Source organism: Neolamprologus brichardi, chromosome 6, assembly GCF_056152115.1.
Source record: "Neolamprologus brichardi isolate AB-2024 chromosome 6, ASM5615211v1, whole genome shotgun sequence".
In the NCBI taxonomy this organism is placed as follows: Eukaryota; Metazoa; Chordata; class Actinopteri; order Cichliformes; family Cichlidae; genus Neolamprologus; species Neolamprologus brichardi.
In genome coordinates, this window is record NC_142109.1 from 21,524,191 (window position 1) to 21,596,279 (window position 72,089).

Sequence of the window (72,089 nt, forward strand, 5' to 3'; positions counted from 1 at the left end):
CACATTATTAATTAATAAATTATTATTAATCAAATGATCATACCTTAATCATAATATATATAAATGCTTAGCCTTTATAAATGATAAAATGAACACGTTATATGTGAGCTTATTAAACAAGAATAAACATTTATATCTGTATTTATATCAACTGCATACTAAGGAGGAGTATTGCTCTATAAATGATGAATCGGGCACTTACTTATTTTTTATAAATGTTTAGTAGTGTGTCATTATTATAAAGTTTGACCCTGTTTGGTTTTCGTTTGCAAGCTGAGCGAGCATCCATTTGTCACAAGGGTGTCAATTCCAAACCAGGGCCCTTGCTGCATGTTTTCCCACGTGCTCTTTTCCCTGCTTTCCCGTCACTCTTCGCTGTGTTATCTAATAAAGGTGAAATAGCCCATAAAAAATGAATTTAAAAAAGCTTGCCAACTTCTGTGATGTGAACTGTATGAAGACAGTTACATAGAGGCATTTTTGTGTCTTCATTATCTTTCAGTTTGAGATGGACAGTTGAATAATGTAGCTGTGTGAAACGATGGAAAATGTACCACTGCAAGATGGTATATTTTGTCATTGAGACAGTCCATGGTCGGGTCTCCTAACTTTTTTGTTTCATTTTATTCATACAGCACATTTCATTACATGCAAACTCAATGTGCTTAACACAGAAGGTAAAAACCTTTATCGGTCATGGTGTGTTTTCTGGCATATAAAAAAACCCATACAGATCCTAACAAGGCTGAAAATTAAAATTTCATCAGAGGGCCTTTAAGACATTCTTGAAAGGGAAAAATTGGATGCTTTGAACACATAAGACTCATTTCATCATAAGTGCCTGTAATATTATCAAATAAAATGTAGTTTTCCAAACAAACATATTAGAAGTACTTTGCTAGTAAAAAGGACTGGACCCTTTGCCTTCACAACTGCTTTTCGTGGCATAGATTCAGTTCAGTTCAACTCAGTTTTACTTGTATATTGCCAGTTAACAATAAAAACAGTCACTTAAAGGATCAGCAAGGTGCTGGAAACATTCCTCAGAGATTTTGGTCCATGGTGACAACCAGGGGCGATTTTAGCCCATTTTTGGGGGTGCTTCAGCACCCCCAAAATGAATCGAAGCACCCCCAAAGATTTCTTCCTTTTTTTGACAATATTTGCTGTTTGTGTGACACACTACTAAAAATATAAAAAGCATTCAGTACTTGGTTGAGACGTAAGATTTTAACAACAAAAGTATACATAACCCCTCCCCCCTTCCAAAATGGGTTGTTCCAGCTCTCCCCTGCTCTGGCTCTAGCGCTCTTGCTGCCAGAGCATGTTGGCTGAGACGCAGCAGAGCGGAGGTGTAAGTGCCTGGCTTAAAACAGGACATATTAGCTGCATTTAACCTTCAGTTACTCTTTTATAGTTGGTAGGAGTCAGACCATGTTTCTTTTTAGCTGAAAAGCATTACACCAGGTAACCTGCAGTGCTGAAAACATGTTTTCCCACGATGTTTGCTACCCTATAATCCGTCCTGCTCTGTAGTAAATTCAGTGACATTTGACCATTGTGTTGCTCCCATTGAAATGTATATAACCTATTTAAAATCTAAAACTTAAAATTGTCCGTAGGCCACTGTTGTTACCACTGTCCTGTTTGAAATGGATACTAACTAGCTAACTGACTGGATGCCCATTAACCTTATAACTCCTGTTGCGTGTGTGTGTGTGTACAGAGAGACAGCTAGGTTCATAATGGATATAAGGAAGTTTTTTCAAAAAAAGGAGCCACATTCAGGTAAAAGTGTAAAATCAAATGGTCCGTAAATCAAGAATAATGTTGGATCAGTGTTTCAATGTTTATATCTTGTATTGGTTGTTCATGTGGTTTGGTTATTTTCCTTTTGGTTGAAAGTACACTGAGAGAGGACTTTTTGTTAGTGATCTTAATAGTATTTTTGTTCATTTTAATGTAATTTTTCATCTAATTGAATACAATCTATTTGTGTATGATTGTTAGTCCAAAGAGGGAGAGAGGAAAGAGGGGAATGTGAGGAGAAAGGGCAAGGTCAGGAAGAACCAGGTAAGAAAACAGACAGGGAACAGTGACAGGCACAACAGAAACTGTTAAACTGACAAAGAGAAGAAACCTGATTTTACTTACACAATCTGGAAGTTGTGTCCTCTATATTAAAGCTGCTATACAGAATCTGCAAAACAAACTGGGTTGAAACATTTTTGACCCTCTTTAACAACATTCCAACATAACATTGTAATTGATTGGGGAGATTAAAATTAATGATATATTTTTATGTAGTTCAGCCACAACTCTACTAAAACCTCAGCCAGTAATAGGTAGGCCAACCTTTGGACTGTCCAGCTGTCTGTATGTCTGCTGCATTACATACATCACATTTGCACACTATCAGAAAGAGCCAAACAGCCCTGGTGGAGTGAGGAGCTGTAAAGAGAAGCAGATGCTCTGTTTATATTCTAAAAATGTTTTAAGCTAGCTTGTTTCAAAATACTGCAGCTTTAAATGTTTTCTAAAAGCACACATACACTTATCAGTGTTTCTCACACTTTTTACAGTGTGTACCACCTGATAAAAATGTCAAGCTCTCCCAAGTACCACTATGAAAGCATGAAAGTCATAAATCTTACAACACAAAATTATTAATATTAAATGAGTAAAATTAGTATCTGCAGTAAAGATTTTTTCATACATTGTATACATTCTACCACAGGCAAAGTTGCCTCCATTTTTATAGTTTTTATTAATATTTTGTAATAATTTATTTGTAATAATTTATTGTTTTGGGAGTATTTTTTTATGTATCTGCATTATATTATACACACACATTAAAAGTGAATCTCTGTCCAAAAATGCACTCAGTTTACTTTTTACTCACTATGAGCATCATTCATTATTCTCCCCCAGTAATTAAGGTTAGGATATGTATTTTTTTTTAAAATTCTAATCCATTCTTCTTTTGCAGCATTTAAATAACCTTTATCAGATTTGATGGTTTTGTTACAGACTTTTCAAAAAAGTGTTTTGCTTTTCTTTCACAAATGTGGGGATTAAATTGTGTTAAAATGTACAAAACAGTGATGTCATGTTTTGTGACGAGGACCCAGGCACAGAGAGACTTGATGAATTTAAGAATCTTATGATTTAATAAAAAAATTTGCAGACTTGCACAGAGATGGTAAAATTATGATGAGTGATAACGGAGATGAAGACAACAGACAATGAGGACAGCGGGAAACAGGGGTTTAAATGCACCAAGGAGACAGTTATAGAGATCTCGGGACAACTGGAGACATTTAAGGATGCAGGGACTGACAGAGACAGGGAAGAAGTCTCATTGTGACAAGTAAAGTTTATCTTGCCTGGCTGGGCAGCTCTCTGGGTGCTCAGCACCCCCAAAGCTCTGATCCTAGAATCGCCCCTGGTGACAACAAAGCCTCACACAGTTGCTGCAGTGTTAGTGAGCCCGTGTGAATTGTAGCCCCCGTTTCCCGCTGTGGTCTTCTGCTGCTGTAGCCCATTATGAATGTGTTGCACGTTGAAAGATGCTCTTCTGCTACCTGCTTCAGATGCTTCTGCATACCTTTTTAGCAACAAGTGGTTTGTTGAGTTACTGTTTCCTTCCTATTATTTCAAAATGGTCTAGTCATCCTCCCCTGACTTCTGTAACATCAATGAGGCACTTAACCTCTTAAGCCCCAACGCCCCCTGATACGAGAGGGCAGGGGGGGGGGGGTTATTACAGATTGTACTTGTTATGCTTCTTTTAACAGATTACTGATTGATGGATGAATTGTGTAAGATCAACGTGGTGTACTTATTTACAAAGCAGTGGACGAATGTCCTGTGTTAGTGTCCCGTTTATTTATTGTGTAATCAAAGAAACCACAGATGAAAAAGGGACTCTGCTCCCTGGTATTTTCAGTATTATGAAAGTAATGTTTGTTAAGCAACTATAAAGCCAATATATATTTATTAACCAACCTTTTAGATACAAACTGAGACTTAACAAATCAACACAATCCTGCAGAGAGACGGTACTGTGTCAGAAAGAGCCATGTTAGCTGTGTGTGCCGTTGCTGTCATCTACTTGATGTCTGTGAGCCATGCTGCGCCTCTAGCATGTGAATATTTGCTCCGGCCTTTGAATGAGCTGGACCACCATCATTTGGAGGGCAGATGGGCTATGATTGCTGGCAGCCTGAGTGAACTACCCCTGATTGAGCATTTAAGACTTAGAGACAGTGCTACTGCTAAGTTTTCCAGCACCAGTGAAACCAACATCGCCTTTAGACGTAGCATGAGTTTAAATAACACATGCTCTTATAAGTCCTTCAACATCTCGCTGGAGGGCAGCACCTTCACCTTTGACAACGGCAGAGTCAACACAACCTTCATCCAGACATCCTGTGACGACTGCATACTACTGAGTTTCGATGTAAAATCGGGGACCCGGCGACATTTTTACCTATACAGCAGGAGGAGACAGTTGGAGCAAAGGGAGATCGAGGAGTTCAGAGCTCAGGTGGAGTGTGTGAACATGCCTCCGCCTGTTGTGATGGATCCCACCAAAGAGCTTTGTCCTGAAGAGAAAACAGCTAAAGATGCTAGAAAAGCAGAGGAAAAGAAGTACTGAAAGACAATGTTATAATAGCTTGGTAAAATGAAACTGTCACTGATGGAAACCATCTCATTAATATCCGTTTTCTTCAACCAGTCTGTAACTAGAAGTACATTCATTTTTAAGCCTCTGTCTTCAAAGAAAACTTTTTCTTGCAACGTCTTAAGCTTTTAATTTAAGCTTCGTGACAACAGGAACCGTGCTGCTAATATTCTGCAATAGGCGAAAACAATGACTGAAAACATCACCGAAAATAAGTGCCAACATGGTATCTGTAAAAAGCTCATCACAGAATATTTGACAGATTTTTTTTTAAAAGTTGCTGCTTTGTAATCAGTAAAACTCTACAGAGCCTGATTTGTTTCTTCTCTGTATTTACATTAATCAACTGTCGTCTAACACGGTGACGCCGTTACACTCGTACAGATTGTGTTCACAGCCTGTAATGTTACGGCACATTCATCATTTTTTTAAAAAAAATTCAGGAGCTTTTAACTTCAAATACACATAATAACAAAATAATAACAAAATTATACAACAAACGATGCCAACACCATCATTATCCCAACCTGATAAAATGAATTATTATGTTAAATTTTTTAATTTTAAACTGCAAAAAGTCTTAAGTCATGGTTGTGTTGGCAGCTGTTTGAAATGTGGTTTGGTCTTTCTCTCACCCCAGGCATCTGATTATTTGTATGTTCTTAACACTGAATTTAATTTATGTATGTTCAAATGTTTGTTTTATAAGTCTATTTATATGAGTGGATTAATTTTCCTCCAATATTTCATCTTGTTTCTGCAAGCTAGCAAATTCTTACACAATAAAAAGAGAAGGTGAGCTGTTTTGGGACTTTTTCTTTTTTTTCCTTTTCTCTTTTTCTTGCCTTTTTGCCTTCACTTTGATCTTTAATCACAGAAATTGCATAATTTATAACAGGAACCAGAGTTGTGCTCTCAGTAAAAGTGTATGTAACTATACTGACAATCAACCCAAAGAGAAGGTTTAAAAAGAGAAGCGTGTCTCATGAAAATAGTACAAGTATTGTATCTAAATCTTTGCATTTTATAAAATAAATGCATTAAAAACGCCCTGAAGTTCCCCACAATGTACAAACCCTAGAACAGCCGAGTCACAGTTGACCCAACAGTGAACCAAATGCTGCATCACATGTAATGCAAGAGAGAGGCGAGCACTGTTAATATTAGACAGTCCCAGAACTCTCATTTCACAATCACAAAATAAACAGACACACAAAAGAAAAGGACTCTGCTCTTCAGAGCTTGCAAAAAAAAAAAAAAAAACCACTGGATGAAAACCCCCTGAGCTGCGTTCCCAGGCTCATTTTCAGTCTGATGCTAACTTGTGACAGTTAATATCTGAACACTGCCAACATAAAGAGGGCCACATATCACACATAAGACATGTTTGCTGTTTATAGCATCCTCTTCATCTGCTGGAAGTCTGCGAGCTATGCAGCTCCTTCTGCCTGTGAAAACTTGCTCCATCCTTTGGAACAACTGGATTTTCACCATTTGGAGGGCAGCTGGGCCTTGGTTGCAGGAAGCGTGAGTGATCCGGCGCACCTGGAAAGCCTCAAGAGCAGAGACAGTGCCAGGATTATTTTTGCCGGTAACAATGACACCTCCAAAATATCCTTCATGCGTGTTTTCAGTTCTCACGGCAGCTGTCAATACATGCATCCTAATATCACACTACAAGGCAGCAGCTTCACCTTTGAACAGCTAAACATCACTGTGACGGCCCTCAATACATCTTGTTCAGACTGTGCAGTGATGCGTTTTGACAAGTCAAAGCAAGTCCAGCGTTTCTACCTGTTCAGCAGGAGGAGGGAGGTGGGACAAACGGAGATGGAGGAGTTTAAGGCCCAGGCGGCATGTCTGAACATTACTGAACCGATCGTGATGGATCCTTCCAAGGAACTTTGCCCTGAAAAGATATCCGGCAATCCAGAGGGTCAAAATGCCTAAGACACTCTGGCTTTTGACATATTGTGACAAAGAGCTGAATGAATACAAATGTGGACATAATGTGCAAAAACTAAATTGTGCAGATTTTCTGTATTTTTCTTGTTGCTTGGACACGAATCCTTAAATCACCCTTCAGACTGCAAACACATGACTGACTGGATTACTTTAGGTACAGGGTTTTATGATTTCATTGGTTGCCATTGAAAACAGCGTAAAACATTCTAAGATTAGAAAGACAAAGTGTAAGAAAATAGATTGCATCACTCTGTGCTCTTGAATAATATTATAAATGTTAATGTCTCGATATTTTTCAATTACTTCCTCAAAAGAAAATGTAACCAACCATCAAACAACTGAAATGATGTGCAGTGGGAATCGTCCATTTAAAAGCACATGTTTGAACTTGATTTGCTCATTCTGTAAAAATTATGAACCACTTAAATAAAATTTAAAAAACAACTCTGTGAAATCTGGCCCAATATTTGCATTTGCTAAATGATTGTGTGAAGTGTCTGAAGTGTTTGTTTGGCTTTTTTTTTTTTTGTCTCATTGTGATGTGTCTGGCTCTATTTCTCTTCAACCATTATTTATTTGAATGGCACAGAGACGCAACTATGGAAAACACATTGTGGAGAAAACTCGGATTTCTTTAATCCCTGAATGTCTGCCAACACTTTCCAAATCCACATCCTCTCACAGTTTAAATTTACTTAGGGAAGAGTAACGACATACAGCTGTCAAAACTGTATTTTTAAAGCACATTACCAATAAATACCAACTTTTTTATTTACACAAGTATATAAAGGAAACTTTGAATAACTGTTATTTTTCAAACCTCACATTTTGCACCCTTTTGGCTGTATATATATATACATGTATATAATTTTATACTGTGACAAGCCTTTGGCAATATTCGTTATTTCAGGACAACCAACAGATTTTTTTAATCAAGACACAGCAATGACAAAACAACAGAGGGGTTTTTGTGTTATCCTCGTCTTTATCTTTAATGTATGAGTCCATGAGTGGGCTGATTTTTGATTTTTTTTAAAAAAAGGAAATTTCATAAAATAAAAGAGGACTCTGCTCTCTTACATTTCCAGTATTATGTCACTTGCGGTTAATTATAAACTAAGACAGGCTTTTTTAGCAGCACTGTCGGTCGCATACAAGATTGAAACTCAAGTCTGTGACCACTAAAGGTGTCTACAAAGATAACCATGCTTGCTGCGTGTGCCGTCGTTCTCCTGTGGTTGATGCCTGTGAGCTATTCGACTCTTCTCGCCTGCGAAGAATTGGTCAGGCCTTTAAATGACCTGGATCCTCGTCATCTGGAGGGCAGATGGGCTCTACTTGCAGGCAGTTTCAGCGACCCAGCACACCTAAAGTTCTTCAAACTCAGAGACAGCAGCAGCATTCACTTCTCAAATACTAATGTCACCTCGAACGTTTCCTATACACCCAGCGTTTATTACGGTGGAGAGTGTCATCATAAGACTCATAGCGTCTCACTGGACGGCAGCACGTTGAACTTTGATGAAAGAGAGCAGGTGAACCTCACCCTGACCTTCCTCTTCACATCCTGTTCAGACTGTCTGGTGATGCGATTTGACAATGAGTCAAAGAAAATAGAGCGCTTGCTTCTGTTCAGCAAGAGAAGGGCGGCCGAGCGAGAAGAGCTGGAGGAATACAGAGTTCAGGCGAGGTGCCTGAATCTGCTTCCACCTGCTGTGATGGACCCTACCAAGGAGCTTTGTCAAGACCAGAGCGCTCAGACTGAACGTGAACAACAAGCTTGAGACGACATCAATTTGTGGATAAATAATTGCTGAAAATCTGCATAAATCTCCAAAGCAGTTTTTGATATCTTTAATTAGTTATCCTATTTTTGTTCTCAAATTTTGAGATTGTCAAGATAAAATTGATGATGCACTGTATGAATATGTTTTTAAATGTCTCTTTATCGGTGTTTCTGTATGGCATTAAAGTGAAACTCTTTAAACTGCAAACAGGTTCAAGTTTTACAGTAAAAATCAGCATTTTCAATCATTTAATTTCTATGGTGATGTTTTTATTTCTTAATGTTTTTAAATTTCGATTGGAAGACAAAATCATTTGTAGATTTAATTTAATTAAACACAAAATATAACCTGCAGTAACAGTTTTGTACTGATAATCAGACAAATTAAATCTGAATAAAACACACAGACATTATGTTTTTTCTCCTATTTTCCCCTTTTAATAGGCCTTTATAAATGATGTAGTAGCTAATTGTTGGATTTTAAAATAATTATAAAGTCTACTTTCTGAGAGCCAAAAAGATACAAAAACAATGCATAACAGATACATTTTATAAAAATACAATAATAAATTAGGTAAAATGTCAATTTTAATCTCTTACCCAGTTTTAGAGTTTTCCTGTTTTCTAAAAGTTAAAGTTTTATTTAACTGTCTTGTAGTCTGTACAAAAGCATTTGGCCATATTAACAGTGGGGTTGGTCTGTGCCTCTTGGTTTCTGTCCATAAAAGCATGATTGGATGTGTTTGGTGTGGAAGAATGTGTGTGGTGCACAAATAACTCTTAAATCAAACCCCTAACCAACAACACTGTCTGGATTTTCTGCTCTTCTAGATGAACTGGCAAAAAAATTTCCAAACTCCAAAATCTTATAGGAGGCCATCTTGGTAAAGAGGAAGTAGTTTAGCTGCATTTAGCTGTAATGTGCAGGTGGCCCAGTATTTTTGTATATATAGTGTATATCAACAGCATGGCGGTGCCGTGCTGCAGAACCTTTTAAGGACTTTTGTTCTCCTCTTGCTTGATGGGCTTGCTCGGGTGCTCCAATTTCTTCCCACAATGCAAAAGCATCCATGTGAGGTGAATATGTGATTCTAAATTAGCTTTAGGCACAGATATGAATTAGGTGAAGCTTTTAGTAAGACTACAAAAAGTGCTTAATTAATGCCAGTCCATTTCCAGTAGCACGAAAAAATAATGTTAATAATATAAAATATAAAGTAAATTAATGGGTACCCACTGTCCTTTTTGAAGGAATATTATGTTATATGAAGGTACAAAAGGTTTCCAGAGGTTCAAAGATTGGTGTCCATAGGTTATAATAATTATACATCATCAAGGATATAAGATTAGTAAGAGGAGACAGCTCCACTGGCAAGGTGTTACTTTATTACGTTACTTTATTTTCTGGAAGTCTATGTTCATTTATCCATTTGTAACTCCAACCCTTCTGAGAAAACCCACAGTTGCTGCACCTCCACCCGAGATTCCAAGAACACATGAAAATTATTTACTTTGTCAATCTGTAGCTGTACTTACTTAAATCCAGGATAAACAAGGCAGTGTGACGGGACATGGCAGTGCAAATATTGATCAAACTGGAAAAAAAAACAGTGGCATTATTAGTAAAGCTAAAAATTAAGGGCAACAATAAAACAGTTCAATGAGAAATTGTCACCTAAAAGTATCATTTCTGCACACACAGACATGTTTCCTCTGTTTTCCACCACTCTGTTTGATGTCTGTGAGCATCTCAGCTCCTCTGTCCTCGGAAGTCTTGGAATAGCCTTTGGATCAGCTGGATTCTCATCATCTGCCAGGAAGATGGGCTTTAACCGCAGCTAGCATGGCTCTCCCACATGACCTGGAAGACCTGAAACACAGAAGCAGCACGATTGTGTACTTCTCCAACTCTAGTGAAACTTCACTCTATACCTACACCCATGTCAGCCATTTAGATGACAAGTGCTATTATCTGTCTTACAGCTTCACAGCAGAAAGTAGCACTTCTGTCTCTGATTTAGACTGGTACTTCAGTTTGACCTGATCCTTCCCCTACACAGCCTGTCTAGACTGTTGATTTGCTCTTTCCTGGAGAGGGAAAAACTTGACTTAATGCTATTTTTGTCAAATGTAATATTTTTGCATTTGCAAGATAAAAAATGTTCTTTTGCTCCTCATAATTCTGCTGCTATAACAGAAACCCCACTCCTAAATCACTCTTTGGACTGTTTATTTAGTTTGTTTGACTACCCTTTTGTACTTTCTTCTAATAATGGTGACGTATCCCAAATAAAAGAAGAAATGAGTTTAAAAAGTCAGTTTTAAGGTCTTTATAAAAACATGTCAGGACTTGCAGCCTTAACTGGTGCCTTCTTGCATGCAAGGTGGACTATAACAATATTTCAAGAGTATTTATTTGTTTTTTACCCTCTGACCCTCTAAAGGATAAGCAGCTATAACTAGTGATACTTGGCTCTTTTGACAAGAATTAAAAAGAGAAGAAAACAAGGGAACAAGGTTTACCTTGCTTGTCTCTTCAGAAAGTTTAAACTTTTATCAGTTGTTTTTTTTTTTTTTAAATTTGAATGCCCATCATTTTCCAGAGTCTTTTAACTTCCATCTTGTTGGACTTCATTTAATCATACACATTGACAGACAGACATCAATCTCTTTGAAACAATCTACTTGCATCACTACAATCAACATTTCACAATTTCTTCTTTTCAATAAGTTCACAGGTTATTGCTGGTAAAACAACATATGTGACGTAACAGTGAACGCATCTTGGATGAAGACATATGGACAGATGATGGATGCTCACCATAGTATAACCTCATTAATTGCTTGCTCTATTTTTTTTTTTACTAATTTAAATATAGGCTTTGTTCAACAGTTGTTATTTAGATTGGCGGTATTGAGAGCTTCATAGTACGGTGACCCTGAGAGGCCAAATGGACTGCAACTTAAGAAAACACCAGCAATAAGGAAAACGCTGCAAAAGCACACAAAACACAATGGAAATAGGAAGAGAAAAAAAAAGGAAAAAAAAAAGGAAATAGGAAAAAACAGATTTCCAAAAGCACAAAGGAAGTGTTTCTGGGGAGACAATAACCCGACGGACCAGTTGCAGGAACCCAAAACATGGTAGGTGTGTTTGATCATGATTCATATAATACCAATGACGGATTTTTAGGCTAATAGTTAGGCTAGCACACTTACCTCTCATCTTTTCTTTCCCCACAAAACCGATGGATCCTCCACTTCTTTTAAGTGTCTCCCAGCGCAATTCTTAGCATATTTTGGTTCCTGCAACTGATCCCCTAAAACATTTCTGTTTTCTTTTTTCCTATTTCCGTTGTGTTTTGCGTGCTTTTGCAGCGTTTTTCTTATTGCTGGTGTTTTCTTGCAGTCCATTTGGCCTCTCAGGGCCACCGTACTAACCTCCACGGCACAGTATAATCTCCATCGCCTTTCAAAAAAAAAAAAAAAAAAACTAAACTAAACTAAACTATGTAAATATGAAGCAGTAGTATAGCTCAGCATAAAAAAACAGAAGAAACCCACTAGCTAGCATAGCTCTGTTTAGTAGCTTAATAAGGAACTGTGCAAACCAGAGTAATAAATAACTTAGTTTGTTAATTAAATCTGTACAAAAAAATGATATGTTTTAAAAAATAAGTGTTTAAATTGGGATTATGTGGCTGGGGTTTTGTTTCTACCCAACTAACATAGACTCCATATATTAATCCCTGCTAATAAGTAATCAGATCATTCCATTCAAACTGTTGCTGTTTTTAAAGTTGCATTGCAGATTCAACCAAGTAGAAATATAATAAGCTCAAGAAGAGCTGTTATGTGGATTTGTAACCTTTGGACAGAGTTAAGCTAACTGGTCCCTGCCTCTTAAGCTAAGCTAAGCTAACAGGCTACAAGTTGAAGTAAGCATGTCAAACTATTACAAACTAGTTTAATAATCATAGTTATTTTCATGTCAGATGTATTTACTTAGGCTCTATAAGTATAGTGTTGAGGTATTTCTACTTTACCTAACTTTTGTCAAATGGTATTTTATGCTTGTACTTAAAAAATATACTTGTACATTTTGGGGCTATTGAATTAACATTGTATTGTATATTTATCTGACTTTTGGTAATTTCTTCTTCTTCTTAAGTTTTAACGTCAAAAACATTTTAACATCATGAAGATCTGAGAATCCCTCACATACTGCATGGTTAAGACTGAACCAGTGACAAAAACGTGACGTATTACATCAGCATATTAGAGTCTCTAATGACCTCTGCTGAAAAAAAAAGTTAAATCTACTTCAAGTGTTTGAATAATCTTTGAAGGAGCTTTTTAACTTTGATTTAGAAAAGGCAACGAAAATAAGACAGGAAAGCTGGGAGAAAGAGCAGGGGAAGGCATGGAGTAAATAGCCTCAGGCAGATTTAAAACCAGGTCTCTGCAATAGCCTTATGGCTATCGATCGTCTGCCCAATCTGTTCAGCTACACTGAAACCATCTGATTTTTAACCAAACTTTTTGTGTGGCAATATGTAATATTTCTAAAAAAAAATAGAAAGAAAAATTGATTTGATCACATGCAAGTCACAGACATGAGCAGAGGATATAATATTTAACTTTGTCGGTAACAATTTGTGCCTCTTGCACTACTGTCAAATTAATGAAGTGATCACCAACGTCAGTACTTCCTACAGTGCATCCTGTTAATAAACATCTTCTCCATCTGGTGCATTTGTTCATTCATTAGCATGGTGCAATAATTAAAACACTGTTCATCACAATAATCTAGTTAATAATAAAGGTAAGACAACAACCACCAAGAAGAAGTGGAACATTCAGATTTTTTTTCAGGCATTATTTATTTTGTCAACATTAAGACAGTGACATAATTATGGGTCAACATTTACTCTTTAACATTTCCATATTTATGTGTTTTTCTTTGGTAGACAAGATTTACTGTGATAACAACAAAAATATATGCAATATTTAAAGTGTCATTTGAATATGTGCTGCTCACACATGTGTTTCTAAAATCTTCTGCAATGGTGAAGACAGAAAGGACGATTTTACTAAAAAAAAACAAAAAAAAAAACTTTCAGTTCAGTGCCAACAGTTGTGCTCTTTTTATCTTAAGTTCCAACCAATGATTGCATGCATTGCTGCTGTTAATGTGTATTTATAGAATTTTAAAATTGGTGAAAGAGTTCGTCAGCACCGACAGTCTGGCGTATGTTGCTTTTAATGTTTAGCCTCAGCTCAATATCTACAGCAAACAAAGACAAAATTCAAGTCTGGACATGATGTTCCAAGAAAAATCGCCACTCAAAATTCAATTTAATGTGGATAAGAATCACAAAACTTTCCACTATTTCAAAATGTCTTTGATGTCACAATAATGGAATCCACATTTAGATAACAGATAATGAACCTGTCCTGTGTTGAAAAGGTGGATTTTTTTGATGCAGGTTTTTGTTATAAAAAGACAAGCCTGCTAATTGAATTCCAGTCTTGGTGAGAAAATAAAATAAATGAAAGATTGGAGAATTAAAGGCAAACATTTAACCACAGAATGGGAAAAACTTCAAGAAACAGCTTGGTTGCTGTGTGCGCAGTCACTCTCATTTATTTGATGTGTGGGAGCCAGGCAGCTCCTCCAGTCTGTGAAAGATTGGTTCACCCTCTGGATCAGCTGGTTCCTCATCATTTTGAGGGCAGCTGGGCTCTAGTCGCAGGCAGTCTCAATCACTCACCATCTATGGAGGCTCTGAGACGTCGAGACAGCATCACGATGTACTTCTCCAACTCCAGCGAAGCTTCAACATTGTCTTATACCCAGATCAACCGCTTTGGTGATCAATGCCAATACCTGCAGTACAACATCTCAGCTGAAGGCAGCAGTTTTACCTTTGATGTGCAGAGTCGTTTCAGCCTCAGCATGTATTTCCTCCACACGTCCTGCCCAGACTGTGTGGTAATGAGGTGGCTTGTGAAGTCAAGCAGGAGGATTTCTACAGACTTGTACCTGCTGAGCAGAAGGAGAGAGGTGGAGCAGAAAGAGCTGGAAGAGTTCAGAGCTCAGCTGAAGTGTTATCAATTGCCTGAGCCTGTTGTGATGGATCCTACCAAGGAGCTTTGTCCAGAGCAGCCTGAGAACCAACCAACAGCAGCAGCAGCTCCTCAGGCTGAGGAGACAGTGGCTCAAAAGGCATAAAGGACACTGGCACATTATACTCAGTTACTCAGGGAATTACTCTTACAGTGTTAGTAAGTGCTTCTTACAGACTGGATGTTTTTAACTTAATCAAAAGTTATACTTTAAACAACAGTTATATTTTTCATTGGAGGGAGATGTTGCGAGTAGATTAAATATTTGTTTTATTATTGACACCTTGGTATTTGCATTTATTGCCTATTAACTCTCAATTAAAGCTTTTGTAAGAATATATCTTGCTCCTTTTAGATTTCTAAAGGTAAAGTGATTTAGAGCATCTAGAGGGTATACTAGTGTGTTGTCAAGATTGCAAAATGCTAAAACAAGCTTGTCACTTCATGTTCTTTCATGAAAGGTTAAACTGATGCACAATTAAATTCCCTATTGCTGAATCCAGTAACCTCAGAGTTTTTGTACGTACAGTACAATATGACCTTATTTGGTCTGGAAAAAAATCTTTTAAAACATCACCACCTAGTGTGGAAACCTGTGCTAAACTGACCTATGACTAGGGACAGGAATTGATGCACTTTTACTGATACAGTACCAATGTTATTGTTTCTGCCACTGATTAGAATCAATACTGCATATTGATCTGGTTCTTTATTGATTGCCTTACCAATTCTGACCCCGTTTTGTTTCAGGAGAGAAGTACACCTACATAGGTTTTTAGCATCTATAGCATTGCTTTATCACCTAAAATTCCCAATCAGAATAATGGCCAGTGCTAACTGTAGCATTAATTTCTCCATCAGCATCTAAAATAGGGAAACTGAGAGAATGATTGCATGACATTTGTTTGCATTTAAGCAAACCAATAAAGAAACGGTTCCCAGTGTTAGTCTGCTTGCCTATCGGTCCTGCTTATCGGTGCACTTGTGCTACAATTAGCTGATTTCAGTTCATGTCCCAGAGCAGTCCATAGCATGGATATGGGCATTACTTTTATTTTTATTGCACAGATCAGAGTGTGATGATAAAGTGAAAACCAGAATACAAACATGTGCATTATCCTCCTAACACAACTTCAGCTCTTTGCAAGCATCTGCACAGATAGCATGCTAACGCTAAGCCAGCCAAGAATCCAGAGCGATAATAAAGCTCAGTGAATGCTGACCCCAGCCCAGCAGCCACACCCTGAACTTCAGTAGGTGACAAACGCAGCGATGAGCAGTCAGGCTGGAGCCTCTGTTTATACTTGTTCATGTTTCTAAAGCAGAATCACCGCGGCCATCACTTTAAAGTCTCTTTGTGCTGGTTTTCATCTTTGCTGTGTGTTCATACCTAAATACTGAGAGAAAGATTGTATGTGTGTCCTCATTAGGACAGGGACTTGGTTTTATTGGTTTGTGGGACTGTAAACTATAGGTTTATATTGTTTTGAGTAATGAAGCCAACACAGCACAACAAAGAAAGGAAATGCACAGAAATTCGGCCACGCAGAATGTAATCACTATGAAAGTCTTTAAGTCATTCCTTCAGTTTAACAAATTGGTGTGTGCCATCTGGCTTCATGGAAAGATAAAGATTAGTTTTAGTAGGATCTTTACCTTGAGGCCACTCTTGTTGTGATTTGGCACTATATAAACTGAATGAAATGTATGTCTCTGCAGAGCACAGTCTATTTATTCATAAGGCTAACCAAGCCTACTCTTGCTAGCTAATAGCTTAACAGTATTGTCTTAAATGCGATCCAACTCCAATCCAGTCCAATAGGATTATTACTACATATTTTCAAATCCATGACAGCAGAGTAAGCCTGGAGCACATGTGTTTGAGCAGTCTCTCATGCATATTTGTCCACGTATTAGTAATTGTGGGTGAATGAAATGCAAATGTGGGCGTGCACAATTGTTGGACTGATGGTGTTGGTGTGCACAAACGAGGAGAGCCGGGCTCTGAGGCATTGTGAGAGCCGAGAGCAGACAGAGTCCTGTTCTGCTGATTACACATCAGTGAATTGAAGCAAGACAAGTGTGTATTACACAGGAATCTATCATTTGGAGGGCATCTTCAAGACAGGTATGTGCAACAGGTATGTGTAGCTGTATATTCAGTTCGTTCTTGTTGAGTAGGAAACTGCTCTAAATACATACATGAAATATTTTCTAGGGTAAGTAATTACCACTGGGAAAAAACAAACAAGCGTAGTACAGAAGTTTGGAGCAGCTGAGCCTATTGGGATCAATTTCTCAAATATGACACTTATGCCTGGAAAATGTTAAAAGAACATAGTCAGCAACTATTAGACAGCAACAACACTAGGGATGAATTTGGCTGCATTTATTCAAATTCATTTCAATTTTTTTGTCTAAAGTCGTTAGAACTTAAACAGTTTTAGGACACTGCTGACCACGAAAAGGAGGTTTATTTGTTTGAGCTGACACAGATGTTTTTTTCCAATGATGATAATGATTATTCTGTTCTTTTGATAATGCAAGAGCCTTTGTGGATATAATGAACAAAACATAAGTCTGTTATGTAATTAAGTTTAATCCGCAACGTTACCTTTGGTTAAATTCTGCCAGATTCCTCTGAAAATAAAAAAAGAATCCAATAATCAGTTGTCAGAGTTTATGCTTAGAGTAGTTAGATTACATCAACGTGCCCCACAATGAATGAGCAGCTTGTTTTACTACCGTAGCGTTGCAGGCTGATCGTATTAGTTGTTCAAGCTTTCTGGTATTCAGCTGGAGTTTTAACAAAATCAGTGGACGTTGGCGGTGCATAAAACTATTTAAGCTGTGTTTTGCAACCAAGTTTAAACCATTATAACAAATTGCTTTCTCGCTGTGGCAAAATGTTCCTTTTCATGCTCAATTTCACAGTGAAGCTTAGTGTTGGGAACTCTCCGTTAGTAAGCGACTTATTATTCTGACTTTATGAATTTCATGAGTCTCTGTCAGTTATTCTATAACAAAGGTGGTAGAGTCATGTGTGCAGGTAACAGCTGAGCCTGTGTTTCTGTGTCTGATCAGTTAAAAAGCAGCATGCATAAACTGAGTTAATGACTGAGGTTATTGCTCATTTAGGCACAGTAATAACGCCGTGGGAATGCCAGTTACCCAAATCTCACTGCCCCCTCATTACAAAACACCCGGTCTAACGTCAGCCAGGGTACATTTCATAATGGGCACTGAATAGGGCATTCAGTGAACACGCTAATAAGCTGCTTATTAAACTGGTATATGAAACAAAACAAATAATGTTCTGGCTTGAAATCTTTTTACATTTCGGAAACAAGAAAGAAACCTTGAGTTAGTATGTGTGTCTTAGCTGGAAGCTGATAATAAGTTAAGTTATCTGTTAGCCCAGATACATCAAACGCAGCTGGAGATTGGCTTCCCAAACCAGTTTCTGTCTTATCTCTCATATCTCACTGTTTCCTCTCCCTGATCTCATCCTAATTTACCCGCACTAGGCTACATTGTTCTGCTGTTGCATCCACATGTTCAGCCAGTATGCCACAGCAATCCCCATTCTTCCCACCGTGTCATGCTGTCACTCTTTATAATCTGTACACGAAGGGGGTGTACCTCATTTGTCCGTCCGTCCCAGTTCATCAAAGACCATTGATCCCCAGTGCTGTGGTCTACATTCCCATAATGATCAGTCACAGTTGGAGTCCAGCCTAGTCAGAATGGCTTAGAAGTGTGTGTGTGTGTGTGTGTGTGTGTGTGTGTGTGTGTGTGTGTGTGTGTGTGTGTGTGTGTGTGTGTGTGTGTGTGTGTGTGTGAGAGAGAGAGAGAGAGAGAGAGAGGGAAAGAAAGAAAGAAAGAAAGAAAGAAAAAGAAAAAGCAATAATACTGATTCAGGGCAAGCTTGAAATACAGGAGTGTGTATTAAAGAAAAAGAGATATTGGATGAGTTGGACTCCACTTTAGTCAGTATATCCTGCAGACAATCCTATTGTCTGCATGTGTGTGTGTGTGTGTGTGTGTTACTGAGCCATTTCCCAGCCTGTAAGCTGATTAAAGAAAAGGTGTGCTCAGCAGAAAACTTTAGTTAGGCTCTGCACATGGAGCAGAGTAGTTGCCACCTTACAGCCAAAGTCAGGCACAGCTTTATAAACACCCTGCGTGTCATATAATAACATAAGCGCACTAAAGCTGCCGTTAAAGAGAGAGCAAAGGAATGCAGTACACTTTAACTGGATTTGCAGTGCTCTAATCCAACACAGTTATTTAAGCATATACAGAAGACAGTAACAAATTAAAAGAGATACTGGTCCGCCATGCGCCCCAGAACAGCTTTAGTGATCTTTGCTCAGATGTCTGGATTCATACAATAAAAACTTCCAGTGGACATAAATGATATAAAGATGGTCTTCATTTATTATTCGTTGTGCAAAACTATAAATCTGAGAGCAGATGTAGAGGCTCAAATTGTGATCATAAATATTTTGTTCTTGTAAATCAGGATTTGTATGTGTAAAAAAGATTTGTGTGTGTGTAAAAAAGATTTGTGTGTGGACTTAGCCAAAAAATCTGTGACAAAGTCTGCACTCAAGTTTCAAGTTACAAGTACGAATTTTGACCCGTTTTTTCTTCCTTTGATCTGATTGGCCAATGTCATGTCAATCACAAATTTAACTATCCAATCAGAGAACAGATGGGTTAAGCTGTCGGAGGGGTGCTTTTTTGAACTGCAGGTCCTTGAAGTAGTGATGTGCGATACCACTGATTTCCTTTCCGATCCAATACCAAGTAATATTCAGGGTGGTATCGACGATACTGATCCGATACCGATACTTTGTACAAAAACTTATTTTATTTATTGTATCTCAAATTATAGCATCATAATGATTACAGGACATCAGAGTACTTGTTTCCAACAATGACGGCAGCTGCTTAGTTTTAATATTACTCTTATTTCTCTTTCTGGGTCGCAAAAAAACTTTTAACATATTTTCAGGTGAGAATGTAGCTGTGTAAACTTCAAATATCTGAGCCGACCGACACATCGTCTTCAAATCCACGTGGTCTTTCGCTACTCGGGTTAAACATGATATATAAGTCACTTAGATAACTTAAAAATGTTATTGTTTGGCTTTTTCAGTGTTTTATTTGTTCGTGAGTAAATCAGTTTGGCTGAGATTAAAGTTATTAGATTAGATTAAATTAAATTTAACTTTATTAATCCCTCGGGAGGGTTCCTCCGGGGTTTTCACACAGCTGAATAAACGTCAAACAGAAAACTGATTAAACAGAAGTGTGAGACGGTCGAGAGTTTACGCCAGCGCCCAGTTATATTTTAGATAGCAAGGAGCAGACGGCAGAGTTTCACTCCACCGAGGGAGCTCGTGACGTATACCCGGCTTTCTCGACCACAAAGGCCGGGTCCTCAGGTGGAAGCAGCCTCTGAATTTGGACACCCCCGCTGTTTCCGGACATTTAACGTATTTCATCCGATAAATAAACACTATAAAATGTATTTATCCCCCCAACAGCCTTTTTGAATGTTTCCCTAGTGTGGCCACAACACCTCACGTTTTTGCCACATGTATCGCAAACCACGTCTCAGTTTTTGTGGAGGTAAAATAGGTTCGCACATGACTCCAATTACGCTCAGCCATTGTTGTGAGTGCGCACGCCAAGGGGCTGCGAGACAGCCTATTTCGCAAATGACTATGAAAGGCGGAAGAGGAAATAGTTCCTTTGAATGTAGACAATCCGAATGTTATAGTTTCTTTCCACTGTGTTCCTGTTAATGATAAACTACAAATTTACCCTAATTTACTAAAATATCGATATTTTAATGTGAGAATCGATTCTAGAACATAAATGATTGGTATCAGAGGAATCGATATTTCAGGATCGATCCGCACATCACTACCTTGAAGGGAATAAATGCCCTTTTACATGCCAGCCCAGCGTTTTCCTTCATCACCACGAAGGAAAACAGTCTGTGGTGGTCTGAGTTTTGTGATTTTTGTATCACAGGTTTACCTGCTTAATACAGGGACCTCCTGAACCTTTTCAACAGCGCTGCGGCGCAGTGTTGTGGAAATGACAGTCTTCACTAGTGGGGATACTTACAAAGCTTTCCTTTGTTATGAATTAGCATACATGTTTTTATTGAACATTTGAAGAACCAGAAAAAAAAACAGAAACTCTTGTAGAGGACATAAAGTCAGAGATAGAAACAACAAGGAGCAGGTGCATCTAGTACAGGTAGAGCTGCTGCAGAGTTCAGCAGCCAGCTCAACAAATTCTGGATCCTTGGCTTTTAGTTAGCAGTTAGCATTAGCAGCACATGCTGCGTCTGATGTGAAAGGACCGTTATGCTGCGCACTGTGACTCACAGCAATGGTCCCGGGTCAGCCCTGACGTTGTGTTAAACTAATCCTAAAGTAATAATGGTATTTCTAACCACTGATATACCACAACTTTATCTTTTCAACATCTGCTGAAAGTTAGGGGACCTAGCTTCAATCGGATATTTATATAGAGATCCTCCAGCTTCAAACTGTATGTATTACCTTTCAAGGACCCGCAGTTCAAAAAAGCGCCCCTCCGACAGCCAAACCCATCTGTTCTCTGATTGGATAGTTAAATTTGTGATTGACATGACATTGACCAATCAGATGAAAGGAAGAAAAATAGGTTCAAAATTCGTACTTGTAACTTGAAACTTGAGTGCAGACTTTCTCACGTAGTTTTTTGGCTAAGTCCACACACAAATCTTTTTTACGCACACACAAATTCTTTTTACACACACAAATCTTTTTTACACACACACAAATTCGTTTTACACATACAAATCCTGATTTACAAGTACAAAACTGATTTACAAGTACAAAATATTTATGACCACAATTTGAGTCCATACAGATGAGTGCAATGAGTTCTGAGGACTGCAGCGTCCGTTCATCCTCATTTTCATACTCATATGGCCTGTTTTTAGATGTCATCACTTCAAGTATATTCCATTTTTCCTTTCATTTGTTTCCCACTTGCATAATAATGAACATATATTTATTTTTTTAAAAACCCTTTATACCATTATTTTTTAAAATCTCTGATAGCTGAAAGGGAAACAGAAGCTGACATTATCTTTTAAAAACAACAAATCCTGCTATGCAAATGCCAAGTGTCCTAACATGTTTTTTTCCCTCTTAACAATTATTTAAAAATGTTCTTTCTTGTCTGTTCGCTGTAGTATTTCAACAGAGATTGAAAGAGTTATGAAAATACAAATGAAAACATGTCAGTATAGCCCTCAGCGTTTCGCACAGTGAAAATAGACAATGATTCATTGCAGCAGTAAAATGAACGAGTTGTTTGAAATGCTCTAAAATATTAGTGTATAAAATAAACAATGCTAAACAATGTTAATCACTCTGCCATTCCCCTCTCCTCCGTCTGTGCTCTTTTGCTTTCATTCAGACTGACTGGCTGGAGGCCAAACAACCTGACTGCTCCAAACACTTCTACATCAGCAGACCTGTCACCATGGCAACAAGACCCACAGCCTGGCAGGAGCAGTGCCCTGTCAACTTACTTGACGAGTCGGTCAATGAGTCTTGGGCGAGGGGTGACAACTTCCCTCTGAAAGGCTTAAAGGCACCCAAGGCAGAACCCGAGGAGGATATAGACATCCTGGAGCCTGATGCTCAGGTCAATACTCAGCGGGAGAAAGAGACTATCTCAAAAATCAAAACAGCTGATGCGACTAAAATGGAAAATGAAGGAGCTGCGAGAATAAGGGAGACAGAGGAAGCAGTGATGGGATCAGAGCAAGTTCCTAAAAACCTATCGGGAGGACTAAAGACTCAAGAGGAACCTGAAGTTGAGTTATGCAAGGAAGTTTTCCCACCTACACCTTCCTTGGGTGCCTTATCAGCAGGAGTACACCGTGACAAAGAGGGCTTTTCCAGCCTTGAGGGTGAGGTGGCAGAGTGTATCAGTGATGTTGATGTAATTTCAGACCCAACAGAAGACATTACTTCTTTGGATAGCCACAATAGTCAAGAATGGCTAAAGGCATCTCAGATGACTAAACTAGCTGATCAGAAGACATATAAACCATCTGTAACAGATGTAATAAGTACCGGTATAGTGGAAAATAATGTGTTACGACCTGCTCACCCTTCTCCCTCTGGCATTAACATTACAGATGACGCGCATACTGTGAGTTCCCCTCCTTTTGCAGATGAAAGTGAGGAAGAAGAGGAAGTGGGCATTGCTATTATGGAACTGAACACATTAAATATCAACAGCAAGTCTTTCCAACCTTTATATTTAGCTTCCACTAATCAAGAGCCAGACTCAGCTTTGCATGCAAAACCCTCAGATAAACACCAGGAGGGGCTGTTGTTAAAGAACCGACGTGAACCTGCCCTCAGAGGTGTAAACCAGGAAGCAGGACAACAGGTGCCTGGCCAGGGATCTCCACCTTTGTCGACTGTTGCCATGGAGCCGTCCAATCCAGGTGGGGCTGCTTCTGCTACAGGCTTTGCTTGCATTGTTGCTGTGAGAGAAAGGCACAGCAGGGCGGGGGAAAGAACAGAGGGAGAAAATGAGCAAACAGGTGGGGAGGAAGGGCAGAAAGAGAGCGGACTTAAAAGGAACAAGCCAGCTGGGCAGCAACACAGCGGGGAACTGTTAAGATATTCACAAACAGTCCAAATACAAGAGCCGGAGATAGAAAAATATAGCTGTGGTGTGTCTCTGAAGCACAGCAACCACACCAGGATGGAGAATGACTCATGTGACGATAGCCAGAGTGACAGTGGAGTATCAGCTGATTTCTCCCCGTCCAACACTTTGGAGAGCTCTCCATCAACTGTATCCAGAGAGACTCCAATTGAGAGGGAGATCCGAAGGTCTATAGAGCGGGAACATAGCCTGAGAAGATCCAGAGGGCTTCCAAATCTACACATCACTCCAGAGTATGTAGAGGTTCCCTTAAGAAAAACTGTTCTTTCCAATTCAGTAGCTGTGAAGACTGAGTGGTGTCAAGACAAAGATAGAGAGTTTGCTGGCAAAAAGATGCTGCATGAAATTCAAACGGAGACCCAGAGGGAGCAGGATCTGGTCAAGCTTGGGAAAATTCCAGGTTTTTATGATAAAGGCACAGTCCGACAAATAAGGGAGAAGAAACAGATCTATGAGACCTTTCAGACACCCAGTGACTCAACTTTTACAGCCTCAACCAGTCGCAGGGCTCCATCGGTTTCTTCTGTCAGCAATGGTTCAACTCCCAAGAAGCAGGAAGACATCTCATCACAGGTGTCCACCACAGAAGACACACGTGTCGAGAAGAGACACAGTTTGGATCTTCTTAGCCCGACACAGACCCCAAACTCTCCCATAGGACGGAGTGTAACCAAAAACGGTCTTCAAGGACCAGGTATCTCACAGGGGACAAGTCGACAAGTCATAATCTTAGAGAACAACCTGAAGAACACAACACAGAAGAAAAACCAAGACAAATCAGAGGGTATTACTGTTGTCGACTCTAGAAGTCCTTACATCTTATTGTCACAGAAAGGAGGGAATGAAAAAGTAACAGAAAAAAGACAAGAAAAGGAGGAGGTGGAGGATTTAGTACCCAAGGAGAACCCCTTTTTCAAGCTGCGCTCTTCAAATAATTTAGTGAAAGTGAAGGAGGATATCCAGGAGGCCCAGAAGAGGGAGAAGGAGCTTCGCAAGCAGAGGATTAGTCTGTATGGGGGCAGTGGTGGTGTTGGTGGTACACAAGGACAAGGAGGGGGAGAAAGAGAGGGAGGAAGGCCGGTCAGCATGGAGTTAAAGAGTCCTGTGCTGTCATTAAACGGACTGTCCATTGCTGACACACCTGGGTCATCATCCAAAGGAGAAACTGGACCCTCAGCAGGTTAGTGTAGGCCTGTGTTGGTCTCTGGGTGAGCATGTGTGTAAGGGTGTAATTGATTCTGTTTGTGCCCGCCAGCTCACATAGGCTGGTGTGTGTGTATGACTGGTTGAGCGTGGGTGTGTGTGTCATTTTTATATCCGCGGCTAGATGATGAAAACCCCCTGAAACAGCTCAGTGAGCACATTATTTCATTTTCCTTATGGTCAGTGCAAAACCTCAAAACAGCTTTCGAATCTACTGTTAGCTATTATGAGCAATAACTTTGCACTGGAGCCCATAAGCTGGCCAGCCAGAAAATAAAATTCTGTAACTCAACAAAAAATGTAGCACCTAACCTGTCATATTAATTGTGAAAAGCTGAGGCAGGGAAAAACCTGGCTCATATTTCAACGCTATTGTGTCAGGGAAGAAAGGGGCTGGCTGAAAGAGTCCAATCTGGGAATTAAGTCCAAAATCAGCATTCAAAAAGTGGATATAATCTGATACAGAGTTTGTGCATGTGTGTGCGTGTGTGTAGACTATTGCTGCCTATAGTGTATCTCTGGGAAATTTTCTTTGCCTGTATTATACAGTAGTGATTTCCAGATGGGGTACTTACTATTGTGTCAGCAATCCAGGGATCTTTATATGCTTGGTTTAAATAGTCAGCTAAGAAAATGGGCTAAATAGTTTAAATAATAAGTTAGTGACCTTAAATAAAGGGAGAAAAACAACTGCTAAATAGCCAAGTTAGCTACAGATAAATAGCTGAAATCAATACAGTTACAATAAAGATGAAACATATATTTATATGTTTATAGATATTTATATTTTTATATTATTTTTAAAGATATGGGTTTCGGTAGAGAGTTTAGTTTTGAGCTATATATATGTGTGTAACGTACATCTATACTATTAGATTGGTGGATATTCATATTAAACATAGTTTGAGTTAGTAACGTTAGCTTATAGCTTTAGCTAAGATGAAAGCTAAGGTTAGCTTAAAGCTTTTCCACCTGAGCCAAAATTTCAGGCTCCTCTGAACGCTTGATTTCAAACTTCTGTTTTTCCTTCTCCAGCTCTGCATGATGTTAAAAACAGGATACTGTTATATGGTCATTTCAAAACCAGCCCTAGCAGTGAGCATCGCCCTGCTAACAGAAGGCTCAAACCTTCTGTTGGGGCAAAGATTAAGATAGAGAATAAGGATTATTTTGAACTGTGAATGACGCAAAGCTACTCCAGAGTCCAAGTCCAAGAATAAAAATATTAATAACACAAGTAGAGATTTATAAAAACAGTGCTAAATAATTCAAATTACAAACATTTGATACATGATCTTGAAGGGCATTTTGAAAGAGTGCTTGGTTGTGATACATCAGAACAAAAAGACTGGGAGGCGTTGCTCTACAGTATGTTTCAGTGTGTTTTTTTGTCTGTGTTGCCATGAAGGCTGATTTGTGATTACGTCAGAATGAATGAGTTAAAACATTGTTGGTTTAACAATGAGTGATATAAACTGACCAGGGTGTGCCCACAAAGCACGCCAGACAGTAACTGAAGGTCGTGCAAAGTGCAGCTGCATATTGCTTTACACATCAGGCTTTATTGCCCTTCTGTTTCTTAATTACAGCTGCCTGCTTTTAGTTTCTGTTTCTCCACGTTCATGTACAGATTTCTTTCCGTCTGTTCCCTCTGCAATCCTCTGTCTCTTCTCATTTCTCTCTGCTGCCTCACGATGTTCAATCTTAATTTGATTCAGTGTTCACACTGCGGTGCTCAAACAACATCACAGGGGCACTTCTCCCTCCCTGCTGTTCTTTCTTCATCTGCTTTTCTCTTCTCTTCCAGCACGCCTGTCAGTCAGCAAGTCATTTGTGTGGCCCCCGGTCCAGGCTGAAGACGAGAAGATTAACCGGCCAGAGGTGTGTCAGTGTTACAGCTCATCCGTCACACTATTGATTTTTAGAGTTTGTATAAATTTTACCATGTGGTACTTAATAAAACTTCGCAGTGAGTTTTATTAAGTACTTTCGACTCTAAATTTTAACGTGCCAACCTCACCCGTCTAGTACACTTGGCATAGGACATGAAAATGTAGGCAAATCGCCAACCTGAGTCTCCCTGGAATGCAGACAAGAAGATATCAGGTTCCAAAATAATGATGCTTTGTTAGCTCTACATTTGACTTGCAATGTCGCATTAAGATGAGCTTTCAGGCAGGTGAATTAAAGGAATATCCAACATAGAGTGTTTTTGTACGATGCTGGTCAACCAAGTGCCACGAGACCAGTGTCAGTGGGTTTTGGAATTCATTGCACAATAATTAAAGTCATAAAATGTCCTAAAGGTCTCAGCTACACCACGTCCAATCAGGAAATAAATTAAGATATCTTAAAACAACTTTTTATTGATTAGCTGTGATCATTTCCATCAGAGAGGCTAAGTGGAGTCAAATAAATCCAGCGAAATTCCTCCCACAGCTTAACAGCTTCCCCTTTTCCCCATTTTCCTTTAATTTGTCACGCATCTGTCTGTTTAAAACTGCTCTGGACTGTAATGTGTCAAATGGAGAAAGTCTTGTGGGAGGATGTCAGCATCTCTTTTGCACCAAATATGGGACGCAAATATCTGATAACATGCTGAACACACAGTGAGGCTCTTATCTTTATAGATAAGGGATGAAGGCAAACAGCCCTGAGACTGAAAGAGAGCAAGAGAGAGAGGGAAGGAACGTGTCTGTAGAGTGTGTGTATGTGCGCACACTTGAGCAGGCAAAGAGGAAAGTCAATTGACAATCTCACTGATTTGTGTTACCTTCCTTGTGGGTCTTGCATCTCTTTGATACTCTGGTATCTCTGATTAAAGCGGAGTGCTGCTTCGTGGCTTGAGCTGTTTAATTCAGTTTGGCATTGATGTGCTGGGGTTTAGCTGCATGGTTCAGTCTGACATTAGCAGCGTTTTGCCCTCTTTCCTCTCACTTCCTCATAGCCCCTCCCTCTCTTTCTCTCTCTGCTGGGTGATTATCTGTGCACAGACCTAGTTCCTGATTAAAGTTCAGGGATACATGAAGGATTGCAGGGCAAATTGGCCTCACTTGTTGACTTAGTCATACAGAACATGGCCTTGGATCACAGTCGCATTAACCTCCCTTTGACTTACAGAGCTAATGATGCTCATCCAAAGATATGTCCTCAAGAGGAAGCAAATTCATCCCTTTCTTTTCTTTTCGCTCCCCCCATGTTGGCTTTTTGGTTTGGTCTCCCACTCCAACATACTTTTGAATTCTCTTTCTTTTTCTGCTCCTTCTCTCCCAACTTACTGCCTGCCTCTTCTTTTACCATGCAATCACCACTTACTCCTGTTCACTTTTTGTTCTCCTTTTCATTCAGCTCCCCCAGAGTCCTCGTACCCCTAGACAGAAGTCTCCTCTAGTGCTGCGCTGGGAATCAGGTCTGATCAATGGACACAACAAGGACTGAGACTGAGAAAGGTCTCTTTACAGAGACCTGCAGACGGGAATAAGGAACAACGATGAAGAGGAAGAAGGAGGGAACGTGGAGTGAGAAAGAGGTCAGGGATTGAGGCTAGAAAAGGGGTCGGGAGTATTGGGAGCAAGGAACATGATTTGTGGTGGACTAAAAAAAACCCGGAAGAGTCCTTCAGCAAAGAAGAGATGTGAATGGAGAGCGTGGGGCACCTATAAGTAGATAAGCTCTTGGCCTGCTTCAGGTGCTGAAAACCCTTAAGACTAATGAATGTAAAAAGACAATAAAAATAAAAATAATATGTGGGAGAAAAGAAGAATTTAGGAGATTTTCAAACAATCAGGAACTCCTTCATCTGTGGATTTCTTATGTTTTGAAAAAACAATGTGTCATCAAGAGTCTTATGTGCTTAACAATATCTACATAGAGGAAATAATTTAGTTTATCACACATGTAAACACCTTATGCAATCTGATACAACAGCCATCTAATAAACCCTATCTTTGCCTAGCTCAGTCTCCTGACTTTTTATTGTCTCTGTCAGAATGTTGTTGGGGTTTTTTTATTGAACTCTTTGGCCATTTTGAAGATTGCAGTTAGAGACCAGTGATATTTGATTGCATTATAAAATAATTACTTCAACAATATATTTGCAATGACCAATCTTGAGCTAATCTACATGGCCACTCTACTGGGAACTCTGGATTTACTGGAATTTTTTTGCTGAGAACAGAATTTTCCAGTTCTACCATGGTCATCCAATACCCTTCAGAACACTGGAGCTTAATCATTCTCTCGACCCTTGACGAGATCAAAGTACTGATAAAATATTATGTAACCGAAGAGTGCAAACTGCTATTCTGAATTTAGATTTCAGGTCAAGTTGTACCTCCTTGGTTTTAATGTGCTCAAGTTTTCTGTTTTTATGGGATTGATTTTAATTTCCTTTTTATCTTTTTTAATTGAATCCTTGATTGAAAATATGCAAGCAATATAAATTAGCACCTCTCAGTGATAATTTGCAACAGGTTTATAGTATTTGATTACATACCCAGGGGGTTCCTAGTAAATTGCTAACTAAAACATTTAGTGTGCATAGACCAGTGATCTGAGTCAGAGGTGGACTGAAACAATAAGTCTACCTGGACCCCAGGCCCCACTGTGCTTGCAAACCAACAGACTGCTAATTTCAACACTATGTTGTGTTTTGAATGGGGCTGTTGTAATATCAGAATGTCATTTTGTGATTATTGTGTCCAGGTTTGACTTTAATGATATTATTCTCATTGTCCTTTATCATCTCATGGCACTGAAGATACAAGTGAAGGGACATGTAGCCTGGGTCTGAATCCCAGCTGTCAAATCTCACAGTTATTGTCAATACAGGTACACAGCGACAACCTTGGTGCTATTTGTTCACTCTTTACATAGGATAAAAGTCATTCAGTTTACAAAAGCAAATATTTGGCACTAACAAACCTCAACACTGAGTTATTAAGGTATGCTGAGCCCTTAATGAGCCTTTAAACACTCAGGAATACATCAAACAGAGCACGTACTACACAGATGTAAGTCCAGACATCAGAAATTTTAAGGCCAAAATTATCCTTAGGCCACAGGTAAAATTATCTACGACATTCCTCCAGCAATCTATTTTATTGCACCAAATATCTCACTCTTGCATATTATTTTTCTTGTTACTATTCATGAATAAGTAGTGGAAGCTGAATTCAAGGGCAAAAAAAGCATGTTTATAAAAAGTAGAAAGTTGTGAGTCTGTGAGCTGAATTATGACATGAAACTCATTCACTGATGAGAGAACAGTGGAAATAAAATAAAAAAAATACTCAAATACATGCTCAAATACAGGTTTTCATTGTTCTACATGTGCATGTAAATTAGTCTGTATTTCATACAAAATTTGTTCAAATTAAAGGGATTAACTGGTAAAGTGTCACGGTTAGCTGCTGTTTTAAGCATTTACCTGTATTATAGGAATGCTTGGACTTTTCCATTCATTTAAAAGGCCATTTTCTTTCCCACATTACCCTCATTATCCTTAAATCTGTGAAATACAATTTTAAAAATCTGTGAACGTTACCCTCTGTACTGCTCATCTATTCTACTGCGTTCATCTTCTTAACCCGACATGCCTCATGCCTAAATGCCACAGAACTTCTGGGTTTGGAAGATCTTTTCTTGAATTACGCAGCACGACTGCCCTGGTGGACCTTCCTGTGGGTGTATATGAGTGTAGATGAGCTGAGATCATGCTTTAGTGACCTTCCAGTCTCCTTTAAATAATTTATCACCTCATTCTGACTGGACGCAGCCCAGTGACATTGCGGGCACATTATTATGGTGGAGCCACAGGAACTAAAGTGCTCAAAATTATTAATAAGTTCAATTTCTCACTGTGCTGCACAACGCTGGAAGAAACTACCTGATGTTCTTAGGAATGTCTCAATCATCTGTACATTATTAAATCATAACATTAAAAAAGTTCTCAAGTGCTTTTCAGTAATATTTTTCAATCCGGATGGTGCTATATAGCCATTAATATTACTTATTATTTTAATCTATGTGTTGTTTGCATTCTTTAAAGTGCTTTTCTTGTTTTTAAATTTAGTGATCAAACTTTCTTTATTATAAATCTTTCTTTCACTCTTCTATATGTTATTTTTTTAAGTATAATTATTTCACCTTTATACTTTATTCTAGTTTTTTTTTCATTATAAATCTTATTTATTTTTTAATTTTGGCCTCTTTACCATTTCTTGTCCTTACAGGATTTAGGCTTTATAAACATATATTTGAATTAACGCATCATGTGTGTTAATTAATTCTTTTTTTGCAGTATGCTCATTCTGCCTTGGCGTACGGAAGGCACTCCACAAATAAAACCTTGCATTGCTTTGGCAACTTTCCTTGTTTTGCCATGTTGCCAAGCTGTTCTGGCGTATCACCAAAGGCTATGGTATTGTACTGATGAGAAAACCTCCTACAAGATCAAAGATCAACACTATAATTAGATTTGTAAAACACAGTTTGCTTTGCTACCTCAGAATAAAAAGTAAACCATCAAAGATGTTTCTCTCTATGGTTCATGAAAGCGTCAAAGCCGGCCAGGCAAGTTTCATTTTACATTTTATCAGTCATTCTGATATGTAATCTGACTTTTTCAAAGTTGTGCTGCATACCCGTGTATCACAAGCTCATTATCAAGTCATTTCCATGATATTTCGTTATCTCTGGCTTCCAAAGTCCTCTTGGCACAATGTCATTGCGGCAGCATTGTGTGAGACAGTCCATGTTTAGAGGATTAGTCACTGCTCTTGTAATAACTCTTTGTCAAGAGGACAAAAGTACAAGAAGACATGAAGGGCATTACGAGCTATTTACCTTGTAAGAATTTGCTGCTTTATGCCCTTTAAACAAAAGTTTTTACATTTTGCCATTCATAGTTTTAAACTATGTCAAGTTTTCACACAAAATGCGATTACTTTATAGAACTGTTGGAAATAAACCCAGCCAATACTACATGGAGTGAACTTAGTCTAGACTAGCAACAACAATATTCCAGCTGTTTTAAAGCAAATCTATGTATTTAGTTCTTTATTAGCTCATCCAGCCAAATGACCCATACGCTCATGCCACAGCAAGGCATTTAATAGAAGCCGTGGATTTAACCAAACATGCACACAAGGATCACCAAATGGGTTTTCAACCAAACTACACTTAAGATCAAAGTAAAATTTGTAATTGTACTGACAATAACAATAATAGATTCCACCTTTGCCTCGTCTTTTCTTAACAGCCCCTGTGGCTGTAGTCATGCAAAACATGAACTTACCTGGGTGGGATTATCCAGTGGGCATGGGTCCATGCACAGTTTGGGCCCACTCAATAAGCAAATTCTCTTAAACTTGAGATCTTGAAATCATATATTATTAAAAAAAACATAGATATATTTCTTTATCATAAGAATATCATGGGTACAGTTGTTTGTATTTCATCTGCCTCTTTCTCCCCTGCACTCCCGAGCTGAATAGTTTCTCCCAAACTCAGTTAGCCGTGGCTGGTAGAGTATAACCAAAATGAATGAAACGAGCAAAAATCAGATTTCCAAACTAGAAAAAATTAAAGCTTTTGTGGAAATTGCCATTTTTTTAAAATCAGGATGCAAATTTCCATTTTACTTTAAAGGTGCTGAACACTTCAGCAGCAGCTCACAGTCACTGTGGACATCACCAGAGACTTTGGTTGGAGCAAGAGCTGCTAAGTAATGACTCTGGTTGGAGTGAAATGAAGAGGCCAGCCTGCCCTCATCAGTGGAAGTCCTTCTGCCCTTCACAACTGAAGGAATAAATATCCGGGGAGTATTTCTGCTTTGTTTATTCCCTTTCTAAGTGGATCCATCCCAAAATGCTGCTTTTTAAGAGAAAAGCTCTCTGAGGTCTACTTGCACATGAATAATTGTTTCAACACTTGAGGCGTGAACATGAGCAGATTGAGGGAGAGAAGAGCTACTTTTCCTGTTAGGCAATGTGTAAACCACTACACTTTAGAAAAGCTCAGGCTACTTCATTATCCAATCATTGACCACTTTAAAGCATACTTAATAAACACTTTAAAGAGTTCAACAAAGGCGTAACTGTTACTTTTTTGAGAAAAATACATTTATGACTATTCTGTGTAGGCGTGGGCCCACCACACATTTTTGGCCAGGTTTGTGTAACTCGATGACCCGGGTGTGGACCTCACATGTGTACCAATTAGTCAGTTTAATACAATTCCCAATTCAAACACAATAGCGGGCGTTTGATGACAGATACTGGAGTCACCAGGCGCAGTCTCTATGTGTCATACGTGTGTGTACCATGAATAGATAACGCAGAGGTTTCAGAAATTATTCTTTTGATTTCATTACATGCGGGCCTTTGGGTGGGTGTGTTCCATTGTTTTGATGTTTGGGAGAGGAGGGGATAAATGACATAGCTGAGTCACAGAGAATAAACATTTATTTTACACCTTGATATTACATAAACCCACTTGATTCTGTTCCGTCTGTTTACCGAGAGGAGGAGTGGACCTATTTAATGTGTGTTCACTGCAAACACACCTCAGTCTTGAAATAAGATAGTCTTCTAATGAATGAGCAAGTAGGCTCATTACTCACGGGTTACTGATTAATATCAATTAATAAAGTTCACTGTGCTGTCAGTTAAAAATACTTTTAAAGGTCGTGGAACATAGTTGGGCTTTGCGACTCACATTTGCCTTTGGACTTGTAGCATACTGTAAAACATTAAATAAGTTGTGTTTTTGAGTGTTCCCATGAGTCACTGAAAGATACGGGTGAACTGGCAATCAACTGGCCTTGAGCTAATATGAATTAGTTAGAAAATGTCAGAAGCAACAGCATATTGTTTTGGAATAATCTGTTGAAGGTAATCATGCACCGCTTACCCTTACTTTACACCTCAAATACATATCAAGTGCATTGCATCACATTAAATGAAAATATGAGCCTAAAGCTCCCTCATATTTGGTCCAGCATCTCCGAAAGGACAAATATCATCAGTATCAAGATTCAGGATGTCATTTCATATCAGCCTGACTCATAATTCACAGTGTTACATATGGTAACAAGGTGAGGCATGTGGGCAATTTAAGGTGCCACTTAAGTTCACGACCATGTTGAACTGGCATCACTGAGGCATCGAATTGTTATTCTGCCTCTCATTTGAACAGATTTGCTCAATGCTGTTGTCTGGATCTGAATATCTAAGCTGTACATGCACGCGCTTGCTTGTGACCACACGGGAGCAAGGTATGACTCAGATATTAATATGAGCCGGACAAACAGACAGCGTTTTCAGCCTTTGAGTCCATCCTCGCGTCTCATGTGTGTTTCCCAGGGTGCAGGAAGGGGAAGTGAAATGATACATTCTCGGCTCTGTGCACGCTGTGGTAAAAATGTAATAAAACTAAGGTACAAGACCGAGTTGGCTTCTCGCCGCTTTCTGAGATACGGTGACAGCTTGTCTGTGCCAAATTATTGTCCACCATAAAGCCTGCATAAACAGGTGGGAGGTGTAGCTCCCTCCTGAGGCCTTTTACTTTCTTGCTTTTACTTACTCTCAGCACCCTCACTTTCAAACATATATATGAGGGCTCATAATGATTATAGCCCTCGTCCTATCGTCACATGCCATAAAAGTAAGACTTGCTGTAGTTCTCGAGTTACAGGAGCGCTTGGCTTCATGCATGTCAGGCTCATAACCTGTCACATAACTGGTCCCCTGAACACGGGACCTGTTATGTCACCATAAAGGAGATCGGCTTGACAAATTGCAGTTGTTCTGTTGTCCTGCAAGATGATTTAAACATTGAAAAATTACAGAAACAGTGCCCTCTACAGAACATCTAACAAAACTACAGCAGGTCAGTTAAGTTTTATGTCTTTTTGGCTGCCTTTTCCTTCACACTCATTATGCAGTGTATCATAAATACATGCAACACACCATTAGTCCGTGTCCTGACCTGTACCCGGTTATAAATGCAGATATATAACAAACCAAGGTTGCAAGATTAGGCAACCTGCTTGAATTTTTTTCTTAGAAAAGTTTTGAGGATTTGGTAAGCTCTACACAAATAAACACCTTTTTTGAGAAAGTAAATATTGTGCTGGCATATACTGTAAGCCTGTCAAATGCACTATGAAATGCTGTAAATTATAATAAACGTGAAGCCTGTGCAGTCGGACACGGGAGATTATTATGAGATGACACAGATACACATGAGACATGGCATCTGTCAAAACAATCTCATATGACGAGCTTGAGTTTTAGACTAAACTCCATCTGATGGTGAAGATCCTGTATAATAATTCTAATCTCCAGAGCACTTTCCAAACAGACCTTGACGTGAGAGTTTTCTGTCAGCGGCTTTTTTCCAAGATCAAGGCTAAACTTTCAACGTAAAAACATTGCAGCTTGTGAAACAGTCATGAGACGATATTTGTCAGTTTTTGTAGATAGTTTCTTTTATCATTATTATCGTTATGATAATAAAAGACACATTTAAATCTTTTCAGTTTTGCTCTTATTTTAATACAATTATTTACAACCAAACATTAAAAAAATGCTTCCAGAAGAAAACAAGCCTCATAACAGCAATAATAAAATCTCTCTTTAGACTGGCTCAGTTATTAGAAACATTAAACAAGCATCACATCCTGTCTAATTGTACAATTACTGCTGCATTTGAAATAGGAACTGAGGAAATAGCCTTTCCTGTCCTGCTGCGTAACCTTCAACTGATGCTACATTGATAAACTATGATAATAAACACACAGACGCAGGCACACTCACACACACGCTCACGGAGAAAGAGGGGGAGGGGTGGCGGCAAACATTTCTAATGGATCTGTGTTGTGAATGTTGAAAGAGGGTTCCAGAGAGGGGCTCTGGATGTCGCTTCAGTGTCCCTGCTGACCCAGTCCTGCGCACAAACAAACACCAACAGACAACCTATTAAAGATCTAAGCTTGATGTAATTTCCTGTGGCATAGTTCATATCCTATCTACTGCTTTCACTGCTAAATATATTTTCATGTTTGCTCAGAGCTACCAGCAACTTAGCATGTCAGGATGGCTAAAACAGCACAACAAACACCTGAGGTGGTTTCACAATGGAATATATTATATTAGTCATTCCTCCAGATATAGTCCTCCTAAAAACCATATGTGGTCTGGCACTTTCTTGAATCCTGTGTAATTTGTGTTGTTTTCTTACAATGCACTAACAGAATCGTTGATCTTTTCTCCTAAATTTGATCTTAAAATTTAAGAAAAATAAGGACAGATTTACATGAATATTTTACCAAAGTGACTGACTTAAGAATCGGTCTATATCAGACTTCCAGATTGTGAATTTTGTGCCATATATTTCACAAGCACATATCACGCTGTTATATTAGAGATTTTATAATTTTCAGTCAGTTATACTCCTAAATCCCAGGACTAAACTCATGGTGTGGAAGGAAATGTTCAGCCTTGGTGGAGTTACGTTCCTTTCTTGTTCCTCATTTGTCCCTTGTTCTATCCCATGACATTAAAGTTCCCTTTTTCATAGTTTGGAACGTAGCCATATTTCAGATAAGCTGCTTGTGTTTTTGCAGTTCTGTGTTTCATTTCTGTCTTTCAGGCCTCCCCTCCTCCAGACTCATAGCTCCTTAGCTAATGATACAGTTTCACATCAGAGGATTCTGACCAACATGAAATGATCATCTCTGTCTCGTTGTGCAGCAACAGAGTGTAATAATATGAGTCATAATCAACATATAATGCAAAAAAAAAATCATTTCTGAATCCTGATTAAACTACTGCTGCTTAAGAAGCAGATGAGATGGAGATACATCTCCTTTTTGGTAATGGTTGGTTACTTTTTGCATCATCTGGTGACAGCCGCATTCTGTCCTCTTAGACAGCTTCGGCGCATATCAGCGAGAGCCTGGAGAGAGACTTTAGCCTGATGAGAGCCCTTCATTATGCTAATTAATGAAAGTGATTGCAGCTAATGAAACACATGCTCAAACACAGTGTAACAGCGCTAATGAGGAATACTGTAGGTGTGGGTTTGAGGTGACAGCATGCTTGAGAGGGGGTGTTGTTGATTAGCTATAGTGTGTGTGTGTGTGTGTGTGTGTGTGTGTGCGTGTGCGTGTGTGTGTGTGTGTGTTTAAAGCAACCAGATTCATGAAGTTTACCATAGTTTGTCAGAGTAAATCTAGAGCAGAAACAAAAAAGTCCTGGAAATACCAGAAATTCCAAAAGAAAGAGGCAGAACTGCATTAGAGAGAGCTGAGTCTAAACTGACCTATTTCTGCGTCCCTGTGAAGGCTAGCATGAAGTTTTGCTATTGCAAAGTCTACCATGATTAAAGAATTGGTTAGTGTGCAGTACATGGTATAGTGTATTTTATTTTTGTTAATAAATCCAATTTAAAGCATCAGATAATTCATATTTATAACAAACATAGGTGTGAAAACTTGTCTCTATAAAAGCAGAAGTTTTGACTTTGTGTGGAGCATTCTAGTATGTTAACACAATGTTCCCAGCAAAGTCACCCCAAGGTCAGACCACCGAAAGCTCAAAGCCCACGTTTTCTACAGGTCGCAATTAGCACATATGACTTGTTTGGAAGGTTTCATGGCATGGCTGCACAGCTTAGATTTGTTATGTTGCATCTGAAAAAACAAATGAGACCAAAGTGGAGATGTCTGACCATGGACAGCACCATTTTTGGCGAAAACCAAACCAAGAATATCAGAACACACACCTAATACCGACTGTTAACCACAATGATGGGGGGTATATTTGCATATATTTGTATTTGCAGCCATGGGACCTGGACACCTTGGAGTCCAGGTCCAACTCTTGGGCGATCGTGGCTCAAGAGTTGGCAGTTCATCTTGTAATCGGAAGGTTGCCGGTTCGAGCCCCAGCTTGGACAGTTTCGGTCGTTGTGTCCTTGGGCAAGACACTTCACCTACCGCCTACTGGTGTTGGCCAGAGGGGCCGATGGCGCAATATGGCAGCCTCGCTTCTGTCAGTCTGCCCCAGGGCAGCTGTGGCTACAACTGTAGCTTGCCTTCACCAGTGTATGAATGTGAGAGTGAATGAATAGTGGTATTGTAAAGCGCTTTGAGGTTCTCAAAAAAAAGCACTATATAAATGCAATCCATTATTATTATTGAGTCAACTATGAATCTTTCTGTATACTGAAGTATTGTAGAGTTAAATGCGAGGCCATCTGTCTGGCAGCCAAAATATGGCTGAAAATGGTTCATGTAACAAGGCAATGATCCCAACAACAAGTAGTGGAAAAAGAAAAGACTCGAGGTTTTGAAGTAGCCCAGTCAAAGTGAAACATTGTGCCAGGCCCTTAAAAGAGCTGTGCATAAATAACTGCACAAAAACCTAACCATACTGAAACAGCATTGTTAAAAAGAGTGAAACAAAATTCCCCCAGAGGAATGTGAGAGACTGATGAAGTAATATAGAAACTAGTTACTTCAAGTTATTTCTTCCTGGTTCTACGAGTTACTGAGTGAGTTCAGTTGGTTTTTCACAGGAGTGCAGAGTCATGTAAAAACTTTCTTTTTGACATGACAGAGGCTAACTGTTGGTTTGACTAGCGGTTTAACACAAAGCCAGACAACCTTATCGTTTAGCTCACAATCCTCTGACAGAAAGGAAAGAACAAGGGCAAATATTTATTCCATTTGATGACTCTCCTGAGAATTTATATTAGCAGCTGGAGGTTTAGGTGATGTTAATACTTACCTCAGAAGGGAAGGTTGTACGTGTGAGTGTAATGTCTGAGGAAAAAGAATAATAAACAAGCTCACATTAGTCACATTATAAATCAGTCATTAGTGTTCGTCTCATTAAGCTGATTACTCCTGCAATGCTTTGTGCCTGTGAGAATTTGGATGAATGAGACATGAATAAAAACAGAATAAGCTTGAAATCCTGAAGGGGAAATTTGGTTCTGAAGGGAAATTCTCACCAACTATATGATCCTTCGCGTGAACCTGAGACCAGAACTGCGTATCCTCCCTAAAATAGTGCAGCACACAAAAATGTATTACAACAATATCCAAGGCATTGTATGTTGTCGTCTTCAAAGAAGTAGCTTTTTTCTTTTGTATTTTTCATTATAACTTCATGAAAAAGTATTTTAATGCTCTTTTTTAGACCAGTTAAGAAAACCAGTACCTTTTCTGTCTTTCTTCTGCTCTTGCTTTCACTTTAAAAGTGGGTGAAATGAATAGGAAAAGAGAAATTAATGCCTTTCACAAGCGAAGGCAATTAAATCAGCATGAAAACATAGCTTAAAGCATCAGAGTATTTACAACAAAGCAGAAGCTTTTGTGTGAAATACCTTTCCTGTGCACCACTATGATCATGACTGCCAAAGAACAGAGGATCAACACTGCGGCTGACAAAGAGCCCACAACGAGAGGCCAGTCCAGATTTAATGAATCTGCAAACATCAAACTAGTATTAATATTAAATATTTACAAAACCCAGTTGTGAAGTATGTAAAGTATTACAACAGATTTGATTTAAAGTGCTAGTTTAGTAGTCATTTTCCAATGCAATGGAGAGCTCCATTCCAATGTGAAGAAGAAAAAAATGTAGTTTTTAGTTTATTGAAAAAGATGCATTTTGTATTTTGATAAATTCAAAAAAATAAATAAATTATAAATGTAATAAATTAAGTTTAACTGATTCAGATTAAATTACATCCTTTCACAAAAGAACCTGTCGCAGCTGCAACAAGCTTTGCAGACATTTTCCTGGTTACCACAGTCATGTGGCCTTTATGGTAACACCATCATGTTTATGGACTCTTATGGACTGCTCTGCATACTGAAAAGTGACTCTAAGGTGGACTAATGTGTTATTATGTGAGGATCCGGTAGGGAGACCAGTTGAAGTCTTGCAGAACTTTTAGGTATGAGCACAACAACAACAAAAAAGGCATGTTAATAGCCTACCTGTTGATGTTGGTGGTGGGGAATTCCCTTAAATATAAAAAAGGGAGAATCAGCTTCAGTTTCTCTAAAGGTCAGTTCACTCACATACCATTAGAAGTGTAAGTCTGTACCTTTGGTTACAGTTAAAGGGTTGCTGTGCTCAGACTTGCTCCATGTCTCTCCCAGTAGGACACTGTACTGGCACTGGTATAGAGCCACTGGAGAGTCCTGGACAGGCAGTGGGAAGGTGGCTTGATGCTGGAAAACTTTTGCCTGAAATGTTGCAACAGGAAATTCACCATCCACCAAGTAGAGAGAGAACACAGCGCCGGGGTATGCAGCAGACCCTATGCACAGTAAATGCCACACATCTGTCTGCTGTTCAAGGTGAAGATTGGGCGCCGGCAGGATGTCTGGGAGCATGTGAAATAAGAGCAAATAGTATTCAGATAATTAGCTAACTGGATTACTAATTAGGCAGAAAACAAATGACAAAAATTGAATAGATGCAAAAATATTTACAAGTCTTAGTCCTCTTGTGTTAATGTTCTACCTAAAGGTAGAAGGTACCTAAAGGTAGAACATTAACCTAAAATATATCAAAGTACCACATTAACATGTAAAAAACATCACAGAAGAAAGGCTGCAAAAAGTCATACATCTTCACCTGTAATGGTGATTGGAACTACGTTGCTCACAGTGGAATTAACCAGTCCGCTTTCTTTGGTCATTTGATAGAGGCAGGTGTACTCTCCCTCCTCTCCTCCCCTGACTGGCCCCACAGTGAAGACTCCCGGCTGCAGCTGGAAGTTTGATACCTGGCTTGCCCGGGGCTGCTGGATAACAGATGCCGTCCCTGTTTGTTTAGCGGTCCTCAGCAAAAGGAAGCTTGTCGGTTTGTTTGACTGCGACTGTGGATGGGCCGGGACTGTGCAGCTGAAGGACAGCAGGTCCCCGCGTTTGACCTCACCTGAGGAAGGCTCTACAGACAAGACTGGAGGTGGGAGGGAGGTGTCTACATGACAGAAAAGCAATGGAGACAGTAGGGGGAAGCCATTATCTCTCCATGTTTTGTTACTAGATTAATTCTAGACTCTCAATACAAGTAAAAGCTGCAACAAAAAAAAGAAAAAGAAGATAGGCCAGTGTCTGGTTTGTCAGACTTCCTTTTGTAACTGTCAACAGTTTAAGCCGGTAGATATTGTGTTTCATGGGTTTCCGTGTGTGGGGGTGTGTGGTTTCTCTATGAAGAGCAGGATGTAACTACCACTATACACACCCACAGAGAGGAGGACAATAAGAGACCGCAGAGAGCACCTGCATTCAGCAGTGTGTTTGCTGTGCTGGAGTGGAAGCGGATGGGAGTGTTTATTGTTTTAAACCACATGTGGAATCACTACCGATTAACCCAGCCGATTAACGCAGAAAACGTATTTGTTCCGTTTTGAATACAATGAAAAACGACAGCCTCGACCACATCCGACTCATTGACCCATGTCATCTTAATTCTCCCTTTTTTTAATTAAAAATAAATTCATATATTATGAGGTGTGCGAAGGATGTGTTTTTCTTTTTAAATCAGAACCAAGAAGGTCAAAATCAGAGCTGTAAATAAGAGTTTCCATCAAACACACAAACCATTTTGGTCCTCCAGTTGCAAATATGGACTGAATGCGCTGTAGTGACCCTCCTGGCTCCTGTACAGACAGCAGAAAAGTTTACTCTGGCCCGGGACCCATTCTTGTATCCTAACAGTAAAGTGAACTTCTCCAACATGAGAGGGCAGGTCCCGAGAATCCACCTCAATAGAATAAAACAAAAAGAAAGCAATAAAATCGCTGCAGCTCAGGAGGAACTCAACACGCTCCAAAAATATGCGTCCATTTGAAAAAAGAACATATTAAACTACCTTTTCTCTCCTCTCGTAAAGCATGAACAAAACCCCAGTGTTACCCTCGGGGGCTCGGCAGACCAGGACCACGGAGTCCTTTGACTTCGAATAGATCTCCAGGGTAGGAGCTGGAAGAGTGACCGAGGTCGTGGAAGCAGAAAGTCGTCCTATAAAGTAACAGTAAGGTTATAACATTTAGCAGGAATCAGTGAAATCTCAAAAATGTGTCTTCAAATGGAGCAACAGGTTTCTTAACACACATGGGAAAACACAGCGGTCATTACAAAATGTGTCGAATTCACTTTGTACCAAACTTGTGATTACAGCTAAACCAAAATCAGTTGTGAAACTCTAGATAGATAGGGTGCCTAAATATTAGGTACAATTATAGGCAGGAAAAGACATTTTTGTGTGTGTTAAAAATTAAAAATGTAATGGAAATCAAACATCGATTACTTTTTACTCCTAGCAGACATGTAACAGATCTTCTACCAGGCACATATCATAGTGATTGTTAATCTTAACAAATGAAAATTTGACAAAAACACTATACTAAGAAACATCTACTGCGTGAAACTTACCCCAAAGTTGGAGAGAGACCAGTAACAGAGCACATGCCCAGGATGATCGTCCACCACTAACTGAGTGCATCCTTAACGCATCAGCAAGACCGACTGAAGTGAAGAAAACACCTACACGCATAGGCTGTGTATCTCTCTCGCTCCTTCTTTTTCTCTCTCACTTGGCCGCTCTGTGTTTTCTTAATGCATATGACATCCTCTTGAGAAGCAATGGGGGAAGTAAACACACTTCCTTTTTTAGACTTCACAGATCACATGTGTGTTGTGATGGGAAGAAACAGCTGGCCAGCAGTGCAGTAAACCACAAACCTAAGAAGAAAATATCTCTAGGTACATAAACTGAATCCTCAGAAATCGAATGTGACGAGGATGTCAAGGGAACAAAACACAGCCGCTACTACCTGTACTAAATGAAGGCTGTGGTTTCGGTGAAGGTGTTCCTGTGTCAGAGTTTCTATTTCTGATATTACAGAAACAGGTGTGTTGCTAGTCTGATGCTGAAAGCCCTAAAACTGCTGCCAGTGACAGAAGTATGACAGAAGGGACTTTGGGAACAGAGTTTTCCATCTGTCCACCAGATGGCCCTGGACTTTTTTCCCTGTTTAGTCACCTGACTGCCTTCTCTATCTGCCCTGCAGCAACTACTGATCTCCTGATCTTATCTGCCCACTAACACAGCTGTTCCCAGTTTTCCCTGTTATCCCTGTCTGTGCTGCCGTCTGACATAAAACTCTATTCCTGCCACTTTGCTATGTGCTTTTATTGTACCTATTTGAATAGGATGAATCAAAGTAGCCAAAAAAAAACTAGCCTAAAAAAAGTTTAAAAGTGTGGGGAGTGCTTTGAACAGCCACATCTGCAGATGATGGTAGAAAAGTGATGGAGGGGGAGATTAATCCAAGAACTGCAGGAAACATGATGTTTAGAAACTGAATCAACATCTCCAAACTTGACTATGTTAGTCACGGAAGAGCCCTACTTCATTACTCATTCGTCAATGGAAGATTAGGCCTGCTAACATTTCATACAAATAGATATGCAGGAGCAGTAAATGTATTCATTCAAAACGAAGAGTCCTGAACAGCACTTTAAACTTTTATTGGTGTTCAATCATTTTTTTGTCTAAATAAAACACAAACTTCTTTGTTTACTGGAAGGTGAAAAAACGGTCTCTTCCTTGTAGTATAAGTGCAAACTTGCACTCCGGTTTGTCTGGCATAGCAATTTAAAAGTGAGTGTAGCCATATAGCGTTACTTGGGGTATGTTGCAACTTGACAGTAAATTTATAGACAAGAAGAATAAGCTACACCCTTATTCACAATGGGTAATCCTGTCACTCCTGATGCAGAACCATAGGGATGTGTCTCCTGCCAGAATCAAACCAGGGACCTATTGCTTGTTAGATACACTATGGAGCCACTGGCAGATGACTTGTATAATGAATTTAAACTTTTCATGTCATGAATAAAAAGTTGTGCTCTTCCCCTCACCCCGTTCCTTTAGCAGAACTGATTCACGAGGGAGAGAAATTCCACCAAACTGTCCACCACCAGCATTGCTCGTCCTCTGCGTGCAGCAGGCATCAACATCCACAAGGTTTGCGTCACACGTGGACATGCACTGCCGCAGTTTTTCAAACGATGTTGTGCGTCTGCTGTGGATCAAATGAAACGACAGGAAAGAACAAAGACAAAAACGGACAAAGAAGTCAGCCTGCTGATATTTGTGAAGCAGCTCAAAGAGGTGTTTGAAGTCTGTGACGAGGACTCTGACATGTTTTATGTGCCCTGAACGCCTGGTTCAGCTGGCTACTGAGTGTGGGTAAGAGGAACAGGCAAAAACAAGTGATGTGGAAATTACAGGAAGTGTATATTTTGCATTTATTCTTTTCATTTGTTGTGGGAGACAACCACCATAATAGTCTGAGCTATATATCATATTTTCTGTCTCAAAATTTTGGACTTGTATAACTAAACGACCGAGAGACAAGTACAGAACGTTATGCTCCTTAGAAATTCATTTCAGATCCTTACAAGCACATAAATTTAGGTTGGAGAATGAGGGTGCGAACTGATTCCCTTTTTAAGTCTCTTTAATTTAACTGGGAAAAAAAGCAATAATGAAAGGACACGAGCTGACGCAAACCAGCTGAGCTATGTGCTGTATGATTACTCTGAATTATCCCAGCAGGCAACTATAAGGCAATAAAAAAACACTGCTTCATCTAATGATTAGTTTGTCGTATATTAATCTGCTTATAGTAATAGAGATATACTATATACTATAGATATAGATAAACTGTATAGATGCACTATAGATATAGTATAGATCAGTTTTGCAAGTCTGTTAACATCTTATTATTTCCAGTAAACAAATAAACAGTGACCAAACCTATTAAAGTATTGCACGTATATTGATATAAGTGTTTGGCATTTAAAAACACGAAACTGCAGCAGTGAAAAAGAATAGGGAGGCCATGTATGACATCAACACCACAAAATCTGATAGTGTTTGTGAGGTGGTGTGGCAAAGAGAAGAGAGAACAATGTACATAAAAACAGGAATAAAAAGCACAGTGAAAGAGGATAACGAGGGGTGGCTGTGGCTCAGGAGGTAGAGCAGTCAGTGGTTTGATCCAGTGTGCTCCAGCCTACCTGCCTGACTAACCTAGGGCAAGACAATGAAGCCAGAGTGTTAATGTTGGATAGAGAAAGCATGCTGGGTGAATGAGGTTTGTAGTTAGAGCTTTTTGAGTACTTAAGCAGTCGTATTATGTGTAACGTTTGGGAAAATTTCATCTTCTTTTTCACAAATTGTGTCCATACAAGAGCGATGACGCTTAATTTTTAATAAAGATGTTTATAATATGGATACTACAATATTTTTAATGACTAAATTCGTTTAGTCTTGTGTGTTTGCGATCACTGTCTTTGGTTCCTGAGTGTTGGAACATTGAGGAGACAGTGATTAGCTCCTGCGGGAAGCCTTTCACTGACCTGGATAATGGAGTCGAAGGATGAAGTGATGCAATTTATAACTCAGTGTGGGTACACACATGTGGATACATTCTGTACAAATGCACTGCACCCTGCAGTCCATAATATTTCACAACTGTGATGTGTTTTCAGTCACTATTTCATAAAATTGCTCTGGGTTTTGTTTTTTTAATATATATATCAAGATTTGACCTCGAAACTTTTGTAAAGAAAGAGAATTTGACACAACACAAAACTGCATCTTTTTACAATGACATGTTATCAAAAACAGATATGCCACAGAAGTGAAGACATGAATCACACATATTCTTTTAAAGGGGTTCACACTGCCAGGAGTTCACAGTGTTATTTTCTAATGTCACTGGCCTACATGAATAAATCCCAGCGGCTGCTTTGCCACAATCTGACCTACTATTGTGCACTCTTGGTGACTCTCTCCCTGTTGCACTGTCCCCAGAAAACATGCGCTTACATAATCGTCCAGTTTTCTGACCTCTTGTCTTTCTCCTTCTCTGTATTTTAACGCTGAGACCAAATGGAATAAAATAATAAAGGACCTAAATGGTAATGAAAATGACCTTAGGGAAGTGAAAATTGAGTTTGATCCCAGCAGACCTTGCTCTTGCCATTCATATCATTTTTTGCATTTGTTTATTTCAACGTAATGTTTGTTCCATGCATTTGTTTAGGTTTAAAATGACTAAACTTTATTTTTATTCTAGTCTGCAGGCAAACTGACTCTAAAGCACTTCTTAGAGGTAGACCACTGCTTCATTTGTTCTTTCGCATGACCCCTGTTATTATTACCCCTGGTACCCCTAATGTACCAAAAATAGAATATCACAGTTATATTATTACTGATATGTTGTTGGGTCAAGGAATTTTAGCAGGTGTTTGTCTCATTCTTGTGATGATAAAAGCAGTAAACCTTCGTCATATAGATTTGTGACAGTAAACGTTTAATATTTTAACATCACGTATCATTTTGTGGGGTTTTTCTTCTTTTTTTGATTGACAAAACAATCATGTAATCATGCACTGCACATAGTAGTAAGCTACACATTTGAAAATTAACAAGACAATATTTTATGCATGACTAACGAAACCAATGGAATATTGCTTTTGCCCGTTACTCTATAGTTCATATTGCTGTTGATACAGAGAACCTTTACAGTAGTTTGCTTCCCTATGAAGAGCCCTGGTGCCATATTGAAAGTGAGGATGAGTCATTTACAGATAACAGTATTTATCAGCCACCTCTCTATCTGGGAGACCAAATGGTGAAACATTTGGCAGTGGGAGGCAAGGACTTGCATTTAACACACAGAAACACACTGGCACAAACACACACATGCAAATGCATCCAGAAATTATTGAGGTTGTTTTGAATAGCACTTGATATCATAGGTGAAATTCTTTGCATTTATATATGCAATCTGTTATCCGACTGCGGCTGTAAATAACCACTGGATAACGGATGAGAAGGACCTAAAAGTTTTTTTAATCAACTTTGCATAACATTGTAACAGAGCTAATTATTCTAATCACATCTGTGCTTTTCTTTCCTATACAACAACATTTTTGCATTTTTTTGTACTTTTTGCAACCACTTGCCTTCTGCACTTTTTCCCCCACAAAGTATGTGCAACTTCCTTTTCCAGAAAGCAGGTTTGTTGACCCTGAGATGAGGGGAAACTGTTTTTGGTTCAAGAAAGAGAGCTAAGGCAAGTTGGGCCTAACATGATTTCAACAAACTTTAAGTGTGATGTCATGCGCCTACAGCTGTCTGGGTTTCATTTCCTCGCTCACACAGCCAGTGTCAAACCACATATCGGAGCACACAACTTTCCCAGTCTTTACGAACATGAAATCCCAGTTAGAGATTTATTTTTTGCTATGAGCACTTTTCGAATCAATCAGTGAGGTAGGGCCATACAGGAGATGGTGATCACTGGACATCGCAGAACCATTTTTAATATATAGGCTATGTTTATCTTCTCTGGACAGTAAGGCAGTGGTAAGATTGTCAGAAATTTCCTCTGCGCTGAACAATTTACTGTATCAGACAGTATTTAAATGCAGTTAATCCAAATGAAGCTTAAACACTAATAAGTGGGCTATCATTTGTTGTTTTGTGACTGGTCACAGTGATGGAAAAATGCTTGTCACAGTTGGGATATTGTTGGAAAATACTGGGAATATTTTTGTGAAGATGAGCCTGAAACAACTTTAAGAGTTTAAATTTAAAATGAGTGTTCGAACACAGGGGCAGTACAGTGGTTAGCACTGTTGCCGCACAGCAAAAAGGTCCTGAGTTCAATTCCACCATCAGGCTGGGGTCTTTCTGTGTGGAGTTTGCATGTTCTTCCCGTGTTTGCATGGGTTCCCTCCGGGTACTCCAGCTTCCTCCCACTGTCCAAAGACATGCACTTAGTTGGGATTGATTAATCTAAACTGCTCATAGGTGTGAATGGTTGTCTGTCTCAGTGTGTTAGCCCTGCGACAGACTGGTGACCTGTTCAGGGTGTACCCCTATGACTGCTGGGATAAGCTCCAGCGCCTCCCCCACGACCCTGAAAAGGATAAGCGGAAGCGAATGGGTGGATGGATGTTTGAACACAGTGTCATGGTACGTGCTCTGTGGTAAGCAGGATGTAGGACCCAAATGCAGGACACTCAGACGGAGGAATAACCTCAAAATGCAGATTTATTTGCTGGAGACACTTTTCAAGAACTTCACAAAACAAACCCAAAACCTCAAGAAACTAAAAAAATAAGGAACATGAGCTAGAAACCCCAACCAGGACCGCAGCAAGAGAACACACAGCAGCGTGTGTGTGTGATGGTTAACGATAAAACACAGCGCAAGGAAAACAGGGCTTAAATACAAACCGGAGTAATCACGGAATGAGCCACAGAAGGAGAGCACAGCTGGGAGTAGTCAGACGGGACCAAGGGGAACCAAAACTAGATACACCGCACGCAGGATTGGGACTATCAAAATAAAACAGGAAACATGAGACAATTCACAAAGATCTGGACTTGACACTGAGAGACAGACTGAAGCAAGTGACACTAAAAAAAACAAAACTAGAAGCAAGAACAACAAATATAACATGGACAGAAAACCATCAAGAGAACTCAAAACCATGAATAACAATAATCAATGAATATAAATTAAGCACAAAACATTGGGTCACAGACCAGTGCATTTTATTCTAAAATATCTTCACAGATTGAAATACAGTCATTGAATATAGTTAACCAGGTTCAATTCTGAAGGAAGGTTTATAAGAGTGAGCGGTGAGCCCTGTTACGATGTATGGTTCAGAGCTGGTGGCTGAGCTGAAGATGCTCAAAGTTTAGGAGAGAGCAGGATGGACAATATTAGGAATGAGTTCATCAGAGAAACAGCTCAGGTTGAGCAGTTTGAAGACAAAGTTAGAGGCCGAGATGGTTTGAACATGTGCAGAGGAACAAGGATAGTGCATATACTGGCCAACGGATGATGAAGATGGAGCTGTGAGGCAGGAGGGAAATATGCAAAGGGTTGGCGTGACAGAAGAGGCTGTGAGAAAGTCATGTCTAGATTCAGATATTTATCTTTTTCTTTAGCTGTATTTTGTCCCTGTCCCTATCCCCGGTAGATTCCAGCTTCTCTCATTAATAAAAAAAACAACTGAATGATAATATTTTTTGAGTGAATTATTATTAAAAATATTTTTTCCCATCATGCTTTTTAAGATATACAAATGGTCCACATTGGCATGCATAATCCGCTCTGAGTTTAGGGTTAGACTCAGAGTTTGTTGAGCATATTTCTTCCTCAGTATAAACACTTTGTGCTCATTCAGTCTCCATCCAGCACTGAGTGAGCTCTGCATTCTTTGGCTGGACTTTTACACTTAGTGACCATTTGACTACAAGCCATGTTTAAGCATATATTCATACACTCGGTGCTGTGTTCTGTATACATTTAGATATAGAACAAAGCCAATTTAGGATAACTTGCATGCATGTCTTTTGACTTTGGGAGGATCACAGTGTACCTGCAGAGAAACCACACAGTCACAGGGAGGACACGCAGGAGTTCCCCAACTCAAATGTGTCACATCTTAGTATAAAAAGTAATACAATATTTTTGTATAGTTCTTTTTATACTCTTGAGCACATACAGATTTTGGCATCATGGGTAAAACTGGTTAACCTCTAATTTGACTGTTCACTCAGATAACATTTGTAAAGTGTTTTTTAACAAGTCGTCTTTCCCGTATGTTTCTTCAGGTGAAGACGTTAGGAAATTCCTGCTCCCTATATCTCATGGGAAGCTCAACTTCGAAGACTTCTGTTATGAAAGGTAAGAATGACCATAAATATGACACCTGCTGGACTACATTAACCTATTAACCTGTGTTTGTGCGCAACTGTTCCCGGAAGTGTGTCTTTTTTTAGGATGCATGTGAGCATTGCTAAAATAAGTATTTAAGGTAATTAAGCGGTTGCACATTTTTGTTTTTAGAGAACACACAAAGTTCTCACTCAAACCACTTAACAGGCCAAAATAGCTTTTGCTACAGCAGTTTTTCAAGACAGTTCAAACCACCACTTTACTTTTATAAAGAACTTTAACTAGCTAATTAGCATGCTAACTGAAGTTGACGTCTCAGTACGACATTACATAGAGGATTTGACGGAGCATCCTAGCTGTAGTTATTTCACAATACTGACAGTTTTATTCAGTTTTTGGCCGTTTTATTCCCACGTTAAGTCTCTTTAAGACCAGTTTAGCTTATCCACCACTATGGACTCTTTGAGGGAACATACTGGGCACAGTAACACTGAATTAATGTGGAATAAATTTTTTAACATGAGTTGACAAAATAAGACATTAGACACAAGTGTCAGTTACTGTGCCATGTCTTGGCTAACGCCAGTAATTTTAGAGTATAAATATAAAGAAATTGAATTTTAAACACAACTACAGCAAATTATCACCTGAATTTCCAGCTCTTTGTGACTTTAGTACATTTCAATATATTGCTCAGCGGTGTGTCTCCTGCATTTAACATTTCGTTTCATGCTGAATTATGTCAAAGAATTATTCAAAGTGACAACACCTGGGAAAAAGCATTACAAACAATACCTGTACTGTACCAAACACCAGCCGAAAGTGTGTGTGTGTGTGTGTGTGTGGCTTCTGACAATCTCCTAACACTGGAACATTTTCAGTCCAGGCAAACTATTTTGGTTTAGGTAGTGTAACCCAAAAAACAGAGCCAATTCTTTCAAGTCTGAGGTTTTCCTCTATAATAAGTCTAATTCCCTTAACGAGTACAGTAACAGCTTTCTTTCACATTTAAGGTTAATACTACCTGCTGCCATTTTTTTTGAAGTGTATAAATAAATAAAAGTTTAACTTTTCATGTGAGTAAAACATTAACACTTTTCTTTGAAATGTGTAAAACCAAGTATGACAATTTACTACGACCAACCCAGATATTACATTCAGGTACACAACTAGCAGTATATTATGTATTCAGCAGCACACGCCATGGGTTTTGCATCTTGTATCGGAAATGATTGCTATGCAGAGCCAAATACCAACTGAGATGAGTCATGGACTTTTTTGCATGCTATACTGTAATGCCTAAAGCAGAAAGTAGTGCACAGTTCATCAGAGAGGTATGTGAGACGTCTAAAAGTTGCTGTCAGATGTGTTTTTAAACTGCATAATGTATGCATCAATGTCACACCTTTTACTTACTCACTCAAAGTTAGGCTGTCACTCTCAGACATTTCATTTTTGTCAGCACTCTGACAACTGCATGGCCATGTTTAAGTTAAGGTTATAATCTGGATTAATTCATGATGTCTAAATTACAAATGAACTAAATTATGAAGTGAACAGTGGCTTAACTGTTGTACAGTTGCAATTCATATAGAAGACAAGTTAGAAGACAAATACGATAAAAAGTGCAAAAAAGGTGTGACTTAATAAATTAAAGAATGAATGTTTACTGCACATTATTGCCAGTTCAGGGAGGTAGCCAATCAGGTCAGCTGTTAGCACTGATTAGCTTTTACAACAGGGCTATTGCCCTGTTGTAAAAGCTGTCCTACTGGAGTCTGCTTGTCCATGACTTCAGCAATCTGACTCCTGTCAGATGGCAGCAGCTTAAACACCTGATGTCCTGGGTGTGTGCAATTCCATAGGATCCTGTGTGCCCTCTCAGTGCAGCGAGTGCTGAGAATGTCCAGTGATTCTTTGGACCATATTAATGACCCTTTGAAGTGCTTTTTTGTGTGCTATGGCGCAGCTGGAGAACCAAACACAGATGCAGTATGTCATCAATCAGCATTTTGAAACTAGTCCCAAATGCCTATACTTGATTTCATTGCTACCTCTGTAAATATAACATAAATATCATTTTACATTTAAAATAAGAAAAAAAACATTCAGATTTGCAACTATTCTGCAGTGGATTTAAGCTGTTGCTTGTACTGCACAGATCTGTCCACATGGTGGCAGCCTTCAGTTGCACGTGCTTGTGGTAGACACGAAGACAAACTTTCTGTCAGCATCACTGGGCTCTAAGATTAACTTAAATCCTTTCCCCCGTTTGATTTGTCTTTCTAAGTTAACTATTTGAACAAAATTAAACAAGATAAATGGGTTTAGAGGGCAGCACGGTGTCATGATGGTTCGCACTGTTGCCTCACAGCAACAAGGTCCTCAGTTAGACTTCACCTGCCTGCAGTTTTTCTGTGTGGATTTTGCATGCAGACATGCAGTTAGTGGGGTTAGATTATCTGGTGATTCTAAATTGCCCCATAGGTGAGAATGTCAGTGTAAATGGTTGTAAATGAATAAAACTGATATGCAATTACATTTTTATTTTATTTATTTTACTTCCTCCTGTGAGAGGTGCAGTCTAATTGCACTCTAATTATGTTTAGATTTTTTATTTGCACCTTGTCACTTTCATTATTGTTCACTGTCATTTCTTTTGTTTGACTAAGTCTGAAGCAGAGGCCTGGATACAATGCCATATCTGGTGTATTTGTTTGCTGACTGGAAACTGAAGGGAAACCTGTTGCACTTTACTCATATTTCACAAATTCCTGTTTGTACTACCAGTCTCTGAAGCTCTAACAACACGGGTGCTTTCAGTTCCAATGTGTTGTATGTTGTTTCTTCATTTCCATTGACGATTTTTGTCAAAGCTGACTCTTTTTTGTACGTCATGTAACTTGATTCCACAGGTTTAGGGAAGTCCTGTCATTGCTATCAGTAAAGTATTTCAATAGAGAAGTGCTCTTGAAATATTCACACTGTGAAATGCAATACTGTGGCTGCGCTCAGTTTCTTTTGATGGGCAGCAGAAAAGAACTTCCTTTTTTTGCTGTAAATGCTGTCTCATTGCACACTTCTCTGTAAAGCTTCTCTTATAAAGGATTTCCTGCCATACAGTTTGTGACTCCAGGAAGACGTTTTATTTGATCCACGGTCGCTTTGCTTGTCTTTTGGTCCACTCAGTGACAGGTAGGTGTGATTTGCTGTTCGCAGGTATGGTTTGACCATCATCATACCAAATTATCATTCTCAGGTACGCAAGTATTTGTTGTTGTAGCTTTGCATCGTAAAGGCAAACAAGAATTTTTATAATCGTAATTTTTTCTTAACGTTTATTCTTACATTATATTATTCACATGTACACTTTGAGGTGGACCAACTTTTAAAACTATTTATTTTTTATTTGCATTGATATAGCACAGAAATATACACTATCACGGCCATGAAAGTCATTACTGCATCAATTAAAACTGTCACAGATATTATTATACATCTGTCAGAGGAACAGGCTTTGCACAGTAGTAGGTGCACTGTACTGGAAACCACTTTTCTCCAATTTACTGTTAACTCTTATTTATTTTAGTCTTTTGTATACTTCTATATGCCTTCTCTTTACCCTTTACCACATTTCGGTGCCGTTTGAGGGTCTGTTTACAGTTGCTGAAAGGAGAACAACTTGACAGGCCTGTATACATAATTGATCTGATGTAAGGTAGAATCGATCCCGCTGAGCAGCACTGAAGCTCGCTTACAGGCATCTCAAGATGAGTCTTTGCTGTTACTACTGAAATATTATGTTTTACACAAAAAATCTCATCTTTTTACGTTATTTTTATGTGTTTTTTTAATGTGTCCAATGAAATAAATCCCTTTAAATTTTGAATTGCTGCATGAAGTAGCAGCCAGGGCCTTTAGACTCAGTGAAAGCCATAGCAAGTTGATGCTACAGTATTACCTTTCAGTTGTAGTACATATCTGTTTAATCAGCAGGTGAAGTCTCTACTCTGTCTATCAGTACTGGTTTGCACTGACTTTATTTAATTTTCCTATTGAAAGCTTTTTTGCTTCTCGATATAAACAGAGCCATCTAATGTTGTCACTGATACCTATCATCTTACCTTCTTATCAATTTAAAGAGGGACCGTTTTTCTCTTTTGTTCGACAAAAATATATTGAATGTTTGTGAAATTTTATTTATGATCCACAAAAGTTTAGATATCTTATGGCCTTATGGGCAAAAATGTTCACGAGTAAAGTTTTGTTCCCATAACATGGAGAAAGACCAGAATGCCAGAGCTCACCAGCCTGTGTGTTTGTGTGTGTGTGTGTGTGTGTGTGTGTGTGTGTGTGTGTGTGTGTGTGTGTGTGTGTGTCTCAGGAGAGGAGAAAGATGGAGGAAAGGTGAGAATTGTGTCATTATTGCCAGAGACGTTGTAGGAAAGGATTTATTAGCCTGTTCTGTCCAGCTCCTCTGGCTCCTTGGCTTCACATACTTGGACGTACACAAATGTGCGCACCGACACACACACACACACACACATATACACATACATGCACACAGTAAGTAAGCGTCCAACCAGGTGCTTAGTGTTCCACTTTAATCTGTCTATGCCATGTTGCCAAATTCCATTTCAGCACCTGCTTTGGCCATGCTGAGTCTTTGCCCTGCAATCCAATTTGTGTGTGTGTGTGTGTGTGTGTGTGTGTGTGTGTGTGTGTGTGTGTGTGTGTGTGTGTGTGTGTGTGTGTGTGTGTGTGTGTGTGTGTGTGTGTGTGTCTTTTGACTAAGCCTATATGCTCAGCTTGTGAGCGAACGAGACAGAGATCAGGATCAATAGAGCAAAAGCTGGGTGAAGCCTATAAATAACACATTTTATGGAACGGAGCAAAACACAGAAATCACTTATTTAAACATGTTGTCTCACTGCAGTATGCACAAACAGAAGAGAGTGAAGACATGATTATAAATATAAATGTCGAAATAATAATAGTGTTAGTGTTTTGCAGAAAGCTATAAACTTATTCCTGGCGTGTTACAGTGGTCATGGTCACTACTTTAGGAAGGAATACCTTTCAGCAGCATCTCTGAAGAAGTGCTTAAACTAGTTCAATTTCTATTTACAGCTGCAACAATTAGTTCATTAATTTACTTAGTCAAGCAAAAGAAATGTAATCACCTGCTATCTGCAAAGAAAAAAGTTAACTTGTTTTGTGAAATTGAAATTTCATTTGTATTTAACTGAAACCTGATTTCTACAGAAATATTCTGCCTGTGAATATAACACCCCAGATTATTGGTACAGGAAACATTTTGGTTTTGATTGCATGCAGTACTTTGACATCGAGAGCAAATTTTCTTATCTTAAAAGAATCCTGAAAGCACTGGTTACAACTTCTTGTTATCTTTTTCAAACATATTCATGCTCTTAAAAAATGATGCACTACGTAACTGCTGGGTATAAGTCCAAAATTAATGCCAGCCGAAGAGGCTAAGTTGATGGTTTTTCAGACTGGTTGCAAACCTACCCTGCCATCATCCTCTTACAGTTGCATTCAGGCATGTAGGCCTCAAGTACAGTACAAAACCATGTTGTTAGCAGATACAAACAATAGCTCTTTTAACCAGCAGGAAACCTCAGAAACTCATCTTGAAAATGTGAGAAAACTCTGTTCTGGCCCATTTTTGCCAAAAGACTGCAGAAAAATAATCAATTATTTACCCCTCCTGTGTCGTCACATGGAGCGATGTTAATTTTTTTTTCCGCTCAGGGTTCTTAGCAGGTTGGGGGAATCATCTGTGCCCTATGCCTCTAATCCGCTTTCCTGTCAAAGCTCATCTGCTCTCTCTCTGCGTGTGATCGATATCTCTTGCCAATTTTGTTTGATCAGTGTGCTGTTGGTGATCGTGCATCCTGCCTGTGTTATCATCTGAGAAAATTATCTTTGAGTGTGTGTGAGACTGTCTAGGCTCCAGAAGTGTGGTTTGCAGGTCAGATATAAGCATGAAATTTGTTGCGTCCTGTCACCTTCTCTCTAATTTATTTTTTACCCTTAATTTTTATCGCCTGCTCTTTGCTTCATGCATAAATTATCCATCACTCTGCTGCATGTCCTGCTGTTTTTTCATAATTTGCTCTTCGCTTGTCTCTTTCTCTCATTCTCTGTTATTAATTGCCTCGCTTCCTTTTTTTCTCTGAACCACTCATTTCCCCTCGGTTTTCCCATTGCCTCTCCCCGTGCTACATCATTTGATTTCTCCATCTCTTCCCTCATCCATCATCTTCTGCCTTTCCTTCCCTTCTCCCTCCCTCCTCATTAGCACTTCAGATGAACACTGAGAAGTGGATAGCCAGTCATTTCATGGTCTGATTAAAGAACTGAGAGAAGTGAGGGAAGAAAGGGAAGTTAGGCAGGGATGCAATATTAGAGAGAATCATTGGGAGAGCAAAAGTATCAACTGCAAAAGTTGAAATACAAAAAAGGGGGGGTCTAAAATGGGACTCAGAAAGAAACAGAGAGAAAGTGAAAGAAGATATTTGTTTTTGAACATTGCCCGTGCACCTATACAGAAGCAACGTCTCTATCACTGTCTGCAATATGCACACTTCCTTCTAACAAAGCGTCACCTTCCTCTGAGCTGTTTTGGGTGTTTGTTTGTGAGCAGAAGTTTGATTAAAGGTCAGCACCACCTTCTTCACATTGTGTTCATGGTTTTGTTGATGTGCCTTTTTTTATATCCTCCTTCGAAATCAGCAGATCAGTGGAGCAAAAAGCTTGTCATTCACGAGCTTATCACAGTGTATTTTCATACAGCTGCAACCTGTGCAAGAGAATAGAGCATAAGCATTGTAAGTGCTGAATTTGGGTACTACGCTAATGCACTATTTAAAGGAGCACTAGACAAATGAGAACTTTGCTGATTGAGATTGCTCTTGAAAAACACTAATAGTAGTTTTTACAAATGTATGACTTGTAAAGAGTTTTGCTTTACAAGACATCTTTGCGGCCATTGAAATTATAGCTTTCCATAAAGCTAAAGTAAAAGTATAATGTTGTTTTAACACCTCAAAGCCTGTCAGGGAGGAGCTCATGGTTAACTTCTTATACACAAGTTATGTGAGTTTGGTAAGAGAGGTTGCTTTTCACACACATGTTTCAGGGTTTTTTTAGTCTAGAAATGCTTGTTGTCTGTTTTTTCATGTTATGTTATCTTGGTTCTAAGTGTTGTTGAGGTAATTATATATATACATATAAATATAGATCCCTTTTCTTTACTCACCTTTTCACTCGCTGTGTGTTTGTACACTACTCTGCATAATCATTAGTTATTATTTACCCTTCCTCCCATCACCCCTAATCAGTTGAGGCAGTTGAGTCTGTACGAGCCATTCAGATTCAGACACAGTGTTAGGTGGTTACATCTCCCAGCAGGATTAAGTACACATAGCTCAATATGAGTAGCCAACGGTGTGTAACATAAGAAACTAAAATGTACAGAATAACTTAATTCTTTTGTCCTAAAGAGGAGTTGGAAATTTGATAACTGTAGCTAAAAGTTACAGTGGGTGTGACCTTGTCTAATATTTTCTCATCAGTGTTTATAACAGGACTCTTGTTCTTGTTGCAATATTTTAGATAAGAATATAAAAACTGTACTAAAATTATGCTCAGTCTTTATTGCTGATGTGCCAAAAAATGATGTTTATTTGTGTTGGATGAACCATTTTAGTGTATCTGAACATGTTCTATGTTTTGGCTCTCTCTGTCTGAGTGCTTTTCAGTGTGAGATGATAGTCTGAAATGAACATTTTCTGACCACATAAAAGCCACACCATTGACCGATGAGTGTTCTGACAGCCGTGGGGACCTTACATTATGTGGTGTCACATTGCGAAGCATTTCGCATGATGTGATTTGATAGCACATTGTGACGAGCTGTCTTCTAGATTTGCATTTTCCTTGTGATCAGAGGTCTGCGCCTTTTCTCAGCTGCCACGATTAATATCATTTTTGAATTTTTGCTAAACACAGATGTCATCATATGCCATATACAAATGTGAAGGGCCTTCATGTCATCAAGAGGAACGATTTAAACAGAGAAATTTTAAAAAGATAAAACAAAGATAATTCAGCTTATCTTAAATCTATTGCATTCCTTTTCTTGTGTTAACTTTTTAATTTAATTCAGGTAGTTTTCAAAATTTATACTACTAAACAAATTTTCTTACCAAAGGACATTTATACAATATTTTCAGGGGGTGTGAGTGGGGTTTACTTTTCTAAGTTGGTCAAACTTAAAGTCATTTGAGGTGTTTATAGAGCTAGCTTCCAAACATTTCACAGAAATCAGAAAGCTCTTCATAATGTAATGATGATCAATTGGAATCTCTACTTTACATGTTATATATTTTCTTAATGATGCTTTTTTGGCAACATAGGCAGATCGCCACATATTTTCAGAAACCCTATTTACCTTTACCTTTTCAACCACCGACGTTTTTTTGCATACAGAGCTGAGAAAGCAAGCTTGTTTTGACCTCTGGTTTTTCATTTTTCTGCAGCAGTTTTGTGTCCAGGTGTGAATAGAAGAATTTGGTGAAGCAATTTGTCAGTCTGTCAGCTTCAGACAAGATTTCTGAGACCAGAGGTTTTCTGGCTTCACTTTATAGTCTACTAAAAATAATCTGAGTTCTATCGACCAGTTAGTTTGGTACTATGCTTGTAACAGAAGATGTGGAGGGCAGAAGAGAAATTGCATCAGCAAAAGTGCCCAAACCCTCTGCTGTCACTTGACAGTGATATAACTTAGTACAAACCCTTTTTTTCTAAAATATCTAAGTTCAAATACAACAACTGACCTACACACACATCTGTTATTGGTCCTAGCTACTGGAACAACAGGAAGATGCAAAAAATTGGTTGTTGCACCCAGAGGCGCATTCTTAGATTGGTTTAAAACACACCAATATTCATCTCATATAGCTTAAAGCTAAAATCTATTGGTATTGATTACATTCATTTGTTTCATTGATTGACTACAGTGTATTGACTTTGTGTGCATCTAAAGGAAGTTATGGAAAGGAGTACGCCTGTGAATGCTGACTATGTGAGCTTGTCTTGGTTGGTCTGCGTAAGGAAATGATTATAAGTTGCCTGCACTGGGGGAAAAATGGGATGTATTGGGTTAAGTTTGAATTGATGGATGTGAAGGAATGAAAGTCTGGAAAGAGATAAGAGCAGCAGTCAGAAGTGAATAAAAAAAAAAGAGCAGAAAGAAAAGAAATCAGGTGTGACCTGAGTTGACTTAGAGAGCTACGAGAAGAGCAGAGTCAGAAAACACCTTTATCTAACATACAGTATTAATGAGCCCTTTGGCCTGGGGCTGTGAGTGACAGAACTCATTAGTACAAGTGACACGCATCAGTTCTCACTTCCAAATCAGCCACTGGCTTTCCTCTTGAACCAAGGATATAATCAGGATGAACAATGTGGAGGTCTGCACTGCGGCTGTTTTAGAATAATTATTCAAGGTATTCAAATTTTAAGACTTCCACAGCATGTATTAAATAACACTTCAACATGCCATAAGATATAGATGCTGAAACCTATTTTTTTGTCTGCTTTTGACTGACTCCTGAAATAGCGTGCCCACATTTTCTGAATTTGGAAAAACTCACGTGATCAAATGGGGAAAAAAACAAATTTTGTATGGAAAACATGCCCATTTTTTTTAAAACTCATCAATCACACAGCTTCAGAAGTTTGGAAGATGTCCTTGAGTAAAGCAGCAAGTTAACACAAATATTGTAGAGTTTAAAAGAAGTACTGCAGGGTGTAATCAATAGATTCCATCAATGAGGAAATGCAGCAGAGCATCCTAATAAAAACAGGCCGAGATGGATGTTGCTGCAAAACTCAACCTGTTCAAACCATGGCACTCATTGCTCTCACCATTAGACATCATATTCCCAGTAGAATTTCAGTGGGCGCACAATAGGCTGACTAGAAATCAGGGAATTATAAGATGTGGATTAGTAAGAACATGAGCACTGCTGCCACCCAGCTTTTGGCAACAGTGTGTGGGTCTTATTTGGTTAATTAAATTTTGAAAGACTCGTATATTTACAAACCCACACATACACACACAATCTGGAATAGAGGCCCAGCAGAGACCCACCAATGACAGTCAAGGACACACTGCCACCAACTCGACATGATTATCCTGTAACTATTCTGCTGTAAGGGAGGACTGCTAATGAACAGAAACACCCCGTCTCTGTTTCTCTCCATCTTTGTTTCTCCCTCCTCTTTCTCTCATGCACATATTGCCTTTTTCCCATGGTCTCACTGACTCGCAGTGGCTATAAATCTTATAAACAAGTTGCACTTGCTCTTTTCTAGCCAAATCCCCAGTTGAATATAGCACATATACCACAGTATATATGCTGTAAATATAGATGTGCTTAATCCTTTTCAACCTCGTTTCTTTTCATTAATAGCCTCATGATTTCAGTTGACTTCTCCATCTTTCTTCTTTCCCCTGATCACCCCCGAAGCCACATTTCACAGCATCCCTATCATCTGGGGCATATACAAGTAATTCTCAACTCCACATTGTGATAAATGATGTGTTTGATTGGGGTTTGATTATCTCAGGCAGTACCAACATATCAGTACTTTGTTTATATGCGTCTCTCTGGGCTGTTTTCACTATGTTATGAATATCAGAGCAGATCTTAAACAAGTTACAAACTCCTCCAAAGATGTTTCAAATGTTTTTAGAGCAACATTCATATCGCTGCAAAGAGAATATCAAATCACGTTGCACCTTAAATTTGAGGCACTTTGGAAGATGACTGCAACCAAGGCAACGAGCAAAGCTAGAGCCAAAGAGGAAGCAGAGCAGTGTGGTTTGATGCCATGTATTTGTGCTGTTCCTCTTCAGCTAGTTATTGTGGAAGTTGATGTGACCTTGTTCTGACTTTGAGCAGGCTCTGAGTTCCTCTCATACGCCGATGTTTGTGTTATGACAGGACCAGACCGTCTGTTAGTGGAAAGAGGTCACCTCCTGCCGGCAGCATCTGGGAGGAGAGCATGAGCTGTTAGACACACACACATTTGGAAGATGCACATATACATTTCGCTTCATACATCCACTGATTTCTGTGTGTACACTGATGCTAAGAAATGCCATGATGCAAGCATGTTGACAGACATGAGTCAGGTATTCAAAACAAGTTGCACAGGCTGTCAGAAAGATTTAATTTTTCACCTTAAACACGTCTTTGTAGTGCAATGTCAACATTTTGTGTGTGTGTGTGTCCAACACTTTATAACTTGGCCCATGACTGCAAGTGTAGTTCCCCTGTAATTAATATTACTTCATTTGAAATTATAATGTAATTATACTTAAGGGTAGGTACACTAGAATAAGCGGGTAACAAGTCAGTTTTTTACAGGAAACAAAGAAATAATTATTCTGTTAAGTAGTTTCCAAGGAATTTTAAATAACGTGTGAATAACTTTAGCTAGTACATGAGTCATTTTTATTTGTGCAACTTTATGTGTTTTACAGGAAAGAAATGATAATTACATCAGAGGTCATTTTAAGTGGAGGCTAAATTGTAGGTATTTTACAGGGAATGACACAAAAATGATACCCTAAGTAATTTTAAGTACAAAACAAACACATTTCCCACATCTTACATTGTAAGTACGCTGTCCTTTTTGGGGCCCGGGCTCTATTATCGAGTGCATTAACCTTGCCTAGCTTCCAGGCATTTTACAGGAAAGGAAACATTTTTTTCCCGTACACTCCTTTTGAAAGTCATGTCTGAACAGTGAAAAGGAAAGAAAAATAACTGAAATAACTTGGCTCCATTATTATAAGGTCACAAGGCCTGTAAATTTTGATGACATTTATTTTTCTTTTAAGTTGGTAAGGAAAAACAGCCCTCATCAAATTGCTAAATAAGGACATTTGGATAATAGAACATTTCACACACACATGGATGCTTGACAGAGACTCGGGCAGGAGTCTACGTTGAATATGATGTTTGCAGACTCAACACTGTGACCTGTAGTGAGAGTAGGGAGCAAGCGGAAGAGAGTCTGGAGAGGTGGAGGTATGCACTGGAGAGAAGAATGAATGTCAATAGAAGCAGATGGAAGGAGATGGAAAGGTGAATGATTTGTAGACAAAGTTGGGGAGGCAAGGCTGAAGTGGTTTGTATATCGTGACGTTGAAGATGGAGCTGCGAGGAAGCAAAAAAATGTGCAGAGGGTTGAAGTGACAGAAGAGGCCAATGTTATGTTGTCACGAGCATCTGAAAAAAGAAGTGTGTGTGTGTGTGTGTGTGTGTACACGTCTGGGTCACTTTTATGTGTTTATTTCCAAAAAACTTCTCTTTCTTCATGGTTTTGGATGATTCTCTCTTTAGTCACTGTAAGGCTGAGGACTGAGCAGACATGTAAAATCGCACAGCCGTTCAGTGTTCTTCTTCCAGTGAGTCAAGAAGAAAGAAGAAACTGTGTTCAGCAAAACCCAAAAACAAGCTTGTGCATGTAAATCATGCATGATGTTGCGACGTAAGCATGGATCTGCTGACCTACTTTTTCATCCACGTCTATGTAAAATAGAGTTGGAACAAGGATATATAAACAAGATTTATAAATATCACCTATATCTACATTATTTCTCCTATATCCACTAAAAGGTTTGCCAAGATAAACGCTAAATTAAACACTGCATTAAGTGCTATAGCATATATGAATACTTGTGTATGCAATGCACATGCACAAGAGTTGACAAACACAATCGAAATACTAGTTCGCTCAAACAGTTTTTTATTATATTTGAATGATACTAACAAATTAGGCTTAGCATTACTTCAAGCTGACCACAAAGTCAATCTAAGCTGTCCTCCCAGCATATCGGATAATTTCAGTGCCAGCTAACATCAATTGATTGCTTCCTTGATGCCTTTATGAATCCAAATTCTGCCATATAGAGGTATTACACATTACACTTACACAAAAATGTAAGTTGTCAGGCCACAGGAATAGACACAATATGCCCTGGTGAGTAAATATAACTTCATTTAAACTCCACAGGGTCATTTTGAAATTTGAGATTTTGATTTGATTTGATTTGAGATTTCTTCTGATTAGTAGTATGTGTGAAGTAGTACATGAAAACACCTTTTTCTTCCAGGCAGCTCACCATATCTTGTAACTGATAAAATTCTGTTAATGACTGACAGTTTTGTTTGTAGTTATTTTAGTTAAGTGATACTGTTTGGCCTCTCTTCATCGCATTTCCTCATTTTGCGGTGATGTTTCCTCCATGAGGTCAGTTATTTCTACTTTTCTAATACCATGTTGTTGTTGTTTTGCTTGTTTTGGCATTAATTCAAATCATTGCATACAGGTGGCCATACATCCTTGGCCACCTGTCTGCCTAAAAAGTGTTGAATGAAACAGTTTACTGTCCTCCATGTTTTCTCCCTTCCCGTGTCAGAGGTCTCGTCAAAGCTTTGTTCTGCCGATCCTCCCTCACTGTGCCCCCATATCTGAGCCAAAATTTCTTATGATGCTCAAGCCCAGTGTGCAAAACATTTCAGCCCTCTCCACGAACCCCTTTTGCTTTACATGTCACTGTGCAGCTCATGTGGGCATAACTTGGTTCAATCAGGGATTGACTCTACTAACTCTTTAGATCCAAAGATTCCCTCCCTCTCACCCCCATTTTTGTGACTTTCATCCACAGCTTCTGCTTTGTGCTTCCCAGTGGACTTTGATCAGCATGCACATTTTTTCCTCCATCGCCAGTTTCTTTCTGTCTTTCTCATTTCTCCTTTATTCTGTTTGTTTAATCAGGTCGCAGATTGCCCTGTGATGTGTGGACTGAATAGAAAAGCTGTCACAAGAACTCAGTTCTGGATCAGTACCTCCTTCTCCCACTCTCTGTTTTTTCCCTCTTTCCTACACAACTATAATTGTACACTCCCACTCCCACAAGCCATAGCATTGCATCACACTTGAAGGCTGAGACACTGGAAAAATAATGATAAGAACCAAAAATCTTTAAACAATTTGCACTGGAAATGTTTTAAATTCAGGAAGACATTTGTAAATAAAACTGAATTGCATAATGTAATCAGGCGGTAACAAAATTAGGGCTGGGAATAGATAAGGATTAAACAATTCTGATTCCATTATCGATTCTCATTGGGTTTTCATTGACTCTACTTAGAGAGTCCCGACCATGGCTAAGCAGCATATCAAAGACATTACATTTGTACAAACTAATTGCATGCTGTGTGGCCAAATGTTTGTGCCTGTTGGAGGTATCTCCCCTCATTGTTGTGATCAGAGTTGGGGTCATTACTCAAAAAATAAATGTATTGCACATATTACACAAAACACATTACATAATGAGAAAACACATGCAATCTTTCTCTTAAGCCAGCAGCTCAAGCCAAAAATAAAACCCCACACAAAGAGACTAAAGTAATTCTACTGTAAAAAAAAAAAAAAAAAAAAAGTACAGGTACAGAGGTGCAGCCTGACTGCTCATCAGTTTGTTACCTGTTGAAGTTCAGAGTCTGGCTGCTGGACTGAGGTGAGCAAACACTCAACTTTAATGTCACTCTGGGTTCTTGTCTAGCTTAGAGTTAGCATACTGTCTGTGGAGTTGCTTGCAAAGAGCTGAAGCTGTGTCAGCAGCATAATACAGTTGTTTTCACTTTACCATTGCACTCTGATCCTTTTGTACAATAAAAATAAAGGTAATGTCCATATCCACACTCGAGACTGCACCACTATTTTCCTCCTCCAACACACAAACTGAAATTTACAGAGCCCCTCTGATGACATGGTCCAAAAAATAAATAAATTGTGGCCACAAAATACTACTTCGTGGCCACAAAATACTACTTCGTGGGCACGAAATGGGTATAACGTGCCCACGAAATACTATTTTGAGGGCATGAAATAGGTATAACGTGCGCACAAAATGCTAATTTGTGGGCACAAAACACTTGACCGATAACCGTGATCCTTCCCAGGCCCGTGCAGTTGGTTGACAATAAAATCTATCCCGGCGTCCAGGTCATACTTACGTCTGTAAAGCAACTGGGCTCTCAATATCCTGTTTAAATGTCTCTCCGTAATAATGGTTCCTTGCATTGCCAGGCTTTTCAAAATGCATTTGTAGCTCATTCCCAGCCTAAAATAAAACTCAATCATACTGTCTCTGTCCATGGTGTATAGGTTTAGCCTACTCTTATGCTTATGTCTCTACGCAGCTGTCCAGGAATTGTATCAATATGATGTGCGCACGTTATCTATTTCGTTGCCACAAATGCGTAATTCGTTTAATTCGTTGCCACGTTATACCCAATTCGTGCCCACAAATTCGAAATAGTATTTCGTGGGCACGTTATACTATTTCGAAGGCACGAAGTAGTATTTTGTGGCCACAATTGATTTATTTTTTGGACCATGTCATCAAAGGGGCCCGTAGAAATTAGCAATTTTTAGCGGAGGAACAAAATTGAACCAATAAGCACGATCAATAAGCAAGGAGACAAAAAATTCCAAGAAATTGGTTAACTGGGGACTGGTACTCTGGAAAAAAAAACAGTTCTCGATTTCTATCCCTCAACAAAATATTACTCTTGTAGTGACAACTATAAAATCCAAGTAAGAGATCAAAATACAAAATAAGATTCTATTCATCATCATTCTCCACTTCATGTTATGACAGGTTGTAACAGTCCCTTTGCTTTTTAGGAATTACGTGCTATCATATAGTATTCACAATTAGTTAAAAGTTGGGGTTAGGGCACGTTTTAGCTTAACTTCAATGTGACAAGAATTAAAAAGGTGTCTTGTTATTATGAAGGAGTAGTTGAGCGCATTTGTTTTGATAGTGTTAGCTTGATGATCTTTACTGTAAACATCCTTGTAAATGATTGAAGTGGCCTGACACTTTTCTCACACCAAATTCATTTGTTCCTGCTGGTACCACATCCTGGTTTTGCACATTATTAAACCTCAGGTTTGCAGTATAACTGCAAGAGAAGCTTTGCACAATCAGTTTCAGCCGGTGTTTTTTTGTCCTCTGTAGCATCACAACATGGCAGTGCAGAAAAAAATGCAATAACCTCAGCGATGACTCAAATATGTTCTCCACATGAGCAAGAAATATAAAAAGGATTTTCCTTGTGATCACTGCCACTTTACTGTGTCAGCATCCAGGTGTCTTTCAACACCAATACTGTGATGCTTTTGTGGAAGTAAAAGAAAAACACTTCCTATGTTGAGCAGACTGAATGATGTCTGTGTTCATCTTTAGGCAGATGCAGAGTGCATACACCGCACTCTGTTCAAGCAGTGCACGTTCATACTGTCGGATGTGTTCGGTTTGTTTGCAGCAACTTTAAAGCACCACATGTTTGATGAAAAGTGTGATAGTTAATAAATTGATATTCATGGGTGATGATTCATGGGTGCTGATTGCAAATGTATATTGGTTTGGTTAATTGGCCACAGTAACCTAAAAATCTGACGTTGTTACAGCACTAGTGTCCATTTATGGTAAGGACTAAAGCTCAAAGGCTGTTTGTGTTTGTATATCCACTTCTCTTTGTTCTTCTCTTTCCACAGTGTATTTGTATTCCATGACCTTCGCCAATGACTCCTTTCATGGTTCAGTGTTTTTTTCCCCCCCGTCTGTCAGGCTAATTAGCAGCCATTGTCTAGCTGCATTGTTCCGCTCAGTTCGCACCCTCCCTACCCAGAGTAACCTTTAAAAAGAGGAAGTAAAAACCTCCTATAAACACCAAACATCCTTCTTTTTCTGCTTCTTCTTATTCATTTTTGACCTGCGATTCCACCATGGGCAGTCAGTCAGATCCTTCACTTTGTCTCTCTCTTGCTCGCTTTCCTGTAATCAGACTTGTCTGTATCTCCACCTTCTCCTTTCCTCATTGATTCATCTGTCCCCCGCTGTCCCAGTGGTGTGGCAGTTTGATAGATGGATGGTCAGGTCACGTATTGATCATTAGGATTTGATGTGTTGTCAGTCACCTGTTTGCTGGGCCTACTCAGCATACTGATAGAGTATCAGTGTTAGTTATCACTCACTGATGGAGGGGGGGCAGTGACTTTACTTCACCACAGGTTGCACCGTGTTATATTTGATACATTTTAAACATCCAGCAGTACCGTTTTGCTGCCTTCATGCAGGGATCAGAAATTAGAGCTCGAGGTATGAAGCCTTAATTGTGGGGCTTGTTAGATGATTTATAATATTATTCTATGTTAGTTTGCACATAATTGAAAGATAGATGCATTAATCCATCCATGTTTTCTGTATGACATACAAATTTTATCAAACCAAACCAAAGTTTTTCTCTTAAGGTTACCTAACTGCCAGCATAAACATAACTTTAAAAGTCAAATAAAATCTGCAAAGAAGAAGCAGGAATAGCAGAAAGCAAAAGTTTGCTTCCCCTGTAAGCTTTACTTAATAGTTTTGCATTTTTTACTGAAGGCACTTTTACCTGCGAAATTACATTTTTAGTTGTATAACACTGACAGGGCCCTGTGACCTACTGAACCAGGACAAGAAAGAGTTTAATGTCTGTTTCCAGGTAAATGTAAATTAGTGCTTCCACTGCAATGTGCAGTCATTTGCATGGTTACCACATACACTGTCAAAGTGTGTCTGTGTGTATATGTGTAGTTGCATATCTGCATATCTATCCAGCAAGACAGTAAAAATGACCAACTCCTCACCACTTCCTGAACAGTTTTTAATTTACGGTTTTGTACATTCTGGACGACACTCAGGTCATCCATCGGCCTGTCAGGGTCCACTGTGCCATAACAAATGGATGAATTGTCGCCATGTAAACAGAAATCAATATATCGAGTTTTCCACTGAGGCAACACTGACCCAGTGACCTGATTTCACTCCTGTAACAATAACATGGCTACGAATAGAGTTACACGTCTGGGTTATTTTCGTAGTATTTTAACTGCAGGATTCCTTGAAAATATTTTCAGTGTTTCGCAGTGAAGCTTTTGTGACATCGCCAACTCTTTTTTCAATCAATTTTCCAAACCTTATGAATTTATTACACTTTATTATGCAAAAAGTGAAAGAAATCGTTTCCAAGAAGATTAAGTCAAGTAGTCGATTCATTGTTTCAACTCTTCTTGATGTAGTCTTGTGATTTAGTAAAAAGAAGGGGAAAAATTAAATATCGTATTGAATAGCGTCTTTTTCCTGGTGTTTGCATGTGTTTCCCGTGCATGCTGGGAAGCCTCCAGGTCTTCTGCTTTCCTCCCACGAATCAAAGACTTCCATGTTGGATTAACTGGTGACTAAAATGGCCACAGGTGTGACTGTGAAACTGAATAGGTGGCTGCCTCTTTTTGTTAGCCTTAAAATATACTGGTGACCTGGCTTAGGTGTAACCTGCCTCCCGACTCATGAAAGCTGGGATAGGCTCCAGCCCACCACAGCTTCGCAGTCCCAGATATGGCCCACATGTATGTCTCTGCGCTCTTCTTTTCATGGTTTGGTTTGACTTGTCACGCTTATATTCTACATTTTTATTCACATGTATTCATAGCCTCACTGTTTGTATCAGCCCTTTGGATAGCAAGAAAATGTTGCAGCAGATTTCATCCTTTTCAGTCTACCATTAGCTCACTCACACTCGGCCTGAGCCCTTTCTCTCAACACCTTCTCTGCCAGCATTTCCATTATAGTGACTCTCACAAAACTGCACTTAGTGCTTTCATGTTGTCAGACCTCAGGTTTTATATAATAAACTCCTCCTCCTGTATCATGATAGCAGACTGTTGTGTCTGTAGGACAGAATTAAAAAGGTACCTGTAGTTCTGCAGAATGACCTTAAATAATATTAAAGTTTGTAACAGATGAGTTTGTAATCTTGCACAGGCTTATTTAAATTATTATAATTGGGGGAAAGGGGACAATAAGGGGACACCCCCTTGACAGTACAGCAGTACTGTAAATCTGACAGTACAGTAAATTTATTTTAGGATGATGCATGAAAACAGGACAACGGGGCCCACTACCACCAAACAGATGGTCCTTTGATAACATCAAACAGAAAATAGGTGAGCAGGTTTTAGAAAACAACATGTCCAGGCTCACAAACCAGAGGGTGGGGCTCATCTATGAAGGGAAAGTAGCAGTGATAACATAGAGAAACTGGGCTGAAACTGTTTTTAGCATGAAACATGAAAACTCAATAAAAAGAAAAGCTCAGTGAAATATCATTCAGCTTCACTCAGTCCTCATTCTATCATTCTGCGATCAAACAAGACCCGATGTCCACCTAAAGGGACAAAAGATTAAAAGAATGATGGAGTATGTTTCTTTGAAATAAAATCTGAATATCAAAAAATGTTTTCTTCTGGTCTTACCATGTCCAAAGCTTGTGTTTCTGCACTTAGCAGCAGAGTTATTGGCATTCAAAGCACTCAGCGCAAATAAGCTGCCCACCAACAACCGCCACCCCCCGCCAACAGTACTGCTGCCTCGTCTACTTTTCGTGAGCTTCTCGTGCTCTCCTTTTCCTCCCTTGTTCTCCGCAGCCTCTTACTCCCTCTCTCTATCTTCTCCACCCCCACCCTCTCCCTCTATCATTCATCTGGCTGCACTGCAAATCCCAGCAGCTGGTTGAGAATCCCCACAGAGCTGTTTCAGCTGAACTCTGCAACATACACATTTGTTAGGTGTTAGGTTTGTGCTTTTTTTTTTTTTAAATACCTACAATGTGTTTGTGCATTATAAATATAATTTGGATCCATACACCACCATATCCCCTTTTCCACCTCCTCTAATTGCTTTAATCTTGCACCTGCTTTCAGTCCATTAAACCCAGTTACAGAAACTAATGTGATGATTTTGAGCTCGATCTTCCCCTTACTAAAAAGTATTACTATAACACTTTGTGAAGGTATGTAGTTAAAACCAACCCTCTTGTCCCTAAGTATGTGCTGCTGAGGCAGGTAGACATGAATAGAATTGTAAATGGCTTCTCTGAAAAGAAGGAAAGGGGCCAACTCTCTAACAAATTGCATGTAAACAAATAGCCACAGACCACTGGCTGAGCAACTGCCAGCATCCTCGAGAAGTAAAGAGGAGAAAGGAGAAGACTATACGGTGCATTCCTTTCCCCATAATCTGATTTATTTGGCTGATTTAATGTAAATCATATCTATTCTTCTTTTTGCCTCTTTCTGACCACCTCTCCCCTTGTTTTTCATCACTGTGTTATTCTAAGACTACACGCATGGGAGACAGAGAGGGAAGCAAAGTATGAGTCACAAAGCTCACACTGAAACACTGAAAATATGTCAACAAGGAAAAGAGAGAGTCAAAGACAGTGAGGAGGTAATAGGTCCACTGGCATTTCCTTGTAATTTTAGCAGGATTAAGATCTGGCTCAGCTGCCTGCAGCTCATGCCAAGAGCTGCTGAGTCCAGTTACCAGAACAAAACGCGGAGTGGTGAAACTTTAGCAAACACCATACAAACAGAAGCATGCACACAGATACTGTATCACCATTTTATCATTAGAGAATATAGCTTAGATGTCTGTGTAAGGAAATACAGCCACAAGCATTTAAAAATAGAGACACAGAGGAGTTGCCATCTTTCTGAAGTTGAATCAGCAGGGATTTTTTTTGTTATAGGTGGCAGTAGTATGATTTATGTTTAGGCTGCATGGGGAACTAGCTGGTTATATTTTAGGTAGCCAGCCAGGGAGGTTCTCATGTGACAATAATAATAATGGTAGTTGTTGATTTGGGCCAAATGAAGCAGCATAATAAAAAAACTGCTCATCTCATCTTTCATTTTCTTTTTTGTTAAGAAAATGTAGCCAGATAAACTGGTAGTTCAGGGTTTTTTGCTGGATCAGAATAGCACTATGACTTACAACAACAAACACTCAACACATTTTTATTCCAGGCTGTCAAAAACTGCTGTTCTGTCAGTTGCCTCTGACATCTCACAGATTTGGCCAGTGGTGCCTTCACATGCTGGTTATTTCTATATTGGACACCTAGAGATAAAAATCTGTTTTAAGAGAGGAAAAAATGATCAGCTTGTTACTTGGTTAGGTTTAAAATAAACCTTGTTTTAAATTGTTAATATGACGCTTAGCCACTGCATTTAAAAGTGGACCGCATATAGCAAGTGAATGCTATCATAGTGGCATTTATAGTATTATTAAAATAATGTGCATTTTGAAGTTGAATCTCTGACTGAGGTTGTTGAGAGTGCAGGAGAATGGGTTGTGCTGACCAGGGCTGTAGATGTTACTACTGGGAGTGAGAGACCCTCTCAATACTGTCATATCTCTGTGCGTCACAGAAACAACACCTAAGGGTACCTTGATTTTATCTTTGAGACACCAGAAGCTTTGACAAAACAGCAGTATTTGATTCCCTGGGAATGAGAACCGGCTAGATCAGCCCATACACTATAAAGGCTCAAACTTTGTTATCCTACAGTCAGAAATATATGATTTTTCTCATCATTTGTTAAATATTATGCAATCTGAGCTAATTACATTACAGTGCTGGTAAGTTTCCTTTAATCTTACTTTGGCATAAGTCCTCTTGGGGACACTGCAAATTCTTCTGTGCAGTCTACAGAGCAGACTATTGAGTTGAGTTTTAATGTAGAATTACTCAACTATTAAGAAATAAGTAACCAAAAGTAAACAACACACCAAATCGCAGTTTGTTTCTGTATTTCTGTCTCTTATAAGAGACTCTGAGGCAGTGGCCGACTCACAATACAAGTAAGGAGTAAAGCATGGAGTGGAAGTTGTGAGAATGATTCAGATATTCTGTGGAGCTAAGCTAATAATGGTTCACGTTATAGAGAGCCCACTCACAGGCCATTTTCCCGACATATATAGAATTTTTGGAAGTTACATAAGAGTGCAGAGGAAATGGCATGACTGGAAAAAAAAGTTGTTCTGTCAAATGTTAAAGCAAAAATAGTTTTAGCATAGAGTTATAGCATTGAATTATAGCATATTAAAGTTATTTATCCAGGTTTTACCTAAGAATGCAAGCAAGTAAGCACCTTATGAACGTGAAGAATTGGATACATTTTCACTGATCTTCAAAGTTGTCACTCGTTGTAGCTGTGAAATGTAAACTTTGCAGGCACCAAGAAAAGCATCTTTTCTCAGAATGCACTTTTGAGAGGATTTTCTGTGCCGCCAAGCTTTATTTCTTTACATCCCATAAATGAAATGCAAACATGTCAGTCACCTACACTGATTTTTCTGAAGCCCAAGCCATATGAGGTATGTTGCCTACAATGGCTGTTTTGTCTGACCAGCCCCCCAAACATTCTGTTTAACAACATAGAACTGAGTAACTCAGTGAGGGTTTTTTTTCTTAAAAATTAATTTTCTATCATATAATCACTTTATTGTATCTGCTGTCTGCTCCTCTGCTCGAAAATTACATTACAGCCAAGATATTTCCTGACCTCATTAAGTGAAATGAACAACCAGTGCCTCCAGCTTCTTTTCTATCCTCTCCCTCCTTCTCACTCATGCTTCCTGTGTTAAATTTGATCTTCTTTTCCGCTATGACTAACCAGCACATCTTGTGTTTTTGACCTATCTCATGCAACCTGCTGCATCACCGAATGCAAACTG

At 39.0% G+C, this 72,089-nt stretch overlaps 3 protein-coding genes across 3 annotated transcripts; 2 read left to right on the plus strand and 1 right to left on the minus strand.

Moving 5' to 3' along the window:
- The first annotated feature begins 11,504 nt into the window (after window positions 1–11,504).
- misp3 (MISP family member 3) lies at window positions 11,505–28,471 on the plus strand. The gene is made up of 4 exons (XM_006787427.2): window positions 11,505–11,582; window positions 22,062–24,513; window positions 26,344–26,417; window positions 27,885–28,471. The coding sequence occupies exons 1-4, from the start codon at window positions 11,580–11,582 to the stop codon at window positions 27,972–27,974; spliced, it is 2,619 nt and encodes an 872-aa protein (XP_006787490.2). The 5' UTR covers window positions 11,505–11,579; the 3' UTR covers window positions 27,975–28,471.
- LOC118453966 (uncharacterized) lies at window positions 13,951–15,844 on the plus strand. The gene has a single exon (XM_035906358.2). It carries the CDS (start codon window positions 14,032–14,034, stop codon window positions 14,671–14,673), a length of 642 nt encoding a protein of 213 aa, XP_035762251.2. The 5' UTR covers window positions 13,951–14,031; the 3' UTR covers window positions 14,674–15,844.
- Window positions 28,472–35,090: 6,619 nt separating the features above from the next.
- Window positions 35,091–42,124, minus strand: LOC102796638 (uncharacterized). The gene is made up of 11 exons (XM_035906373.2): window positions 42,004–42,124; window positions 41,441–41,589; window positions 41,170–41,332; window positions 40,199–40,546; window positions 39,663–39,944; window positions 39,553–39,579; window positions 38,934–39,035; window positions 38,768–38,798; window positions 38,559–38,608; window positions 38,333–38,367; window positions 35,091–35,486 (listed from the first exon to the last, which is right to left on the minus strand). The coding sequence occupies exons 1-11, from the start codon at window positions 42,122–42,124 to the stop codon at window positions 35,403–35,405; spliced, it is 1,392 nt and encodes a 463-aa protein (XP_035762266.2). The 3' UTR covers window positions 35,091–35,402.
- Window positions 42,125–72,089: the final 29,965 nt, after the last annotated feature.

Coding starts and splice junctions, on each gene's coding strand:
- misp3 (XM_006787427.2), top strand. Junction 24,514..26,343: donor AGAAACTGGACCCTCAGCAG/GTTAGTGTAGGC, acceptor CTTCTCTTCCAG/CACGCCTGTCAGTCAGCAAG. Junction 26,418..27,884: donor AGAAGATTAACCGGCCAGAG/GTGTGTCAGTGT, acceptor CTTTTCATTCAG/CTCCCCCAGAGTCCTCGTAC.
- LOC118453966 (XM_035906358.2), top strand. CDS start 14,032: ATGGGAAAAACTTCAAGAAACAGCTTGGTTGCTGTGTGCGCAGTCACT.
- LOC102796638 (XM_035906373.2), bottom strand. CDS start 42,124: ATGCGTGTAGGTGTTTTCTTCACTTCAGTCGGTCTTGCTGATGCGTTA. Junction 39,036..39,552: donor CCCACCACCAACATCAACAG/GTAGGCTATTAA, acceptor TGATGTTTGCAG/ATTCATTAAATCTGGACTGG. Junction 38,609..38,767: donor GCAGAAGAAAGACAGAAAAG/GTACTGGTTTTC, acceptor GCACTATTTTAG/GGAGGATACGCAGTTCTGGT.